This window comes from Diceros bicornis, chromosome 1 (assembly GCF_020826845.1).
Source record: "Diceros bicornis minor isolate mBicDic1 chromosome 1, mDicBic1.mat.cur, whole genome shotgun sequence".
NCBI lineage: Eukaryota > Metazoa > Chordata > Mammalia > Perissodactyla > Rhinocerotidae > Diceros > Diceros bicornis.
Genome location: NC_080740.1, coordinates 15,266,169 through 15,338,257, shown reverse-complemented (window position 1 = coordinate 15,338,257; position 72,089 = coordinate 15,266,169).

Genomic DNA, 72,089 nt, shown 5'->3' with positions numbered 1-72,089 from the left:
GGATGTTAGCATTGTTTCCAAAGCTACAAAGAGCTCTGGGTGGGTGAAGTAGGTGTGCATGCATTCTTGGAGAATGGAGAGAGGAAATGGAAAGACTTTCAAATGAAAACAGAGTTAGAGTTAGATTTCTTCTACATTAGTATTTGAATATAAAATGGTTATTCTAGATTACTAAAATGATTGTTTTCACTACTCATTGCACCAAAACTACAACAAAAGTTAAAATCACACTTCAAATTGATTTTTCCTATCCAGCAGAAATGTGTGACACCTTTTCGAGAGAGACTTATTGGCTCCTTATGGAGACCAGAATAACTTTTGTGATGCTTCAATGTGACGTAAAAATACAAGTATTACCTTAGCAGTTATTTTTATTTATTTTTAGTAAAATCATAGTAGATGTAGTGAGCAATCAATGCTCTAATCCATCTTTGATTCTTTTCTAGGATAGTGTGTTATATATTTTTTGAATTATCAATAGCTTTTATAACAGACTCACATCAATGAATTACTAAATCTGAGGACTCCATCATGGAATTGGTTATTGTGGTTTTCCTCAAATAGTTGTGCTGACCAGTGGAAAACCAAACACTGATGTGAAAATGTATTTTAAAATATTTTATTAATTCGCTTTATTTTCCTCTTTTTTTCTTTTTGGTCACAACTCAAGTAATACATTTAGGGCATTTTTTCACTCTAAGGACCCAGCATAATTTGGGGTCTTAGGTAAGGAAGGGAAAATGAACTTGGTGAAAAGGAACTATCATGGTGTAATGGGAAGAATACAGGCTAGGAGCCAGACAGACATGGTGGGAATCTCAGCTTTGCCATGTGGTTGCTTTGGTAAGTTAACTCCATTGAGCCTTGGTTCACTCATCCTGGGGGCCACTGGTTGTGTCCAACTAAAAGGGTAGTGAGGGAATTAGACATGCTAGCCTATGTGAAGTGCCTAGCGGAATGACTGGCAGACCACTGCCAGTAACTGCCACTAGATCCTCAACAAATGCTAATTATATTCTTTTATAATAATGCTTATTTTTATTAAATATTTACTCAGGAACTGAAAAAACCTTTGTTTCATCACGCCAAAAGACCCTCAAACCATAATGCATATAAAAAATAACGTATGCTAAATGTAAAATGGTTCATATACAATAGACATTTCTCACTCATGTAAGTAAAAAATAGATTTTCCTGCTGATGGGCTGGGTGATTCAGGAGCCTGGGCTCCTCTCATCTTGCGGGCTCCACCGTCTTCAAGGCATGACTTCCGAGGATGCCATGTTCATCTGTACAAATCTAGCAGAATGAAAGAACATGGAAGATGCTACTTAAGTTTTAGGGCCATATCTGGAAGGGCACATCCACCAATCGCATTCCACTGGCTAGAACTCCATCACATGGCCACATCTAACTGCGAGGCAAGATCAGGAATGGAGTCCAACCGTGTGTCCAAAAAGAAGGTGAGATGTGTTTGAGGAATAGTCAACCAGTCTCTGTCACGTCAAGAAGTTAACAATATAAAAGGTTAACATTAACAAAATATAACAAATTATATTATAAATAGATGAATATGTTTAAATGCTATATGTATAATTTTATAATGGTATGTTATATTGTACTATTGGGCTGCTGGCAAAAGAAGAGATGGATGTATTTTTAGAGTAACTAAATAGGCGTATTTGAGGAGGTTTGTAGAAGGGGAGTGCAGAAAAGTTGGGTGGATATAGATGGGAAGATGATGCTGCATTCTGGAGAAGAGTCTGGGAATATTCCTGGAGTTGAAAGGGTCTAGTAACATTTATGTAAGTGGAGTGGTCAGAGAGTAGGGAGATATGAAGAAGATTAAATAAGCAGCAATCAATTAGCTTTCATTTCAATTGGTCACTTGAAGTCAAAGCGATCATTTTGAAGCACATGAGATTGAGCTACAATGGCTCAACTATTGGTGAAATTACAAGGGTTTACTTTATATCTATGAGTAATTGCACATATGAAATATGTCCATACCAAAGTTATGCAAACAATGTGAGTCTTACTAGGGAACTTTATAGCCTTAATCCTTTACTCAGTTATAGCTCTCTAAACTATGTAAACAAAACAATTATAAAATTCTGTTTAACTGCTTCTTTTAACCTCTTGTATATGCTAAAATGGTGATTTAAAGGAGCCAGGGAAAGGAAAGCCATTGAAATTTCAGCTACACAAGGTAGACAATTCAATTTGCTGTTTCCCTGCAAGGTAATCTATATCTACCATTGTATTTGTCAAGGACCCTGGGCTTGTTATGATAAACTGAGTTACTGCAAAGTGAAATTTTCATTGTTGAGCTGGATTTTATTTTCTTTCTTTATTTCTTTGCAAATTACAATTCCCAAAATAAAATTTTTTTGCCTTTGTAATATGACCATTTAGGTCATCTGTATTTGTGTTTTATTTACCCTTGCGAATGGCTTCTGTTCAGAGAAACATTTTAGATGCATTAACATTTAAAAGCTTAATCTGTAGTCATGCAGACTTGAGTCTGAACCTTAGAGAAGTGGCTTACCAGGGTTGAATCCTTGGGCAAATTGCTTAACCTCTCTAAGCCGTAGTGTGCTCATTCGTAAAATGGGGATAATGCTACTCACCCCAAGGGTTGTTGTGAAGATTAAATCAAAAGTGATATGTAAGTAAAGCTCTTAGCAAAGTGTCTGGCATACAGCAAACCCCCAAGAAAGGATGGGAAGTATTAGAATTATGAATTTTATGAGAATTATATGGAGAATGAATCTTAATTCTATATAATATGCAAAGTTTACATGTAATAAAAGTTTCAACAACTACTGTTTTATCAAGTCTACCATGATAGAGGTTTACACATCCTAAGATCATCAGATATTATATAGCCCAATGGCTTTTCTTTCTTTCTTTCTTCCTTCCTTCCTTCCTCTCTTCCCTTCCCTCCCCTTCCTTTTTGTTAATCATTTGGAAATTTTTGTTTAACTTAATTTAATTTTATTTTTCTTAAAGAAAAGTAAACTACAACAAGCAGTGCCTCATTTGGATATGTCTGGAGTCTTGGAAGCTTGACTACCCTACGTTCTCCTACAAATGGACTTTAAGAGCTTGTCTGGAGGTTCTAGCAGGGGAGTGTGGCTACTGTTACACCCTTGGGGGAAGAACTGTCCTCCTCTATTGGGAAAAGTCACCCTCTTCAACAGGAGGGATGCACATGGAGCGGTGAGGGAGAAAGGCGACACCTGCCCAGCTAGCCAGATCAGCAGAATCAACCCTGGACATCAATGGGGTGACAGATGTCACAGTCAGATCGCCCTCACATCCAGAAATTCTTGTTTTAAACACCCTTTGGAGGAAACCCAATACATAAAACAAGTGAAAGCAGAGGTGCTGTGGTTGGTGGGGAGGCGTGGTGCCCGGAACTCCACGAGCTCAATGACCCCTCCTCAGTCCTCATCCCCTAACAGGCTGAGAAAGGGCACCAAAGAAATCCCAATGAGTCTCTGGAAGAATTTGAAAACCAGTTCCCAATTCTCTGCTTTTAAGTAGAAGAAACTGAATCCCAAAGCTTGAGTTTTCCAGTTATTAAGGTGCCTGGCAGGAGAACCCCGATGAACTCCAAGTGTAATGGTCTTTGCACTACACCAAACTGCCTAATTAATCCCTAAAAAATACCTGAGGGGGAGAGGAAGTGTCTGAAGTGCTGAGATATCCATCGAAAAATGACCTCCGAAGTTATGTACCTGGACAAGAGAAAATCCACAGCCTGCACCTCAACATCGCCACGCAGTTCCGGAAACGTCGTCCATAGGACTGCTGTTGGTATTTGCATCAAACCCCAGATGGGAAGCATAGAGGTGAGACAATGTCTAAACAAAGAAGGTTTTGAAGAGGAGTTAACAACTGAAGAGTTGGGTTCTTTTGGGGGAACCACTGCAATAGCTCTCATTGATTTGTAGGTTGAGAGAAGGAACTCAGTTCAATCTAGATTTCTTGTTACTCTCAACACTAGTTAGACCCTACTCAGAAAATGTATTCAATGTAAAAATTTAAAAACAACCAAATTTCCAATTCAGGTTACTTTTTATAATGAAAAGAATGAAGAAAGGAGGAGAAGCTAACATGTCTCTTCGGGTTGGGGAGGTGAAGGCTAAGAGGTGATATGACTGAAGCTCATGAAATCACGAAGGATATAGACAGAGTGAGCATAGATTGTACACTAAATCCAAACATGCAAGAAACAAGTGGAAACTCTCAAAGCTTGAACCACGTAAATTTAAGACTGATAAAGGTAAAACCTGTATACCTTTTTTCCTGGTTGTAGTTTGACTAAAATATTTTGAGAAGGTGCCCAAGTTTTTCTTTTTTTTTTTTTTTGAGTGAGGAAGATTAGCCCTTAGCTAACATCTGCTGCCCATCCTCCTCTTTTTGCTGAAGAAGATTGGCCCTGGGTTAACAACTGTCCCTATCTTCCTCTACTTTATACGTGCGACGCCTGCCACAGCATGGCTTGATGAGCAGTGAGTAGGTCCACTCCTGGGATCCAAACCTGTGAACCTCGGGCAGCTGAAGCAGAGCGTGTGAACTTAACCACTATGCCACTGGGCTGCCCCCCCCCCCAAGTTTCTTGGTATAGTGATATGTTCTCATTTTCTACTTTTATATGAAAGTCTCTGTTTTATACTCAGAGAACAAACAGAATTGTGATTTGGACTTCTCAATTAGCAGAGATGAGTTAATGTACTTGGACAGTTAGAATGATTTCTTTAGGAATTTGAGAATGATTTCTTTAGGAATTTGGGGGCACACAAGCCCCGTTCCTCTATACTACGCTTAGTCATTTGGAGAGGCATTGCACCCTACATAAAATGCATCCAGTAGCTGCTGACCTCCAAAGCTAATCCTTTTTTATTTCTTACTCAATCCTTCCGATTATGTCAGGAAGAATGTCTCAGTTTGGTGTTAATATGTCTTTAACATCTATCACTTGCTAATATTCCTCTTAACAGAGAATGGGAGTTCAGTAAACAACTGAAACTGGGGTGGGTTTGACAAGCCTCACCAGGAGAACAGGAGTCGTTGAACTCAAATTAGAGAACACCACAGATATTTGCAGTAGTAGATCTGGAATCCACAAATCCAAGGTGTTTCCTATGTTAGTTTATCCCAAAGGTAGTGTATACATGGAACTTTATATCATGAAAACCTAAAATATAGGCTTCAAGAAAGGTTAATCTAAATTTGCAGGTGTCAGAAAAATATCAAGAAGTCTCGGGGTGTATCCCTAACCTCTTGAGTTTCACATGATGGAAGACCACCATCATGTGACATGCCCCCTTATGCTCCTAGAAGAGACAGAATATTGGATGGACCATGGCTCAGACTCACTAGACTAATTCTTGTGCTTTTAAGTAAAATCCTCTATTTCTTTGAAAAGACCTCTTTTAAATTGCAGATGAAGCTGGTCTGGGGAAAGGTGTCCCTAAAGAGAAAGTAGCGTAAGTGCCCATGTTCGTACTATCTTACTGTGTGCACAGGATAAATCTAATGCAGATTGAACTAATCTAAAGTTCAACATCTGTTTCATTCAAATTGGAACATTTGAAATTCAATGCAAAGAAGGACTCTCAAGCCTGGCTTTTATTCTGAAAAACTAATTGCAGTAGTCAGTTTCCAGTTTTTGAGTCCATAAAGCCCCTTAGTTAGCCCCAATAAAAGTTCCATAAAGTAGCATTACAATTTGATGAATGTTTTATAGATTTCATTCTGTTTTTAAAAAGAACCATTGTGTATAATTTTATAAATTTTTGAATTTAGTAATATTGGATATCAGTAACATTAAATACTGTGGTTAAGAACCTGTATTTTGGAGCTGGACAGACTTGGGAAAGAATTTCACATCTGCTCCTGAGTGACTTTGGGCAAGTTGTTTAGCCTTTCTAAGTTGCAGATTCTTTTTTCTATAAAATAGGGATATAAATAACATCTATCACACAGGAAGCATTAATGAACTAATGCTTATTGGGCACATTAAACAAAATAATTTAAGTAAACTCTTATCACAATACCTGGCAAAGAGAAAGGGGTCAAACATATTAACTATAATTAATAATCATCACAGTCGCAGCTTTATTCAGCACCGCTCTTTTGATTTCATAGCTTTGTTTATACAACACAAACACTCAGTTAAATGCATGTTTGAAAGTAGCTCTTGATGTTTTCAAACATGCAGATGTTTGGCACGATGAAAATAAGAAGAGTAAAAGACATAAAAGTAAGAATTCTTACTTTTTTTCTGGAAAGTTTGATTTTTCGACACCCACAATAGTGGCAGTGTGAAGTATGTCCATCTTAGTCTTTATTTAGTCACATTTTCTCTGACACCCTCTTTGGCTACCTCTGCCCCGGGCTGTGTTCTCTTCCCCACTCCCCTGGGACCGCAGAATGCCTAGAACTGGATGGTGAGCGCTCAGGGCTCATCTCTGGGACAGCCCCATGGACTCCACCACCGTCTATAAGGAGGAAGCTAAAGCCCACAGGGGGTCAGTGGTTTGCACAAGTTTAGCTGAGTCCGAATTTAAACTCACGCTCATTCCATTGCATCATACTGGTTCTCCAAACTGAGAGGGCTCGGCATTTTTTGAAATCATTGTGGTCCATTTAAGAAAGGAAAATGACCTTGAAGAAAAACGCTGTAAATAATGAAGAAATAGGAGCATATTTTGGTTTTCTTGAATCAGTTAATTTTTTGTAAGCAATGTTCCTAAGGTAATATCCAGAAGATGTTATATATACATACAATTATTATCAATTAATGTTTATTTAATATTTATATTATTATAAATAAAATTAATAATTATATAATAGCATATTATTAATTTTAATATGTTACTTAATATTTATATTAATTACTGTGTATTTTAATCTTAATTAAAAAATATATATACAATTCTTCTTTCTAGCTAAAGAATTATTGTGATGTTACCCAAGGGCACACCATTTTAATGAAATTTCCAACCAATATTTTGTTGAGAAAAAAATTCTTTTTAAGATGGCATACTAAACCTTAAAAAAATAACCAGCTCAAACCCCAAATTGTGTGGGAAAAAGGTCCTGTTCTGTAATTCTGTGTATGATGCTGGGATTAGGCAAGCAGCTGATGGCTTGATCAGTGAGGGGCAACCTGAAAACTACCGACTTCCTGGATGTGAGCCAAAGGTTGCCCTTGGGGTTGAGATAAGCCAGTTAATCTCCTGACTGAAACAACCAGTCTAGACATTGAATTGCTCTGGCACAGTACTTGTCAGGGATGTTGTGGATTGACTACATTCTAATTTTGTCCACTCTGTAGCCCTGGAATTGCAAGGATGTTTTGGGCAAGAGCGTGGCATAGTTGCTATGACTTGACTAATTCAGCTGCCAAGGGAAGGTTATATAAGGTGGGGTATTGGGTTTGCATGAATTTTTTGTTTAGATCAGCTCCTAGTCACCGATGGAAAGAAAACAATTGTGTAATAGGTCTAGCTTGTTTTATTCATGCGTAAGGATGTAATAAGGAATCCATAAGCTGGTATTAGCTGTGCTTCTGATCCTCTGAGAGGTTCTTCTGGCTGTAAGGATCCTTAAAAGTTGTTGAGAGAGTCATTTGGGACTGCTGTATGCTGATGACTCTGAACTGGAAGACACACACAAAATGAAAAGAAGACTTTTTGAGGAACCAGCACAAAATAAAGGCAGTCATTGCACACCAAGCAGAAATTTGATTCAAAATTTTACCATTATCTGATATCTTAATATAGAAATGCTAGAAGAGATTAAGCAGCAAAATGGATGTTGCACAAACCTGGAAGTCTTTAGAGCAACCATCTTCAGCCTAGAGAGAATGAAGACTCCAACATACAACTGGGACTTGCTCCATTTTGATATTTGTACCATCCCATTCAATATTGAGCCCCTACCGCATTTCAAGTATTTTGAGCTAAAAAGATAAACAAAATAAGTCCCTTCCTTTAACAACTTTACATTCCAGTAAAGATGCTCACATCAAATAAGAAAAGAATATCACCAAGAAAAAAATGAGCAACCATCATTTCTTAGGGACTTGGAGATTGAGATTGCAGATGAAATAACTGAAGGATTCTAGACTTATTTAGAAATCTGTCTTCCTTCATTTTCTTACCTTACTCTATATATTCTTCTTCTCATACTCATCTGCACCTATAGCTGCTACTTATATTCAGTGGATACCAAAGTTTTTCTCTCTAGCCGTATTCTCACCCATGCTCCGCTAGCCAAATGCATAATGAATAGTTTTACAAAAATGTCTCATAGGAACTTTGACCAGAACCCATTGTCTTATCACCTTTGGATGTGACTCCCTTGAGTTGGCTGCACCATATTCCACCCAGCACCAGTGTGAACTCTTGGAGTCCTCTGAGATTCCTTTATTTCTCAACTCCACTTCTAACTGACCTCTAAGTTTAATTGCTTCTATCTCCTTTTGACTCTTCCTCTGTTGTAGGTTGCATTCTCTGGGACACAGATTATGCTTCAAATCAACATCTGTGGAAGGGAGGGGAAGGACGGGAGGGGCAAGATTGGGCAGAGAGGATAGTTGAACTGTGATGCAGGCCCTATAGCCTCAGCCAAGAGGATCTTGGGAACTAAAATGGCTTCTGAGTTGTCCCACAATATACAGAAATGTCCTGACATCTCCATGTCTGTTACACTTGTCTTTCTGTTTGCTACACAACCACCTTATTTTAGGTTTTCAAAAATTTTTGTTTGAACTTTTCCAGAAATTTTCCAACTATTCCCTATCCCCTCTTCTATATAGCCTCCCCTTCAATCTAAAACAAATTCAGAAGGAGAGAAGAGTCAAGATGGTGGTGTAGGCAGACTCGGAACTCACCTCCTCCCGTGGACACAGCCAATTTACAACTACTTGTGGAAAAATTACCCCTGAGACAGAACTGAAAACTGGATAAGAGGAACTCCTGCAACAACGGACAATCCTAACTGAGGTGGAAGAGGCAGAGACTCCCTTCTGGAGAGGAAAAACGCCGCCTTCACAAGCCGCCAGCTTCACAGCCGCCAGGAGCAGCCCACAGGTCCGCAGCCTCCCTGGAGGCGTGGGGTCCTGAGCCGGGGAGCGCCCCCGCTGTGGGCATTTTGTGGACCCAGCACAATCGAGACCAGTGGCATAATATCTGACTGTGCCTGCTACTAAAGCACTGGGGAGAACCCCCAGAAAACTCGGTTCACAAAGAAACTAAAACTGGCTCTTAAAGGGCCCATGCGCAAACTCACCCGTTTCAGAAAGCATCCTAAAATCACCAGAAAGAAAGGTGCACAGTGCTGTGGTGAAAAGAGACTCACCTAATAGGCCCTGAGTGCATCTCAGTGAGAGGTGAGACCTCTCCAGGGACTGGGACATTGGCGGCGGCCATTGTTGTGGCCTGGTGTGGGCGTGCTGACACAGACGCCATTGGAGTTCTCCCTGAGGCCTGCTAGCCCAGGGTCAGCCCCACCCGCTAGAGCACAGATTTAATCCAGCTCAGCCAGGGCAGGCAGCCCACCCTAGAGACTGGCCCCATCCAACAACAAGCCCTCGGGCAACTTGTGGGCCTTCATAGATTGGTGACTGGATTATCTGCAGCCTGGCAACTGAGCCAACTTGAGCGGGGCAGGGTGTGCACAAGGAGCGGGTGGAGAGTGTGGGGCGGTGGTGGAGTGTGTGGGGCTCCCGCCATGGAGAGACTGGGTCTGCTTGGGGAGGTTGGGGCACACACACGGGGCAGGACTGTGTTGACTGTGTGTGTGGACCTGTGGGTGGCAGGGCTTGTCAGCTGCAGAAGACTTGTGCTTCTCAAAGACCCACATAGGAGGTTTGCCCCACCTTCCAAAGCTTGAAATGATTGGGTGCTCCTGTGCCTGAGGCCAGCCCCACCAAGCTGCAATCCTCAGAGAGCTGACAAGAGACCTAATAGGCTAGAGGCTTACAGCAATTGTAAGGCCCTGAGCCTAACAACCTGCCACGCGGGGGGGCTACTCACTTAAAAGAAATACTGCAACACAAATGTGGTATTAGAACTTGTAGCCAACTGTGCTGGGGCTCCCCACAGCTGATAAAGAGACTGAAGGGACCACAACAACTACAAGCAGCTGAGCATTACAACAGCTGACCAGGAGCATAACTCAGCCTCCCTGGGCGCCTACAGGGAGAGCAAACAGGCCACAACAGAAGGACACACGTAGCCCACATAGGGGTCACCCCTGGAACATTGAGAACTGAGGGAAGCACACTGGAAGCCTCCGAAGCCATCACTTACATAAGGTCACCTATCCAAGAGCAGGAGACGTAGCTGACCTACCTAATACGTAGACACAAGCACAGGGAAAGAGGCAAAATGAGGAGGCAAAAGAATACATTCCAAGTAAGGGAACAGGACAAAACCCCAGAAAAGGAACTAAGTGAAACAGAAATGAGCAACTTACCCGACAGAGAGTTCAAACTAAGAGTGTTAAGGATGCTCACTGATCTGGGGAGAAGAATAGATGAACTCAGTGAGAATGTCAACAAAGAAATGGAAGATATAAAAAAGAACCAATCAGAAATGAAGAATACAATACTGGAAATGAAAAATTCATTAGAGGGACTCAAAAGCAGAGTAGAGGATACAGAAGAACGGATCTGTGGGCTGGACGAAAGACTAGAAGAAATTACCCAAGGTGAACAGGTAAAAGAGAAAAGAATTAAAAAGAGTGAGGACAGTCTAAGGGACCTCTGGGACAACATCAAGCGCACTAACATCTGTGTTATAGGTGTCCCGGAAGGAGAAGAGTGAGACAAGGGGGCAGAGAATCTATTTCAAGAAATAATAGATGAAAACTTCCCTAACCTAAGGAAGGAAACAGACATCCAGGTACAGGAAGCACAGAGAGCCCCAAACAAGATAAACCCAAAGAGGCCCACACCAAGGCACATCATAATCAAAATGTCCAGAATTAAAGATAAAGAGAGAATCCTAAAAGCTGCAAGAGAATGTCAAGTTACATACAAAGGAAATCCCATAAGGCTATCAGCTGACTTCTCAGCAGAAACCTTACAGGCTAGAAGAGAACGGCATGATATATTTAAAGTGCTAAAAGGAAAAAACTTACAGCCAAGAATACTCTACCCAGCAAGGTTATCATTCAAAATGGAAGGAGAGATCAAAATTTTCCCAGATAAGCAAAAATTAAAGGAGTTTGTCACCAAGAAACCAGTACTACAAGAAATATTAAAGGGACTGATTTAAGGGGAAAAGAGAAGACCACAAATAGGAAAAATTATCTATTTCCGTGATTAGAACGTAATGGATACAAATACACAAAAAAGAGGTTAGATATGATATCAAAAACATAAAAGGAGGGAGGAAGGGAGTTAAGAGTGCAGCTTTCAGACAGAGTTCAAACTAAAGTGACCATCAATTCTGTATAGAAGAAGAAAGGAACAGAGAAGGACTACTAAAACACTGAGAAAAAAAAAAGTTAAAAAATGGCAGTAAGTACATACTTATCAATAGCTACTTTAAACGTCAATGGACTAAATGCTCCAATTAAAAGGCATAGGGTGGCTGACTGGATAAAAAAACAAGACCTATATATATGCTGCATACAAGAGACACACTTCAGACCTAAAGACACTCACAAACTGAAAGTGAAGGGATGGAAAAAGATACTCCACGCAAATGGCAATGAAAAGAAAGCTGGGGTAGCAGTACTCATATCAGACAAAATAGACTTTAAAACAAAAACTGTAAAAAGAGACAAAGAAGGGCATTACATAATGATCAAGGGAACAATCCAACAAGAGGATATAACACTTGTAAATATCTACGCACCCAATGTAGGTGCACCTAAATATATAAAGCAATTATTAACAGACATAAAAACAGAAATAGACAGTAATACAATAATAGTAGGGGACTTTAACACTCCACTTACACCAACGGATAGATCATCCAAACAGAAGATCAATAAGGAAACATTGGCCTTAAATGACACACTAGAACAGATGGACCTGGTAGATATATGCAGAGCATTCCATCCAAAAACCGAAGAATACACGTTCTTTTCAAATGCACATGGAACATTCTCCAGGATTGATCACATATTAGGCCACAAAACAAGTCTCCATAAATTTAAGAAGATTGAAATAATACCAAGCATCTTTTCTGACCACAACGGTATGAAACTAGAAATCAACTATAGGAGGAAAATCAGAAAAGCCACAAATACGTGGAGATTAAACAAAATGCTACTGAACAACAACTGGGTTAACGAAGAAATCAAAGAAGAAATCAAAAAATACCTGGAGACATATGAAAATGAAAATACGACATGCCAGAATTTATGGGATACAGCAAAAGTGGTTCTAAGAGGGAAGTTTATAGCGATACAGGCCTATCTCAACAAATAAGAAAAATCTCAAATAAACAATCTAACAATGCACCTAAAGGAACTGGAAAAAGAAGAACAAACCAAGCCCAAAATCAGTAGAAGAAGGGAAATAATAAAAATCAGAGCAGAAATAAATGAAATAGAGACCAAAAAAAAATAGAAAAAATTAATAAAACCAAGAGCTGGTTCTTTGAAAAGATCACCAAATTGACAAATCTTTAGCTAGACTCACCAAGAAAAAAAGAGAGAAGGCACAAATAAGTAAAATCATAAATGAAAGAGGAGAGGTTACAACAGACACCTTGGAAATACAAAAGATTATAAGAGAATACTATGAAAAGCTATATGCCAACCAATTCGACAATCTGGAAGAAATGGATAAATTCTTAGAATCATGCAACCTTCCAAAACTGGATCAAGAAGAAGTAGAGAATTTGAATGGACCAATCACCAGTAAGGAGATTGAAACAGTAATCAAAAACCTCCCCAAAAATAAAAGTCCAGGACCAGACGGCTTCCCTGGGGAATTCTACCAAACATTCAAGGAAGACTTAATACCTATCCTTCTCAAACTCTTCCAAAAAATTGAGGAGGGGGGGAAGCTCCCTAACTCATTCTACAAAGCTGACATTACCCTGATACCAAAACCAGACAAGGACAATACAAAAAAAGAAAATTACAGGCCAATATCACTGATGAACATCGATGCAAAAATCCTCAACAAAATACTAGCAAATCGCATACAACAATACGTTAAAAAGATTATACACCATGATCAAGTGGGATTTATTCCAGGGACGCAGGGATGGTTTAACATTCGCAAATCAATCAACGTAATACACCACATTAATAAAATGAAGAATAAAAATCACATGATCATCTCAATAGATGCAGAGAAAGCATTTGACAAGATACAGCATCCATTTATGATAAAAACTCTGAATAAAATGGGTATAGAAGGAAAGTATCTCAACATAATAAAGACCATATATGAGAAACCCACAGCTAATATCATCCTCAATGTTGAAAAACTGAAAGCCATCCCTCTAAGAACAGGAACCAGACAAGGATGCCCACTGTCACCACTCCTATTTAACATAGTACTGGAAGTCCTAGCCAGAGCAATCAGGCAAGAGAAAGAAATAAAAGGGATCCAAATTGGAAAGGAAGAAGTGAAACTGTCACTATTTGCAGATGACAGGATTTTATATATAGAAAACCCTAAAGAATCCACCAGAAAACTTTTAGAAGTAATAAACGAATATGGTAAAGTTGCAGGATACAAAATCAACATACAAAAATCAGTTGCATTTCTGTACACTAACAACGAAGTAGCAGAAAGAGAAATTAAGAATACCATCCCATTTACAATTGCAACAAAAAGAATAAAATACCTAGGAATAAACTTAACCAAAGAGGTGAAAGATCTGTACACCGAAAACTATAAAACATTTCTGAAAGAAATTGAAGAAGACACAAAGAAATGGAAAGATATTCCATGCTCTTGGATTGGAAGAATTAACATAGTTAAGATGTCCATACTTCCTAAAGCCATCTATAGATTCAATGCAATCCCTATCAAAGTTCCAACAACATTTTTCACAGAAATAGAACAAAGAATCCTAAAATTTATATGGAACAACAAAAGACCGCGAATAGCTAAAGGAATCCTGAGAAAAAAGAACAAAGCTGGAGGTATCACACTCCCTGACTTCAAAATATACTACAAAGCTATAGTAACCAAAACAGCATGGTACTGGCACAAAAACAGACACACAGATCAATGGAATAGAATCGAAAGCCCAGAAATAAACCCACACATCTATGGACATCTAATCTTTGACAAAGGAGCCAAGAACATACAATGGGGAAAAGAAAGTCTCTTCAACAAATGGTGTTGGGAAAACTGGATAGCCACATGCAAAAAAATGAAAGTAGACCCTTACCTTACACCATACACAAAAATTAACTCCCAATGGATTAAAGACTTGAATGTAAGACCTGAAACTGTGAAACGTCTAGAAGAAAACATAGGCAGTACGCTCTTCGACATCGGTCTTAGCAACATCTTTTCAAACACCACGTCTGACCGGGCAAGAGAAACAATAGAAAAAATAAACAAATGGGACTACATCAAACTAGAAATCTTCTGCACAGCAAAGGAAACCATCAACAAAACGAAAAGACAACCTAACAATTGGGAGAAGGTATTTGCAAACCATACGTCTGATAAGGGCTTAATCTCCAAAATATATAAAGAACTCATGCATGTCAACAACAAAAAAACTACCAACCCAATTAAAAACTGGGCAAAAGACCTGAACAGACATTTCTCCAAAGAAGATATACAGATGGCCAACAGACACATGAAAAGATGTTCAAAGTCACTAACTATCAGGGAAATGCAAATCAAAACTACAATGAGATATCACCTCACGCCCGTCAGAATGGCTAGAATTAACAAGACAGGAAACAACATGTGTTGGAGAGGATGTGGAGAGAAGGGAACTCTCATACACTGCTGGTGGGAGTGCAAACTGGTGCAGCCACTATGGCAAACAGTATGGAGATTCCTCAAAAAATCAAGGATAGAACTACCATATGATCCAGCTATTCCACTGTTGGGTATTTATCCAAAGAACTTGAAAACACCAATGCGTAAAGATACGTGCACCCCTGTGTTCATTGCAGCGTTATTCACAATAGCCAAGACTTGGAAGCAACCTAAGTGCCCATCAAGGGATGAATGGATAAGGAAGATGTGGTATGTATACACAATGGAATACTACTCAGCCATGAGAAACGATGAAATCCAGCCATTTGTGACAACATGGATGGACATTGAGGGTATAATGCAAAGTGAAATAAGTCAGAGGGAGAAGGTCAAATACCGTATGATTTCCTTCATTAAGTAGTAGATAATAACAACAATAAACAAACACATAGGGACAGAGATTGGATTGGTGGTTACCAGAGGGGAAGGGGGGAGGGAGGAGGGTGAAAGGGATAATTTGGTACATGTGTGTGGTGATGGGTTGTAATTAGTATTTTGGTGGTGAACATGATGTAATCTATGCAGAAATAGAAGTACAATGATGCACACCTGAAATTTTTACAATGTCATAAACCAATGTTACTGCAATAAACAAAAAATTAAAAAAAAAAATAACCAGGCATAAGAAATAAAAGTTAACATATATCAATATTGGAGAAATACAGGAAGGAAGATGCAGCCAGTAGCACAAAAAGGAATGGACCGAAAAACGAATAGTGAACTAGAGCAAAGACTGGGTGCAGTTTTAGAAGATTATACCAGTGAGATAATGGAAACATGATGGTAAACAAAACACACACACATCATGAAGCCAATGTACCAGGTGAGACACTGGTGAGGATTCTGGCTATGTCAGAACAGGACATGCCGGGTAATTCTGGGACTGATGAATAGGGCCAGGTTTAGAAAGTCAAATCAGTTAATCTACACAGAGCTTCAGAGCCACAGAAAGCAGGACATGTCTTGAACAGTGGACATGCAAATGTCATCTAATGAAATAGGAATTCTGAGAATATCAAATCAACCACATTTTCTTGGTCATGATCTGGTCCCAGGCAAAATTGGATCAACGAGTGAAGACAGAGGAGGCAGTCCACCACGTAGAAAGATTTGAGGGACCTCCTTCTGAGCCTCAAGTTGGTCTCATCAAAAAGATCTTCCCTGTAAACTTGTTTCAGACTGAAAGCTTGACTCCAAAAGGTCATATGTGAATAAAAGAATTTTAACTGAGTTTCAGAATTTATATAACCCTGCAGCGATTACATTAGAAAGGGTTAGTTGAGCACGGCCCTTGAAGTCAGACACACCTCAATTACAATGCTGGTGCTATTCCTTACTTGCTGTGTTCTCTTAGGCACTTTGGTCTTTAGGAACCTCAGTGTTCTCATCTGTGAAATGGAGATAATGCACATGCATAACTGTGACTCCAATTCAATAACAAATGTGTACCTACTTACACAATGGCTGATCATTATAGAGACCCAGTAAATATTATCCCCTTCTATTATCAAGGTGGCAGAGATTAGGGCTTTTAAGGGCTAGAACAATGGATAGCTAGATTGTGAAGGTGAGGCAGAAGAGAAGGAATACCAAGTAATGGAGAACAGGCAGGAGAAGGGAGATTAGGGGTCAGGGAAAGGGCCACCAAAAAAAAATAAATAAATAAAACAAATTCATGTCACTCCACTGCTTAGAATCCTCCAGTAACTTCTCATCACCTGCAGGATGAAGTCCTGGATTCACAGCATGACTTACAAGTCATGAGTTCAGACCTGTCTACTTTTTCAGACTCTGCTTACAATTGCTCCTGGACTAACCCTAGATGCCAGCAGTATGGAACTCCCTGCAGTTCCCTAAATGTACCACATTCCTCTTTATGTCTCTGCCTTTCTATTCCATTTACCTAGAAAGTCCTTTACTCACCTTACCTGTCTGCTGAATTCATCCTAATTGTTCTTCAAGAGTCAACTCGTGTTCATTTCCTTAAAATGCCTCCTCCAACATTTCTAGACAAAATCAAGCACTTTCATTTCTGTAGGCTCTCATCATGCGCTGTAATTATTTGTTTTCATTTGTCTCAATCTCGAGGATGTGAAACTCAAAGGGTCAGTAACATGTGTTTGTGCATGTATATTATAGATATATAAATTCATCCTTTATTCCCTAGGCTTAGCACAATTCCTGGCTCAAAACTGTATGTTTCAGAATGTGAAAGGAAGAAAGAAAGAAAGAGGGAGAGGGAGAGGGAGAAGGAGAGGGAGAGGGAGAGAGAGGGAGAGAGAGAGGGAGAGAGAGGGAGAGATGAAAGAAAGAAAGAAAGAAAGGAAGGAAGGAAGAAAGATGAAAGAAAGAAAGAAAGATGAAAGAGAAAGAAAGAGAAAGAGAGAGAAAGAAATCCCATTCTATACTAAATATAAACTATGCTAATCAACAGCTATAATTGCTTCATTGAGATTTTTATGAATTTTGTATCTAATTATTTTGTCAGCATAGAAACATTAAGATTTTGTGAAATTTATTCTTGATATACTTTGGCTTCTGCATGATTTTTGCATCTCTGTGAAAAAAAATCACATGTTCATAATTATCCACCACAACTGTTTGATCAGTAGTAAAATGGGCCTACCTGGTAGGGCCCAGAACTGAGAACCCAAACAGACCCTTTTTTCTCCTGGGTAAGCTCCCAGGAGAAGTGCTGGCAGTAGGTATTCAGAACATTTGGGACAGTTGGGTAGTGAGTGTGAGACTGACACACAAGTAGGCAAGAAATGTACAGGCCAGCAAGTGACTGGAATAGGCCATTGGGGGAGGGAGAGGACAGGGTTGTTTTAGGACTGCTAGTGGCAAAGAAGGAATGATCCAGGCAGATGGAATTGAAGGCTTCTTCCAGGAGATCCAGCCATAAGTAGTGGATACCCCGTCACAGCAACTGGCATTCAGAGGCAGTTGACTACCCTCAGAAGGCCTGTCGTAGGGGGCGCATCAAAGTACAAGCTTTGTAGGTGCCAGGATTGAAGCAGAGAATCAAGCAGAAAATTGATACAGCAGAATGGAGACCCAGGATATTAGGACAGGACTGTGTGGCAGAGGCTTGGCCACTGTGGACCAAAAAAAATCTCATTATGACAGGTAGAAGCAACATCATGTCAGGGCTGCCAGGAGGGTTGGCTTGCTGCAGAGGCACTGAATGCGGCCTCTGTTGTCTCCTCAGATATGGGTTGGGGGGCTGTTTGGCGCAGGCTTCAAGCTACAGCTTGTGAGAATGACCCTCAATACTAGAGAGATAATGGGCAACAAATCAAACTTCATTTTAGTCAGGATCCTGGGAACCTATAGTGTCAAAATTTTCTTCCACTAGTAATGTGAGTTATCAAGAAATACCTGAAGGTCTAGTTAAAGAATTTATTTTGTGACTGCATTGAAAAGAAATTCCTCAAATAGTCCCATCCGTACTGCGCTTTGACGTGTATACGCCCTACAATTCAGGAGAGTGAAGAAAGAAGCAGTGGAGGAGAGACTGTGTTTAAAAATACATGTCCAACCTGTTCCTCAAAGCCAAGACTAAGGAGAGAAAGGCACTGCAAGGACATAGGAGGAGGGCCTCCGTCGACTTCTAAAGGAGGAGGAAAAATGTCCTTTGTCCACAACGAAAGCAAAATGTGGTGCTGTGGTGACGGCGTCTTATGTTCACAAGTAGGTCATCACTAGATGACTGCATTTCTAACTATGTGGCGCTCAGGACGGCTGGGAGCAGGGAGAGGAAGAGCAGGTTCCCCTCCATGTGCACTCATCCCACTCAGGACCAATTAACCACAGAGATGTGCTGCTTGTCAGGAAGAATGGGGGCATGAGACTGAGTCTAGGGGCGGGCGAGGGAAGAGGGAAGAACAACGACAGAGAGTGACCCCCTGGGCCATCTTTGGCATTTGTATAGTAGGCTGCTTATATTTTTCTTCTAGGGTAGAAACTATTCTTATTGATCATGGGATGGCTTTGTGATGTGTCATCTTGGTTGAACTACCTTTCCCAGAATTCCCTTTTTAGTATGCTTTTGGTTGGTGTGGGCGTCAAGGGAGATTTTCTCACAAGAGTTGAAGAGCAGATGGGAAGCAGCAGCCATTTTGTAGCATATGCACACCTTCTCCCAGGTATTCAGTCAAATACTAGTTTAGGTGCTGCCATGAAGGAGTTTTCCAGATGTAATTAAAGTCCAAAATTAGTTGATTTTGAGTTAATCAAAAGGGAGAACACCCTGGGTGGTCCTGACTTAACCAGGTGTAAGTCCGCTAAAGAGGGCCTGGGCCATCCCTGAGGTGCAGAGACTCCAGGTAGCAGAGAGGAAGGAAAACTAAAATAGTTCTACATTCACCTTGTTGACATGAAGAGCAGTAGCTGGGCCTACAATTGCCCTCCCTCTCCCTCAGCCTTCATTCAGTTTCTCTGACTCCCTAGCCAGGTATTTATGTTCAGCTCCAGGACGAGGGCCCCCAGATTCTGCAGAATACTCTTGTCACCAAGGTCAGAGGCAACAAGAATAGACATGCTTGAGACAGTTCCCGCCTGTTTGTGATCTTCACTCCTGCTTGCCTGTGCCATTTGGGCTCCAGAACTTGATGTGGAGACAGCCTGCAGAGACTGCATAGCCCAGAATTCCCTGTAATAAATCCATGTACACACACATATGAATAAATATTTATGCATACATATATATATATTTTGTATAAATATATACAAAAATAAAAAATACATATGAAAATATGTATACTGGTTCTGCTTCCCTGGTTGAATCTTGACTGATACCTTATTTTTACCTTATTTTTGTATATCACTTTACTGTTTACTAAGCATCTCCACATATTTTATTATATTAGGGCATAGGTGAAAAAACTGGGGCCCAGAAACTAACCAATGCCCACAGCCAGTAGGTGACCTAATCAGGACTTGAATTAAAGCTCACACTCCCTTCCCTGACAACACTGCTTGTAACAGCAATGTGTTTGCAGTGCTATGCAGAAAGAAAAGCTTATAAAAGTACAATAAAACTTTTTTGGGGGATAGAGGAAAAAACACATTTTAATTTGGGTTGAAATAGTAACTTCTCTTTGTATATTCCAAAAATTATGTATAATTCTGTATTTTGGGATTGAAGTTTGTGATTAATTCAAATATTTATAAAGAAATCAGAGGAAAAAAATACCCCCCAAAATTTAGCAAAGGCTTTGCTGTTTAAAATTATTGCACTCCTTGAGGTGGGAGTGGAGTGGGTAGAGAGGTCTGGGTGAAGAGAGATCTTAAAGAATTAATAGATGTATTAAGTCGAAGAATAAAATAATACACCTATGCAATAGGCATTCTATATTTTCTCATGTATTGCTTAGATAACAGTTCTAATTTAAATTAATCAACAGTAGGCATCATGTCCCAGCCCGGCCACTCTCTAGAAATATTTAATCTCTTGATCAATGAAAATCAATATTGAAAAGTTTACATATATACAAATAATTTTCCCCTGTGACAACAATAGATATAAAATCCTTGCATAAAGAGGCAATTTTGGAAATAACAGTAATTTTTAACTTGAAGGGGAAAAGGTTGAAAAAGATGTGCTTGGCATCAAGTATCAATATCTAACTCTTCATTGTTTTTCTTCTTTTCGTGCCTTCATGCAAACTCAGAAAGCCATAGCCCACGTAGAGTGGAAATGTGTTGCAATCCCACTCTGATCAGTCTTAGTGAGGACCACTAGTTGCAGAACAACTTCCCTGGCCATGGTGTGTGGTGTGGGAAGAGGGTCTGGGGGGTGGGGGGAGCATCTGACTTAGGCAGGAACAAGGAAGGACCTCCCCCAGGATACCTTGTGCCTGCATCGAAGGCAGAGGGCCATGCCTTCCCACGTGGTGAAGCCATGGGAAGAGAGTTGGTGGTGGTCCGCACCATGTCTTCCAAGGTGTGGGAAAAAGTCTGCAGCAGGAGTGAATAAAGCTAGACTGTAGAGGGATGAAGGAAAAGGGCCAGTGAAGAGGGAAGCCTGGCAGTTCTCAGTGGTTGCAGCCGTCCCCGAGGGAGTCCCAGGGATGTCCCTCCTGGGAGTAGCTAACTTTTGGATTATTATAAAATTGCATTTCAAAGAGCAACCAAAGAGCCCTGAGGAACAGGCCTCTCTCTCTCTCCTCTTGCATTCCGGTATGTGAAGCTGAGTCAGAGTTATGTCTGCTCTGGGGCCAGACCAGAACTTGCATCTCTGTGGCCTGCAGAGACTTAGGTGGAATGGGACAATCCTGGCGGTTAAACCTTCTGAAAATGAGTGGAACGACAAGAACTGGAAGTGAGAACTAATGTGCACTTGCCGTAAAGTTCAACATGTCTTTTCTTTAAGAGGAAGGGAAAAATTCAGAAACAGTTACAAAAGGAGGAAGTATTTTGAGAAAATTTTAAATGCCCGGTGTTATTTTGTAGTTGTGGGACTTGGGTTTAATTTGAATCGGTAAACTCTCAGAGGGCATCTGTAGAATTTAGAAAAGGATGGTTAATTTGCAGCAGATACTAGCTTTTGTGCATGGGCAGAAAAATGTGCTGCAACATATGATGCAGATCACTTTAGAGGAATTGAACTATGGCTTTCGCACGCTCTCGATCCTAAGCTTACCGCTGTCTGAAGTCTGTAGAAAGTCTTTCCATTTACATAACAGGGCAAGAGATTATTACAACTAAAATTAGATCCACGAATTGCTATGCAGAGTGCTTTGTAGCATAATCAAATTATGATAAAATAGCCTTTATTTCTTTATAGCTGTATAACATAGTTAGGTTCTTTAGTAATTTGTTTAGAAGTAAAGGGGTGGCAGTACTATCTTATTATATTAAAGCATCGCTGATTTTTGGCGAAACTGACAAGCTTGCTTGATTGTTTTTTAGAGATGCTTCTTCGAAGAATAGGAAGGATCCTGATAAGGTCTAATTTGTTTTCTTTTCTTTGCCCCCGCCTCTGCCTTTGTAAAGAATATGGGCACTGCTGGTGAGTCCTTCCTGCTTGCCCTTATCACGTAGCCTGATAATGCCGGCCTGAGAAAGTCGTGCCTGTTCATTTGATATGACCAGATAGAGTCAAAAGCCGTACGCTTTCCTGGCACTGGAGACTCTTTAGCTGTTTTCTCTCAGATTCTGAACGGGGCAAACCACAAAAACCACGACGTTAGTTAAACCATTCTTGTAAAGCAGTAAATATGGGAGAGAGGAAAAACAAACAGTTGAGGAAACAAAAGAGGAAGTGAGGGAGAGGGGAAATAGAAATTAAGACTGAATAACAGGAAACTAACAGAGGGAAGAGAAGAGGAAATTTACTACAAGGACATGGCTATGGGGGAAAAGGAGGATAGAGAGAGGGCAAAATATCACCCCGTGGAAGTTTTTGACGTAGTGTAAGGGCAGATTTCCACACTGTTTCGAGGCTCTGAAAGTTTCTTGATGGCTCTATTGAGCAGAACCCTGCCGCCCCCACCCCATTCTCTATTACCATCAATGCTAAAGGTAGCGGGAGCTGCAGAGGTGGCATTTTCTTCTAATTTAATTTTCAGTTACTGAACTCAGTTACTGACTCTTTAGAGCCTGAGGGAGGACGAGCCTTTGTTAAAGCCTCGGCCGTTAACTTGCACTTTTCTTTTCAACCTCATTAGATTTCCCAAGGTTTAGTTCTAGACCTAAAGCACGACATAGTGGCTAAACTATGTAAAATAACGTTTTTGGTGAAAAGCAACACCTGCAAAAATGTCACGCAAATTTCAACTTCAGTGGTACCCACTGATGTCACCAAATGAAATCCTAGCGCAGAAAACGCAAGTAATAGGGTATTCAATTCGTCACGGGCTTAATGGAAGCCACAGCGTGTGACTTCCTTCATGACATCCTGCAGTGCAGTGATGAACTAGAAAGGCTTCTTGTCTGGTGGCACCTTTATATGCGTGTTCAGTGGGCGGCACAGCCACGCAGACATTAGCCTCATTGAGGAGGATTTGAAAGGGGGTTGCTTACCTGGTTTAGTCCACACTGGGTGTCAGAACTCTGGTTTAATTGGTGCGGATAACCCATTTCCCCCGTCTGGGGAGATTCATTACCAAAATGGCGTTTGTGATTTCTTGAGAAGGACTAAACCCTCGAATGGGGACTATGTATGATTGATTCTGAACAATAATATAAATGATCTATAAAGGTTATATAAGGATCCTGTGACCTGGCTCTGTTTTCATGTCTTTCAGGGGGATGTTTCTCTGCTAGCCCACTCTGCGGACCTTGAGTTGGCCACCTCGTCCTAAATGGGCAGGCACAACCGGAAAGGTTTTACTGCCTCAAGAATCACTTTGCTACTCATAGAGTCTCTGTGCCTCTGGTCTCTGTGACAAGCTGTTTTCTCTCCTCTGGTGCTGTATTCTGTCCTTGATATGACATAGAAAGACATTTTAAAGCCACCCAAGTGGGACAGGTCCCTCCTTCGAGGAGTGTAAATCTAATTGGATCCACCATTTGACTGGTGCCATGGCACTGCCTGTATAGCACCCCGGAACTTCCTCTCAGCAGCAGTAACTTGGGGTGCACTGCAGATCACTTCTTGTTCTACATCCCATATACTTGCTTTACTTGAGATACCAGCTGTGTAAGAATCATTCTAAAGGACCTGTAATGCTTTAAGTGTTACTAAAGAAAAACTTGGCTGGATAGATGGCTAAAAAATTTTATATTTTATTATTCTTGATTAAAGAGATGATAAGATAAAATCAGATTTGTTTGATAGCAGGAAAATGTACCAGATTTCATTTCGGCTTGTTCTAGAGGAGTATTTTACAAATTTTTTTAAATATTCACTAAGAAATACATTTTACATCATGACTAACGCAATGTACACAGTTCTTGCTAAGAAACCATGTGATATGTTCTAATTATTTCTATTCTATTCCATTCCATTTATTTCATTTAAAAATGCTAGTTACAATTCACTACATTTATTTTGTTACCCACCAATGGGTAGTGGACACATAGTTTGTAAACACCTTTTCTAGAATTTTGAGGAAAATAAGCACAAAGGATAAGAAAAAAATTCAACTTAAGGGAAATTAAGTAGTAGACACATGGGTCTTAATTCTAAACACACAGTAAGTGTTTTGTTCTTGTTGTTTTAAGTATTGAATTCAATTGCTGATTGATTATTATTTTTAGGGATCTGGATGGTAACTTGTTACACTGACTTCAATATGAGATTTCAAACCAGTTTGTAAGTAAACACAGCATTAAGGTTCTTTATGCTTATTATCTTATTTAACCTTCAAAACAATGCTAGGAGATAAAGGTTTATCAGATGAAGAAGCTGAGGCTAAGAGTTAGGCAATTTGCTCCAGGTCATGGTAGAGTTAGTAGGCAGTTCAGTCAGTTCTCCCCAAGTGCCATGACTTACCTCTGGCACACAGGCCCTTAGCTGGGGATGGGGGGCTATCAGAACAACCCAGGGAGCTCTTTCCAACCACACCCTCTCCCTCCCCATCCCCCTAAAGTCCATTCCCCACTTGCTGTTGCTGAGACTAAAGGCAAAGCCAAAGGTGGTTGATCTATCTTTAATACTCTAAGTAGACCTCACCTCTACACCTCTCCAACCCGACATTTTTATACCATAATAGTTTGTTTATATAACTTTTCGCTAATGACTCAAAACATATTATAGGCAGACTGAAAAGTATACCAATTAGTTATGAAAATTTAAAAAGTTAAATAAAAGCATAATTTATTATCTTTTCTAAAGACAAAATAAAAATTTGGAGGTATTACTGCTTCTAATAAAGAAGCTGTCCATCAGGTAAGCACGGGATTATACTGAGAATACAGGCCAACAAAGGATGCTCCCTTCTCATTCCCTGGCTCCCCAGAGACCCAGTTGTTGGACTGGAGCTGTTGTTTATAGCAAGCAGCCTTGAGTCAAGGAAGTTGGGCCCAGGATGGGGTATATGTGTTAGACAGATGAACGAGTGCACACAAAAATTCTACTTATTTGTATAATGTTTGTGAACACAAGCTGAGATATAAGACATACATGCAACCAATATTTCATTTGCCAAAGAACTAGTTTATAAGCAAATGATATCTAGAAAAGAGTAGCGTAAAAGTTGCAATACAACTTAAAAATATAATTAATTAAATTAAATAGACAACTCTTTTGAAGTTCAAAATTAAGTTTAAAAAGTTTAAGTTAACAGTTGACATTGAAAACTATGGAATTACCTTTAAAAAGAAGAAGAAGAGGGGCCGGCCAGGTGGCATAGTGATTAAGTTCGCACGCTCTGCTTCGGTGGCCCAGGGTTCGCAGGTTTGGATCCCAGGCACAGACCTACGCACCGCTTATCAAGCCATGCTGTGGCGGGCGTCCCACATATGGAGTGGAGGAAGATGGGCATGGATGTTAGCCCAGGGCCAATCTTCCTCAGCAAAAAGAGGAGCATTGGCAAGAGATGTCAGCTCAGGGCTGATCTTTCTCAGCAAAAAAAAAAAAAAAAAAAGAAGATGAAGAAAAGAAAAACATTAAGGAATATTATTAGATGATTTTTGAATCAATTTTCAAATCCAAAATATTTTTAAACTGAACTTTCTGTATCTTAGGTCATTTAAAGACTCTGCCATATTGGCAGTCAGCTGGTAATATATGGATTTTTTTGGTATGAGGTTTTTAATGTATTAGTATTCTTTACTTTTTAAATATAAAAGCAGAATGTATGATTAGGAGAAATATTTTACATTTTGATGACAGAATAAATTATGTGGGCTGAAATAAACTTTGAGGGGTTCATGATTTAGTATTATTTAAAAGTCTTCTCTAGAATTGCTTTAATTGGTTACGAGCTCCCAGAAATAAAGAATAGCCTTGAAAATATAATCTCTAAGCTATCATTTTAAATACTTATTTTAATTATTTAAAGAAAAACTGGTATGTTTCTCCACCTGAAACTCCTTCATTTAATTGAGCAGAAGTTTTCCTATTCCATATGCTGGGTACACTGGTAGGTTGGTGTGCTGAACGTCACTGCTGTTCACCACTATTTCCAACTCTTCTCCCCTTCTGGCACACGGGAGCATTGCACTTCTCCACCTCCTTGAATTTAGGTGCAGTTGTGTGGGTTGCTTTGGTTAATGTGCAGAAGCGAAGTGCATCACTGTCAGGTGGCATTATGCAGAACTCTTCCTGTCTTCTCTTCCTTTTCCCTGTCGACCTCGGAGGGCACATGCTTCATATGGTAAGTGCTTCAGATGGTCATCCATGGAGGACAGGTTTCCAGGACCTGCAGACTTAGGGTGAGCAAGAAATTATGTTTATTGTGTTATTCACTAAGACTTGAGGGTGATTTGTTATCACAGCATAACCAAGACCACCCTATTACAGCTGGCAAATCAAAAAAGCTGGTTAAAGCAAAGGATCTTAAAACATAGTGCATATATAACTCTAAAAATTCTTTTTAGTTTATAATAAGTAGATATAATAAGTAGATAAAAATAACCAATATTTTTCTTGTTGTTAGCCAAGGGCTTTCTTTGATTATGAATTTGCTGACTGGAGTTCCACATTGTCTTTCATGGATTACCACACAGATCATGCTTTATGTATGATTTTCCTTGGAGCAAGAATGTAGAGACATGGGTGAAGCAACTGAGTGAAGATTATTTTACGTTGCTCCCTTGCAAATATTTTACAGTTGGCTCTCTCTTTTTTTTTAATCTTGCTTTTATTTATTTATTTTTATTGAGATACAATTGACATATCACATTATATTAGTTTCAGGTGTACAACATAATGATTTGACGTTTGTACACACTATGAAACGATCACCACAATAACACTAGTTACCATCTGTGACCATACATAGTTACAAAAATTCTTTTTCTTGTGATGAGACCTTTTAAGACTTACTCTCTTAGGATATGGTTGTCTCTCTTAATAAGCCTATTTTGACAGCACTTTTTTATAGACACTTACCTTTATTAAGTCTTTCCAAAACATTCTCCTTAGTTTTCATACAAACACTTCTCATTCTTTTCACACTCATATTTTATCAGTTTATGTGGTATTTCATTAAACTGTATAATTCTAATAACAAGTGTAAATGGCAGAAACATTTAGGAATCAACATAACTGATTTTTTGTGTGTGTGTGTGAGGAGATCAGCCCTGTGCTAACATCTGCCAATCCTCCTCTTTTTTTTTTTTTCCTGAGGAAGACTGGCCCTGGGCTAACATCCGTGCCCATCTTCCTCCACTTTATATGGGACGCTGCCATAGCATGGCTTGCCAAGCAGTGAGTCGGTGTGCACCCGGGATCCGAACCGGGCAAACCCCGGGCCGCCGCAGCGGAGCGTGCGCACTTAACTGCTTGCGTCACCGGGCCAGTCCCACAACATAACTGATTTTTAATAAGCATATAATTCATATAGTTAGAGTAGAAGACTAGAGAATACTAGAGACTAGCCTGCTAGTCATGGGTTTTGATGCAGCGAACATCAGTCCAACCTTTTACAGAGGAGCCTAGAGAATCTTAGGCACAAATCTCGTGCATCTTCTCAGTTTCCCTAGATAACCTTCTTTCTTCTCTCTCTTCAGTGGCATCCACTCACACCAAGTCACCTTTCCACTTTGGATTCGAATGAAGTGCCATATTGTAGGCATGGGATCTGGCTTCCTGAGTGGTTACCAAGGGGCCTGATGATGCAGCTCGAAAGTGCCAGGGAGATGTCTCCTTGTATGGTGAATCATGACCAATAAGAAATGAGAGCTGGACTCCCAGCTGATCCCTCATCAGCAGGTGAATCTTCCCTCCTTTCTTCCCCCAACAGACCCAACAAAGTGAGCTTCCTCTTGCAACCTCTTAGGAGAAAGTCCTTTGTGCAGAGTAAACACGTCTGCCAAGGGAACTGTTGTACCTCTTTCGAACTCAGTGTGAAGTGGTAACCATCGTGATAACGATTTGCATTATTCCACATCTTTCATCACCTCACTTCTCCCCTTCTCCTCATCTTCATCACCCTGGGCTTGTATGTCCCTAGTGTCAGCACTTTAATCTCAGCCTCAGGCTCTGCCTTCTAGAGGAAACATACAAAGACAGTCAGTTAATCTGGTGAGAAGGTTAAACAGGTTTATTTTAAAAGCTTCTATAGAACAGTGTTCATGTCAGGCAAGGAGGGACTAGGAGCCCAGAGGAGAAGTGGAATACATAAAGTGATTTACCATCTGTAGGGCTTATCTAGGGAATACGACATATATTAAGACATCTAAAATTAATATAAGTCCTGAAGGACAAAGGTAAAAAAAATAGATAATTGGAGAAAACAAGGTTTCCAGTCTAAGAAAGTATAGCATAAAGAAGGAATAATAATACTATTCCCCCAAATCATAACTAAAATTCAGTGATTCTTACTATGTTCCAGCAACTATGTCAAGCACTTTACAAAACTTATTTAATTGTTATAACAACCCTCTGAGCTAGGCAGTGAATTCTACAGATTTTCAGGTAAAAAAACTGAGGCTTAGGAAACTTAAGAGGTTTTCACATAGTCACCTAGCTAGGAAATGGTGGAGTGAAGGTTCCAGCCCAAACAGTTGACTCCAACCACAGGATAAGAGAGGACAGGAAAATATTTAAGGGCACGAGGCACATGGTAGAAATAGAGTGCGGTCCAGAGAATCGGGAACAATTCTCAGACCCCAAATAAGAGGACCACTTCATAAAACAGGACAGCCTGGGTGTAACTGCTGATGCAAGGTCAGAGGTCTCTGGACACTCGCTTAGAATTTAAGCAGCCTCCAAGTAAAGTAAACCAGAGCTAGCTGGTTTAAGCCTGCTCCTTTTGAAAGATCTTGTTTCTACTTTTTATATTTTTTATAATAATTTCTGCAGATGGCTAGATCTTTCACATTTTATTATTTCATTTATCCAATCATTCAACAAATATTTAATAATCATCTGCTCTGGGCCATAAAAATTGTAGGCACTGTGGGTATACAGAGATAGTTAAGGTACAGTCCAAACACTGAGGAATTCACAAGCTGGTAGAGAAGATTGCCAAGTACTCAAAAAATTAGGCTAGAATACCAGTAAACATGGCATTAGAAGGAACACAGAGGAGCGTATCAAACCCCTTGCCTGTAGCTAGAGGATGGGGAGACGTCCCAGAGACAATGAAGAAGAGCCAAGTCCCAAGAACTGGGCATAATTTCTCCAGGAGACAAGGGAAAGAAAGGACATTCTAGGCAGAAGGAACAGCACACGAAAAGAAATGGAATCATGAGTGAATATAGAGCATTCCAGAAACAGCTGGTAGCATGGTGGATTTAGAGCATAGGCAGAGGGGCCGTGTAATTCATCAACAAAACCAGGAGGATACTTTTGAGAGTGAAGAGGAGTGCTTTTCATAATTACCCTGGGACAACAGGAATAAACAGGCACTGTCCCAGGCACACCAGGATGTTTGGTCATTCCAGTGAGGAGGCCACAGGGTGGGAGGGTTTAGGAATCACTTAGACTTGGGTTTGAATCCAGGCTCGGATGGTCAGAGGCAGGGCGACTGTGTTCAGGCAGTTATTTAGCTGACTGTGCCTCGATTTCCTCATCTGTAAAGTGGAAATGAATAATTCCTTCTTTGTAGGTTTGTGCGGTGACGGAATGAGGTAATACATATAACGCAACTAGTACAATGCCAGCCTATAGGAGGTGCCCAATAAATATTGTTTCCCAGTGTCTGCTCTGCTCCCACTACAGGACAAAAAAGGGGGATGAGGCTGGAGGATGAGGCAAGTGTGAGATTACCACAGATCTTTTATATCATACTAAGGAGTTTGAATTTCAACCTGAAAAAATAACGAAGCCAAGAAATTATCCAATCATATCTGTGCTTTAGAAATATGAGTCTGACAGCAGTGTTTAAGATGTGTATCAACGCAGCGAATCGTATCCAGGAGCTTCTAGTGACCTCAGGCACCACAAAGCCTTGAGATCTTTATCTTTGTGGATGAGACTCCCCTTGTTCTGATGTGGAAAATGGGGGTGGGGAAGCTATCACTGACTGGAGGAGGGGTGTCAAGCCACAGATAGTGGTTTAGAATGGGAAATTCTGACAGCTCCCTAAAATCAGATTCTCCAAGTGTGGTCTATGACCAGCAGCATCTGGGAACTTGAATTTGCTAGAAATACAAATTCTCAGCCCTAAGTAGACCTACCAAATCAGAAACTCTCGGGGTGAGGATCCCACCATCTGTGTTTTAACCAAGCTACCAGGAGATTCTGATGTACACTAAAGTTTGATAACCACTGTGCTAATTCAAAGTATACTGCAGAGCTAAAAATTGAGTAAGAGATCAAGGTCAATGAAACAGAGAATAGTAACGAATATGTAACCAAACTAAGGGAGAAACAGAAGAAGACATTAAAGTCAAAGTATAAAGTGAGGGATTTGGAACACCAGGGAGGTTAGAAGAAGGAACCTCTAAATGAGAAAATAAGCAGTTGAGATGGTCTTTGGAAAACCCTTGGAGTAGGTAGTGTCGTCTATTTTAGTTTCCCACAGCTGCTGTAACAAAGCACTTTTGGAGGCTGGAAGTCAGAAACCAAGGTGTCAGCAAGGCCATGCTCCCTCTGAGGCTCTGGGCAGAATCCATCCTTGCCTCCTCCTAGCTTCTGGTGGTAGACGTCCATCCTTGGTATTCCTTGACTTGCAGCTTCAACACTCAGTCTTTGCCTCTGTCATCACAAGTCAACATACATCTTCTCCATGTGTGTCTCTCCGTCTGTGTCTCCTCCTTCTTATAAGAATACCAGTCACATTGTTTTAGGGCCCAGCCTGATAACCTCATCTTAACTAATTACATCTGTAACATCCCTATTTCCAAATAGGGTCACATTCTGAGGTATTGGGAGTTAGGACTACAACATATTTTGGGGGCAGAGCGGGAGACATAAATCATCCCATAACATAGCCCGTCGTCTGCTCTTATATAGCTGACACTGCATAGTTTGGGTCCCCTAGAAACAGACCCTAAAACAGAGATTCATGTTTATATAGTTTAATTGGTAGGTGATCCCAGAAAACACCCTAGGGAAGTGGGAAAGTTGAGCAGGCCAGGGAAGGCAGACAATAAAGGGTGTGGGCAACTGGGGCTAAATGCCACCAGAAAGCTCTGGGAAATGTGTGGAACCCACGCCTCAGGGGAGGCTCAGGTGTTTGTACAGCCTTGGATGACGGCTACTCAGGAGGGCCATTAATTCTCAGGCATTTCCAATCTGCTACAAGCTGAGGAGGAACAGACCTCACTGGCCAGGAAAGCCCTCCGGTGAAGAGATGCGGGCCCTTGTAAGTCAGGCAGATATACACAGAAATGGTTGAGACTGAAGGGCACAGGGTACCAGAGGCATCTGCTGCTAGTGGGAGGGCTGCTTTAGGAAGGTAGGGGAGTAGAAGGAAATAAATAAATGCAAACCAAGTCAGTAAATTAATCGTGTCAGGAGGTCTACACAATACAAAAGGGCCACTTTGATTTTTAAAATTTCTGACTCGAGTTGATTTTGTCTACTTAGGTCAAAGCCTAAGTAACACTGAAATGTCAAAAAAAAATTATTATTATGTTACCTGATTTTAATTGCTGTAAAATTACTGGTGAGACTATTTGGAGCTTTTCAAGGGACTTCATTTTTTCCAGGCTTGTGAGAATTAAAAATAAAGAAAGAAATTCTGACAGCTCTCTGATACCACAGAAGGACAAACCTGGACAGAGAGAATCTAAATAACCTGCCTATGGTTTCTTAGTGCAGTGTAGAAAGAGCTGGAAAGAGTATTTCCTGTCTTGGCCTCTTTTCTGCTTCTTTAGCTACACAGCTGCGTCTAACTTGTCTGGAAGAGTAACATGAACCAAATTGTTGTATGGTGCTCTTCCTAAAAAGGCATGGTGGATTTCTTAGTATTAAAGTTTATTTTTAAGGTAGACATCCTGCATTTTCACATAGGTAGAACTTAACACCACCTTTTTCTTATTAAAAAAAGGAAACTGAGGCTCAGAGAGTTTTCTCGCTTAAGGTCACACAGCAAGTTTCATATAGAGTCAGAATTACAATCCAAGATTTTTTTCTCTTATCTGTGTTATTTATTTTCATAAAAATACAACTATTTTCTGGTTATTTAGGAAATGTGTATATAATGTGATCTAGCCATAGAGATTGCTACCATAAAATATGCTTTACAGAAGGTAGAGGCACTCCAACATAATTCGAACTTCTCCTTTTCAAACTGTGCGCCAAGAAAGTTGTCAAAGCTCAGAAAGAAGTGTTTTTTCCCCTTTACGTATTGTGCTTTGTAATTCAAACACTTTGCATACAGAATGATGTTCTTCTCTAAATCTGATATAGTAATGTAAAATCCAGTGTGGTTAAACCACTGTAACTTTGGATGATAACCTAATTGGAGTTATATGTAAAAAAGTTTAGCCAACAAAGAATAATTTTCAACAGCAGAGTAGCTAGCTGGTCCTGGAATAGTCAAGGGAGGAAAGAGAATCCAATTATTACTTTCCCAACATAGTATTTAATGGGGAATCGAAGCTTTATAAAACTCCTGATTTATAATTGTCTTGTGCAAAAAAAAAAATCATGAAAATTATACTTGTGAGAAAATTTTAGCAGTTTTGGAACAGATGTGAATTTTACATTTTCTTTTGGTGATAATTAAAGTTAAAAAGAAGATTTTGTATGAATTATTTCTTTGAATTCTTGTAGATATGTTTTCTAATCCTGTTTCCCACTTATTAAAAGTATGATCGGACAATCATTTACTTGTCCTCTGCTCTGTTATCTGTAAAGTATTCTCAAACTTTTATTCCCATCTGCTAATTAATGCCTGCCATATATTAAGTGTAATTAAAGAGCTTTATTCTAAATAAAATGACTTTAAAGGATTACCATTAAGATAAAGGACAAAGTCTGATATATTAAGCAGACACTCAATAAAAATATTTTTATTCCCAGTCATGGTATACATGCTCTTTGTGCTATATCATGATACATGTTGGAAGAAGTACAGAAAGACAGAGACTTTGGTGTTGTACAGACTGGGATTTATAAATCCCAAATGTGCTACTTACCAACTCAGTGACTATGGACACGTTATTTAACCTCTCACAGCTTCAATTGTTTCTTCTCTAAAATAAAAAACAGGAACAATTATCCTTCAGTGTTGAGAGTCAAATGAGTTTATGAATATATGTGGTTCTTCGATTTTATTTTTTTCTTCTCTAAAATGGGAGTTCTATTCATTATTTATCTGAAAATATTGTTACAAAGGCCAACTTAGATAATGCATTTGAAAGTAAATCTTTAAAAAATCTGCTATTATACAAATGTTAATTTTTGTTGTTATCATTAAGATTTCTAGAAACATTATAATTTATTTCTGATTAATAATAATTTATGCTACAAAGTATTTGCTTAACTCCCAAACTTAATCAAATCATGAAGTTGTTGAATATTGTAAATTATGACCCAATATTTTAAAAAACTTATTTGTGAATATTTAAATTTCTATCAAACCAAACATATCTGCTAATGATTATTAATATTGCAGTTTTACTTTCATTTAAAAAATGATTTGTTACAAGCTTCCTTTAATTAGCCAGCTCTGCTCTATGTTAAAAATGTGATTTAATTAGTAAAATTCCACTTTACATTAGTTTTTAGGGTCTCACCGCTTTTTGAAATCATAATAGTGTAAAATCTTTTCCCATAATTAAAACAAACAAATTATAAATATTGATTAATTCCTGTGGGTGAAGTCCCACAGGTAATCTCTGAATTGCAAGGTCCCTGCCCTGCTGGAGCTTACGTATGTATGAAGTAAGATAGCAGACAGGTGAGGCTGACACTTTCAGTGAAATGTCCTTGGAGGAACTGGTATTCGAGTGAGATATTGAAGGTACAGAGGATGGGAAAGGAGAGGGCAGTGGTCTGTGTAAAGAAGGAGAGCTGGGAATGGCCGGGCATTTTCAGAGATAAGCCTTGAGAGTTATAGTCAGGCATCGGGGATGAGAAGAAATAGGACCTAAGTCACTTGTGGGAGTCATTGTTCCCCAGGCTTAGGAGGGAGTGAACAGACATTGAGGGTTTTTAGGAATAGAGTTACCAACTAAAAGTGAAGTTCTGGGAGATTAGCTTGTCAGTGGAGTCTAGAGCCAAATAGAATGGAGAGAGAGACAGAAAAACTTCCTAGAAGAATATCAATAGTTTGGGTGTGACTTGAGTATAATGACAGTCATGGATAAAAGGATAGGAAGTAAGTTATTATGAAAAATTAAAAACTTATTGTACTAGTCAGCTGATCCAATTGGAATACGGGAAAGTCAGAAAGGGAAGGAGGTTTGGATTTTCTTCTGAAGTGATGTAGGCGGGTAGGGCATGGTGGATGGTGTGGACCACTCAGGTATAGAAATGTTGTGTTTAATCTGATGGGGCATCCAATTAGACTAGTCTTGTAGCAGGCTAGGGCTGGAGTCTTGAAAGTGGACTGATTCTGTGAAGCAGAAAGTATGGGCTTGTATACCTAACCCTGATCTCAGATACAAAGCTCAGAGTAGACTCGGTACGCCATAAATCTTCCATTGTTGTTGTTGTAGTGCCTCTGTATCCAAGGCTTTTCCCTAAGACGTCTTTTTGTTCAAATCATCAGGTAAACTTTCTAGTTATGAAAGTTGTTTCAATCTTCACACAATCAACCAACACATTTATATTCTGTTAAGTTGAACACCAAGAAAAGTTGTAGGTTTTCACAGTTATTGTAATGGAATGTTCTCTGCAAAGCTTTAGCTATGGCCACTTAAATGTCAACATTGTTAACAATACTGTCTCTAAATTAGATACCTACAAGAAAGCTCTTTTAGCTGGAAGACGTTGCATGTTATAATGCTTCCTATATTTGAATGTATTATTAATAAGAGGTAGCTTCTAAAGTATATGTGCTTCCAGCCTCGGAAAGACATTTCTAATCAGCTGATTTTAGATTCAGTTTTGTACTAAAAAACTTTATGATTAGTTAAGAGAATCACCCCAAAGATGAACACATCCAAAAAAATTGCTAGAATTTTAGGCATTTAAAATATCTTTCACCAATCTTATAATTGATTTTAATAAGAAGACAACTTGAGACAATTCTCCATATTAAAAACATTCAATTATTTCCAGTCATTTTCCAGTTTAGTAAGGAATCAGGATTTCTCCTTCCCACTCGCCCCCAAAATGGAGCTCTGGGTTTGTCAGCGCCCCCACCCACCCCCGTGATCCTGTTTGTGTGTCTCTCTCGTGGTATCCACTTTAGAAAGTTACATGTGAAGATCTTGCAGCCACGTGTTTGTGTGATGGAAGGTAATTGAGAATATGGGCTCCTTTCTCCCTTCTGCTTTGCACAAGTCACTCATATACCAAGCTTCTGTGGTCATCGCCATTAGCCATCCTCATTTCCTCTTAGTGCCTCCTCCGGGCAGATCCTTGGATCGCTGAGAAAGATACCTTCTATCAGCTGGAGTGTTCCCCTTTCATGCATCCAAAACCTGCCTTGGCAGTTCTTTTGAGTCTAACTATAGAATTTCTTAAAAAAAAAAAGACCTCTACCTTTCTTTGTCATCAAGCTAGGAGAAAGATCCAAGGGAAATTTATCTGTGTTCCCCAAGTCACATGATTCTTAAAAATTATAAGCCTTTAAAGTATGAGCCTCCTTCAATAGCAGAAAGTTCACATTCATAGTTCCTAGTATTATTGTTATTCCAATACCAGTATTATAATAAACATTTGTGCATCTAAAACCTAGTATATTTCAATTGTTCAGGTATTAGTCAGAATAGGATTTCTCACCAACGCTTACAAACATGCAGACCAATAGCAACAATCCAAGTTTTAGGAACCCAGTAGGAATTTATTTCCTAAATAAAAATAACCAGTGGTTGCTGATTTTCTTCCTTTTTACATACTTAGACAGACTTTAAAATACATAATTGAAATAGAATCTCTAGTTATTTAAAGGTCACATATAACAAAAAAAAATACAAGCTAGAATTATGCTAAGCATAGGGTATGATGCAAAGCACTTGTTATCCTATACATGAAAGATATATATACATGTATGTATCTATACATATCTGTAGATATTTGTAACTATCTACATATCTATATTTATATCTACGTATCTATTTCTATATATCTACATATACATATATGTACATGCATAAAGGTCATATCTGTAACTGTATATATATGTCTGTGTGTGTGTGTCCACACATTACATTTAATTTATCAGTATTGAATTTATTCTTCTGGTCTTCCCAATGTTCAGGCAGAACACATTTTAAAGATTTGTTAATTGTGATTTTCTTAATGTGAAAACTGAAAATTCAACTGAAGTTTAAAATCGGAAAGAGTTACATCTAGAGTCTTCACTAATGTCTCTTTTTTTAATTATGGTAAAATGTAAATTGCAAAATAATGACTGAATATTTCATTCTGTCAAGTTTCACATTGCTTTGCGAGTGTGTATGCCAAGTTGGTATAAGAATGTTGATAAATAAGTGCCAAGGATTAGCCAATGGCTTGTCTACTTGCTAACGTAAAGCATCTGCTCGGCTGCACACGGCTCCTTCCTGGAGGTCAAGATGCGCTAGTGCCTGGCCAGGCAGAATTCCTGCAGCAGCCCAGGCGGCAGAAGGGCTCTCCTTGTAGAGAGGGACTCACCCCTCTGTTAGACCTGCTTTGGAGCTCATCCGAAAATGAGTACAATTGAGCAATATTGACCTAAAGAATTATTTTTAACAATACTATTTGTAAGAAGTTTTCAATCTAAAAACGTCATATAAAGTACGGATCTGCACGCTGTACCCTCATCAAACATTCTCACTCACTATTGGCTTCAACAACAAAGAAATCGGAATTGATCAGTCCATCACTACATACATTGAGGCAGCCAGCCCTCCAGAGCAGTTGCTAACCTCAGTGCCAAATTAAACGTATAGGACGATTTTCCTCAAGTACAGGCTTTATCACTTGCAGTTTCACCCATGCGAGATCATCCGCACGATTTGTCCTTTACTTTCACTTTAACTTGAGAGCCTTTGCAGGAATTTTTGCTCGCACCAAAAGGTTTGCAACTTTTCAGCACAATGCTACAGAACATCTCCTTCTCCACCACCCCAAACAATTACGGTTATTATAAGCTATTGTAAATTAAGCACAGCATCATTTATTCAGGAAAGCTCTCCTGGTTTGTGTCACTTTAACCACGTTGTTCTCTCTGGCAGGTAAGACTAATCCTACAGCTTTTAAACTTCAAACCTAAAAGAAGAAAGCACACAGCCAAGACACAAAGAAATTTAGTTCCTCTAACTCAAAGGGCCGTGTTGCCTTTAGTACAATCCAGTCACGAATGCTACCTCCTGTTCCTGGGCTTCCCTTCTATTTAGAGTAACTTCTATTTTCACACGCTAACACTTCGTGCCAACAGCCAGCCTGTAACTGGCCCCTCTGACAGAATTGTGGGCAAAGTTGTAATTATTGCTTAGTTAGGTGCCTGCTCCATTAGACGTACATGAGTCACTTTTGTTCTTTTCTTTTTTTGTCCCAAGGCTCCCCTCCCTTTAGATTCCTCTTCTCTGTGTAAAGGGGGAAGTCTCCCTGGACTGTTCCCACAGTGTCCTCAGTCCAATAGGTTACAAAGGTACTAACACACTAAATAGAAGTGGTACCCTTGGGAAAATCCATTTCTTCTGAAGTTGTCCCTGTTCCAATGAATGAAGACTTCATTGAGGTTACAAATATGTTTAGCAACATCTCCATACAAATGATTACAGGTCGTTTCATTCAGACTCCAAGGAGAAAGCCTCCTATCCTGGATATGCATGAGGTGATGAATACACTCTTTTGGAACAAGGAAGCTTTATTTAAAAGACTCTTTGTATTCTGTTGAGTACCCTAATGAGCTATCCAGGGTGGTGCATCAATGTGGGAGGAATCAGAGAAGGCCGGACTGTCTTTTCATTAGTCCTGCTCTCCTTTGTAGCTGTGCTTGTTGTCGACTCACAGTACTCATCATTCCCCTGACTGAACAGAACAAAAAACATGACTTTCATTTTATGGCCCAAATCACCAAAACCATCAGCTTTTATATATGCCAACACCGGACATCGGAAACTGATCTCTTGCCTCTACGTCTATGAAAGAGTCTCTCCTGGCGGGGATTTTGCCACTTCAGAGATGGATGCAGAAAATATCAATTGGAAAGCTTGAGGGACATGCTTGTTTGTTAAGTTTGCCATGTTTAATGATCCTCAAACCATTGGTGAATCAATTTGGATATCGTCAGCCAGGTTGGAGCTACATAAATAAAGTAAATAATTAAGACACTTGTCCAGATAACTTGGGCCCCAATGCATATTTTAAGATCAACTCTTTGGAGCTTGCATTATTCAGATAATGCCTCAATTCTTCATTTCATGTAACATATGTAGATTTGGCCTTAATGCAGATGTATCCTTGTCCTAACAGTCATGGACTTAAATTCACACTGCAGTTCATTTATTTGAGCCATAATTTATAGTATACAAATTCATAATATTTTAGTGATATAAAGCCTGTGGAGAAATAAAAATAAAAAATTAAATCAATTTTTAGATAATGGCAATATAAGTTTCTTGCTTAAAATATGCAGATATTTAAGGCCAGATGTAAGATATTTTCCACGTGGTTTATGTTGATCATTGTCTTGAGTCTCCCTTTTCTTTTGTATGTGTAATAATAGCCTAACCTATACACTGGCACCATATTCAGAAACACTACCACATCTACAGAGATCCAAGAAATATATATCTTAGACCTCATGAGTACAGATAATTTATTTTTGTCGAGTGTCATTTGTGCCAAAATATCATGAAACACCTCATGGTTGACTTGATTACAAGAAAGAGAACTAAGTGTGTCACACTATTTCATTCAGCTGGTAGCTGCAGACAGAGGCAGGCAATTCAAGGCAGAGAGCATCCTCAGTCCTTGAACATGATTTTACTCCTGCAACTGAGAAGCTCAGTGACTTTGTATGGCACTTAACCCTCCTGCATTTTTTGCTCGCCTTGTCTATGTAATACTTTTCCTTTTAAACGACAGGCTGAAAACTTTGGGCAGAGAGTATAAATGAATTAGAAACATTGTGTACAGGTAAACTCAAAACACAATTCTCTTACTTCTTAAAAAAGAAAACTACAATTCTGACCTCAAAATTAGTCAGTCAGTATGAATGGCAGGATGTTGTATAATATCCACCTAAAACCTTTACCTTTTGAGGCAAGAAGGCCTTGCTTCCTCCCGCCTATTAGCAGACTCTCAGCATTGTAGAACTCCATTCTGTTTGTTTCAGTTGAAACTTCAGTTGTAATTAAACGGTTGTGAGGGGGTGTAGAATGCTGCTACCCTGATCAGTTTCCTGGAGTTCGGGTGCAGGATTGTATTAGGAAAGATCAAATACACATCCTGTACTAGTCCTCTGTAACCATGTGTTGACTGTATAAAATTTGAATTAGTGATTTAAACCTCTGCACTCAAAAAGGCAGCTCCCAAAGCAGATGAAAATTGTGTTTGAGGGTGAAGTGAAAGAAGCAATACCAAAATAGACCCGGAAAATAAACTCCCGTGTGTACTCCTGTGTTTGTGACCAAGGTGCTAATTACACTAAAGACAAGAGTTAACAGGGAGAAAATCGAAGATCCAGCGCTCTGAGTGAGGCCTAATTGTATTTACACAGATAAAGAGACACTAGATGGGAGAAGAAAAGAAACAATGGGGAAAAAGTTCCCCATTTAGTCTTTATAATTAGTTAAGAAACATTTAAATTAATAACACAATCTGAGTAATGCAGCATGTGTGGCATATATCACATTTTAAATTAATTCCTGAAATAGTTACTGGTGTCCTACTTTATTTCAATTTTGATAAATTAGCTTACAGTCACTTTTTGATGGGTGTCCCACAAAGTAAAAATTAGTATCTCATCTGCCATCAGCTTCTTGTAGCAAAATAGTGTTAACATATATAAAAGGGAAGATTTAGAAAAGATATTGAAAGTTGATCCTATTAATTTATAGGTTTAACTATGGCATTAGAGGAGAAGAAAGGGGGAACATGTTTTATTAGCTTTCTTGTATAGCCCTGTAGTCGAAAAACCCCTTGATTATCCATGTTTGATATAAAATTAGTCACTTGTGTTCATTATTTTTTGTTGATATGATATAATAGTCATCTCTTGTATTTTGGAGTGCACAGAAAAGGCCTGAGATTATAGGACTGCTTTTAAATGGCTAGCTTTTGTACTATAACTATGTAAAAATTTACCATCTACTGATTACACTATTAGGGAGCTGCAGCCTCACTGACCTGATGTCACAGTTACTTTTGGAATCCTTAATATCTCAAGGCAGACTTTCCCATGATCCAGGGTTGTGCTTCTAAAAATTCTCTACTTTGATTTTGTCTGGATCCGTGTGTGCACACGTGTACATTTAATTTTGAGCACTTAGGGAAAAAAACAAACTTTGTATAACCTACTTTTAAAAGTCATGATCTTTCAGCCTAGCAGTGAATCCAGCTACTTTTCTTTGTGTTTATTTTTATATTTTATATGCTTTCCCATCAAAAGACACAATCAAACCAAGCATACATAACAACTGTAGAGGACTCGATATAAACTAAATAGTGGTCATGTGTAAAGCTCAGAGAGATGATCGAGGTGCAATAAAGTAAATTTAAGAAGCAGCTGGAAGAATTATCAGCTTTATCTCTAAGTTTTCTAACTTCTGTCCCTAAAGGAAAGTATTAAAACTCAAGAGTATACAAGCACATTTTTGTTAAATTGGTGAAAAATAAATCAGAAATGTTTCTTTTGATTTACAATGCTGTCATTAATGAATGCGTGTTCCTGAGTACATTCTTTTAAAAATATCTCTTTAAGGACCAGTTAATTATATCTCATACTCTACTGGCCCCCCCCCTCTACCCCCACATCTCTGCGTTAATTTGTCTCTCCTAACAATAAGTGGAGGTTTTAATCATATATATTTAACCTACTCAGCCTTTTTTAAAGGACATATTTATGTCTCAGAAAACCAAAATAATTCCACTCTGTTCTGACAGAATGACTTACATTTCATTCAAGTATCTCTTTTTAGGTGGTATTCTTAGCAAGGGATTTTATTTACTAAATGACATTTCTCCTAACCTGGAAAGGAAGATATCCATTCTTCAAATACTGTCATTACCAAGCTTTAAAAAGACTTGATTGTACCACGTTAGAGTAACAGTGTCAGATTTTCCATCAAACTTTCTCCCACTGTAATAACTGAGCATAAAAATGAACTTTGAGTGATGAAATGACTACAAAGCAAATTAATGCAATCAAGTCTTTAGTAACAACTCTGTCCATATCTGTTAAATATTTTCAAACTATTCTAAAAAAACACACCCAGAAGGCAAACTAACAGTGAATAGAAACAAAATGGTCAGCAGCGTGTGTCGCATGTTATTTGAATGGAAAGTAATTTATCGCGTCTGAAATAAAAGCTGTTTATCCTTGCGTTTCACTGTCTGTAACAATCTTTACCATTTATCTGTGAAAAAGTGAGAAACTGTACCGTTATTAGCATATGAATACTTGACACATCAAATTGGCTGTACAATAACAGAAGGACATTTGCTATTGGTGTATGCACACAGACAAAGCAGCCATTTTGAAAAAAAATGAAATGGTGTGGGTGGGTTAACCCTTTACTTATCTTTTAGGTTTCCCACTCCTGATTTTGACCAGAACTGTTTGACTGTTAGAATCAGAATATTTCTATAACAAAAAAAGTAATCAGGGGCCATTATGCTTACAATAATTATATTGATACATTCACTCTACTAGAAAAATAGAAGCGGAATGACAATAAAGGAGTTTGTGTGAGTGTGTGTGTGTGTGTGTGTGTGTATGTGTGTGTACATGCATGCGCAGGGTGGGGGAAGGGAGTGGAGTCTGGCAGTGTGTCGAGGGTACAGAAATGAAAAAATGCCTACGTACAGTTTTATTTCATGGCAACAACATAGTGGTCTTGGGTCAGATGTGTGAAACTATTTCTCAAAGAAGCCGCATACATAATTGAGGCCCTCCGAAGGGTTCCCAGTTGAAGTTGCCAGGCTACATTCGTTTCAAAAGCAGAGCCATTTGTTATCAAATTTAAATTAACTCTCTGCACACTGAACTTGAATTTTAGAGCCCTGCTTACTTACAATTCTTAAAAATAGTTGAGAAAGGGGAAAATATGTTTCTGGAAAAAGGGAATAAGACAGTCCCACAAGCAACAGCAGTGGTTCTCATGTAGGCCTGCAGTGCAACAGCCTTTTACAGATTAAATTTAGAAAGATCTATCTGGAATGACTAGAATCAGGTCGTATTTTCCCGTGCAATTTTTGTAAATCCAGATTTACTGCAAAATCTTTTCCTTTGTGCCTGTATTTCAACTAGGTTTTTACCTTCATCAGGGTGTACAACTCTTTTCCCTCCCCTAGACCCCCAGATTAATTACTCTTTGCTGTGAGACTTAGAATAAGATAATATATAAAGTTGCGTAATAGTCATACTATTTTAATCTAATACATCAATTTCAATTCTTCGCTGTAACGGAATACAGTTATTTTTTTCCTAATCTGCCTGGCTTTATGCATTATTTTAAACAAAGTTTATGCAACCCACTAGGTAAATTTTTTAGTAATTTTGCCAGTTGTTGATACATTCATTCAAACAAACAGCAAACAAACACAGTGGAATGTGTAAAATGACCTGCTCTGGGACCTTCCTACAATAACATAGAGGAGAAATTTTCTGAAAAAAGAATGGTCTGCATGTCTTTTCATAAGATACACACAGACATAATTGCACATTATTCTCTGTGTTTGGTAAAAGTGTTTAAAGTTTACACTATCTTGATTATTGGAATTTTTTCCATCACATGTGAGTTGGAAAAATTTATTAAGGGACAGAATTTTATTCCTGCCAAGTTTAATACACAGAACTATATAGCCCATTCTGAATAATCCACGTGGTTTTCCTCTCTTTTGAAATCCAATTTAAAGGTCTTAATTGCCATTCCTTCATTCTTACAAGACACTGATTTGCTATAATCAAGCAAACCTGTTTTCATTGTTGTAATGAAATTTTAACTTTTTAGTCTGAAATGCATAGTAAACTTTGCTTTGAAAGAAATAAAAAACAAACAAAAATAAAACAAAACAAAGCAAAACACCCACAAAAATGAAATATCATTAAAGGCTGTGATGTTAAATGTAATCTTCCAAATACCTGCTGAAAGACCCCTACATAACATAAAGAACATTCTCTGGTTCTATTTATAAGTAATTAGTACTTGTGAAGTACTATTAGAGCCATAGAAAACAAGAACTGATCATTCTAATGGCAATTTCTGTTAATAATATAAGAACAATTGGTAAGTAATATGAAAGGAGAGAAGAAATGAAGTTATGGAATTTTAAATTCCTCTAAAATTGTTGAATGAACACATACAAAAAGTGGCCATTAGTCTAGCTTTCTTTTCTTCTACTAATATGTATTATTTTAAAACCACAAACCATTTGCTTATTTAAAGCTCTCTGCAGCCAACAATACTGCAAGGTTAGTATGTCCTACCAAGTGCTCTTCGAGCATCTTGTTTACTTACTGGTGGAAGTGATGTCCCATCCTTGTGTATCCATGACAACACTGCAACACAGCGGAGCGGGTACTCGATCTTTTTTTTGCAACTGCAATATGAGATTAAAAGTAAGATGCTAAGTCTTATTAAACAGCAGAAGCTTTTCAAAAGATATAACATAAACTTTATGTGAATACATAAGAGTTGCTTGTGGTAACACATTTCTGCTATTTCAAAGCTTTACCCAGGTCTACCCATTGACTATAGAGAGTTCTGAATGGCAGAAAAATTAGAATAGATAAAACTTTGCAAATTTTCTTAGTTTTTTTTTCATAATCAAGTAATGTGATTTGTGCTGTGTTAAGACTGAATAATTAACAATATCAGTTTTATATCCAATACTCATATTAGACTTTTGTCCTTCTTGAATGCATCAAATTATTTTTGTTATGGAAAATTCTTTTAAATAAAACTGTTATGTACTACAGAGGATTATCAGTATATTTGTTTATTAATAATTAGAAGCTGTTTACCAGCAACAGTTTGCCCCTATTGATATATTTTTATTAGAATATTTTAATTAATGTGCAGAACAGAAACTTTTAAAAAATAAAATATAAATTTTCCTTTTTCAGCCTTGATTTTGTTTACTAGAAGGAGACGTTTTTTATTATTCTGCAGAATTATTTTAAAATTTATAGTTATTTCGGTGAATCTACGTATTATGTAAATAACCATTCTTTTTTTTCCATTTGATGGCTCATTGGGTCTTAGCAAGATTATATTACACTTGAGGTTCTATTCTGGAATTTTTCAAAATATGTTTTTTCTAAGTCCAAAATAAAATTTGAACTCAAATGATTATTAATATCTGTTTCATTTGATCATTTTATCACGCATCATAGAAATAAACTTGGAGATGACTGTCTATCAAAATATCTCAAGTCTTATGGCTTACCTATTTGGTACCCTCATTATTTTGACACTCAATATCTTTGGAAATTGCCTGGAAGTAGAAACACTACTGCAATATGACTGGAAAATTTCTCATCAACATTTGCGGCAAAAGGAAGAAATTAAGTTTTAAAAAGACGATGAAAAATAATTCTTTCCCTTTCTCTTTCTCTTATTCCTCTCTCTCGCTCTCTCCTCATCTTTTACTTCTTTCTCAATATGTTTCCTGTGTGTTTCTCTTTTCTGAGTCTCTTAAGCTAAGCCAATCAACTCATGTCATCCTGCTCTGGAGAAACCGTGGCGCACATATGGCAGTGAACTGGTTTGGTAAACACATGTCTTCGAGGGCATTGGATGTCTTGCCAGGAATGAGACATTCCATTTTGGGGAATGAGGGTGGGAAATGCTTAACCACCTACAGATGTTTTGCAGCAAAAGCTAAAGAATTGCAGTCAAAGAGCTGCAAAATGTGTAATTTGGAATTTTTCCAGGTTTCTGTTTTTAATAAGAAAAAAGTTAACAGCTTTCCTATTCATCTCTTTTGAGAAAATTTACAGTCGTTTCCCAGTTCTGCCCCGTTCTGAAGGAAGGACAATAGACTGAAGCCAAAGCTGTCCATCTGCTCCATAACAGTAATGTTATAACGGGGGCTGTCCATTTTTATGCTATTGCTCATGTGTGCCCAGGCGACTGGAACTATTTAATTCACTGATTTCACAGCTCTGTTGTGTGTCACAAAAGGTTAAAAAAGAATCCAACACACTTTTTAGCACCCTGTTTACAAGGACTCCCTGTAGATCTAACTAAAGTAACAGATTCCCACCCTGCCCCCCATGCTAGCCCCCTGTTTTTCCTTCTAATTTCGTGTATTCAGATAACAGGTAATACATGGAACTCACACCATTAACTTGTCCTTTACAACAAGTGAATATTTCATATCTGCTGTGAATGTTACTTTCAAAAGCTCACCCATTCCAGAAGTAGATTTGAAAAGAAAGATGTTTGCCTTTAAGATTTTAGGATTAAACAACTCTGTTTTCCCAGAAGTCCAAGAATTAATGCTCTAGATTAGCAGAGAGTTAATGAAAACCTGCAGAGGAAGACTGACGACTTCTATTCCTCTCCACCGGGCAGGGGGCTGAACAGTCCCACGCGCAGCTGGTGTGTGCTGGTGTTTTGCCAAGGCCGTAATGAATCGTGCGCACTCCGGAGCATTTTCCTGAAGAGACAGAAGTGGCCAGGCAATCCCCACTTGGATCCATTCTGTGGTCTTCTCAGAGCAGTGGTGTGGGGTGTTGGAGCTGGCACTCATGTTTGCCACCAAAGAAAGAACGTGGACGTGAAGTCAAGGATGTTTCTATCTATTCCCACCAAAAAGAGCCTCAAAGAGAATGCTTCAGAATATCCTATCCTTCCTGCAGCCCATTTGTGATAATATGTTTCTCTAATATTTTGGATAGTTAAGATATTAGCCATAGATAATGCACTACCTAGGTGCAATCATCACTTTTTTATATCATTACCCAACTCACTTCCAACTATGGTAACTATGAAGATACCTACATATTCCCTTGAAAACCCGTTTGTGAGTGAACAAGTGTAAAAGGCAGTGGGGGGTTTCATATGCCGTTTAAAAAATATTATTGTTGGGCTGCCTGGTGGCATTGTGGTTAAGTTCGCATGCTCTGCTTGGGCAGCCAGGGTTGGCAGGTTCGGATCCTGGGCGTGGACCTACGCACCGCTTATCAAGCCATGCTGTGGTGGTGTCCCACATATAAAGTAGAATAATATGGTTCTGGATGTTAGCCCAGGGTCAATCTTCCTCAGCAAAAAGAGGAGGCTTGGCAACGGATGTTAGCTCAGGGCTAATCTTCCTCACAAAAATATATATATATTATTGTTAAAAAGCTAAATTGATTCATTTCCTTTTTCAGTAACAATAGCAAATATTTATTTTGTGTTCATAGGTCACATGAAATTATTGGATGCTGCAGGCATCTGAAAAATATAAATTAGAAATGCTCTCTGATATTAGAGAAATTCCATAAAATAGTATGTTTGTCTGTTAACACTTTTCAAACTCAATTTGTTCATTTGTTCATTTATTCATTCATTTATATATTCATCCAAACATTTCTTGGGAATCTACTGTGTGCTAAGCACCAATTCTGAGAGATGTTAATAAGGGTATCTCGAATGATGGGTTCTGTTGTCAAATAAGTTTGGAGAACACTGCCTACTATATTTTCCATCTTTGAGCTATAATAAGCATCTTCATGTACCAGGCAGGCCTATTCCACTCTATTAGATCTGAGAAATCTTTTATTCCATTCATATTTTCCCATAATTATTGGAACATTTGTTTCCTCCAAAGACCCTTTCCAAAACAAAACAAAACAAAGTAATCCTAGAGCACTAAAAGATGAAGTTGGGCAATCATCAGTGCAATATGGAGAAGAGAGTGTCAGTTAGGACTACCCTTGTTGCATTCCTTTCTAAAGGGGACTCTAGTAGACTTGCTAGCCAGAGTAACGTTAATAGGAAAGCAAGTGCATTATACTTCTTGAACATGGATACTTTAAAGAATCAAAAGTTCTGGATTGCCAAGTTAGAAGCTTAGAATCCTAGAACTACTGACACTCTGAGAGAGAGAGTGCAGTGTAGATGACTAAACTGATGTCTACAATAAATAAATTTACCAACTGATTCTACCAGGTAGATGAAGGTAGAAGTTATTTCTTGAAAAAATTGTTGTGATGTTTTCTGCTAAGGCGTATCCTTTCAACAACATATTAAAGCCCTCTTTAAAATGCAAGGACGTGTTAAATTTTTAGAACCTGAGGTTTGGGTAACAAATTTAAAAAATCCCTAAACCAGTCTAGCCAATATGTCTAGATACAGGCTAAGATAATAGCATATTCCCAACCTTTTTTTTTAAATTTGAAAGTTTTGTTTTCACTCTATGAGAGCTAATGTTACAATGAAATATGTCTTCTTTGTGGATAGTTACTGTTTCTGGACCACACAAATTGGTGTTCAGAATAAGCGACAGTTTGGGCTGTCAATTCAACTTATGATGCTATGCTGAAAGGAAATTAAAATATGTACTTAATAGAACGTGACAGTAACAATGATATTCTACAGATCTATGTCATTTATGAAGAAAGAGGGATCCAGCTGGAGAGTTTTATGAATCTCCAAAAAAAAAAGATCTCATGATAAAACTATTACTATTATCTTTCTGATATTCCACTGAAAGTGAAACACATTCATCGATTCTCCAAAGGCAATTTCTCTTCACCTCAAATAAATCTTCCTTATAGGCCATATAAATAGAATTAAACTAGTTTATAATGTTTCCATTTGTTTTCCTGCAGAATAAACTCATTATAGTTAGTTCATTAGAAAATGATATTAAAGGATTTAATTGCCTGTGCATATTAAATATGCTTAAAAATTATGAAAATAAACGTTTTGTAATTGAATAAATATTCTGCAATAATACAAATGTGAGTATGGACTTAATACAAATCTATAAGGTGGTATGGACACTCAGCACTACAATATATAATATATACCTCTATGAGGCATGTGGAAATTCTAGAATATAGAATCTAGACCAAACAAGGGCAAAAATCTATTCTGGGTAATGCATGTGGAAACACTAATAGATTATAAATGGCAATTTAGTTTATTTAGACAATATCTTTGGATAAAATATCACATTTATGATAATGAGGGGAAATTTACAGCAATTGGCATGGTGTTCTGTTGGCCTGGGCATTCATCCCCAAGAGAGAATGTGTATTTGACATGTGTCCTCACACTTTTGGAATAACATGTTTCAAACTTGCCTTACTAACAGCTGCCAATTATCAAAAGTTTCTGTGAAATGAAGAAGCTAGTTAACAATTTAACACTAATTAGGTGCATAAACAAAACTAATGATCAAGTAAACTTAATCATGTCTCAAAGTCCTAGAGGTGCTAAAGAACCTATCCTTGCCATAGTTCCGGTTTCTCAAAGGCTTCTGGGAGGATTCTTTTAGATTTTAAATTTGATGGCCAGGCAATAGTAAGAAGGAAAACTTGAAACCATTTTCGAAGTTAGGTAAGCACTTTTACACAAACCTTGTGTTTATTCTCACACAACATCTATGCAAGACTGTCTAATACGTTTGTGAGAATGGAACAAAATTGCCACAATGAAATGGCTTCAATTCAGAAAAATGAATCCAGACTTTACTTTGTAAGGTAATTTTTTTGCAAAATGGGTTTCTTCAGTTTGAGAAGGAAAATGAGTGATTAGTTGAATTCTAATTTGCAGTGTGTTCTGTACTGGAGAAAAAAAGTTGAAGGAGGAAACCTTGAAAAATATACACTTAGGGAAATTTTGGATTACAAACACAAATAGGTAATTTTTTTCTAGAAAAACAGTAACCACAGAGACATAAAACTTTGAAGATATAGCTTTTAAAAAATCCATTATGTTGTCTCTCTTCGATTATCATAAAAAACAAAACCAAACACACTTCAGGAAGTAAGATGAGCCAGATCCTGTCACCCCGTCTTCTTCTAGTATCTAGGCTAACTAAGAAGGCAGCAATTTCTGTTACATAAGAGGTGCTGGGTCTAGTGTTCCTTTGAATTACATATTGCTGGATTGGCTTTTGGGCTTCTTTATCCCCATTTTTCCTGTATGTCATTTCCCTGAGTAGAAGACCTATCTTCTGCTTGAGGCCACTTAAATAGGACTGCAGCAAAGATTCCGTCATGAGATCTGCCACTCGTTTTACCTCACATCAGCAGAGGATCAGCCACAGGACTTCTTGGGTGGCACGCTCTTGGAAGACAGAAGTTGTCCCTTGTTTGTTTCTGAGCTCCTGGTAACTCACATGGCACATGGAATGTAGCAGATGCTCAATAAATGTTTTCTGAATAAATCAAACAGATTTAATAAAGCTTACCGAGTATGTCACTTGAATCTGGGCAAGAGAGTCAAGAGCCCATGCTTTAGAACAATGCTGTCCATTAGAAATTTCGGCTATGATGGAAAGGCTCTACATCTGCATAGCAATTAATGTGGCAACCACTAGCCACATGTGGCTATTCTGCACTTGAAATATGACTAGTGCAACAGAGGAATGGAATTATTAATTTCACTAAATTTTTATTGTCAAGCTTTAATTGAAATAGCCATAAGTGACTAGCGGCTAGATAGCTTTAAGGATCCTGCCTTACCGACCTTCAGCCATGACCCTCCCCATGCCTAGAGGACATGTCCACTACAGCTCATGCTCCCCTCTAGAGACCATGATTCAGACACCCACAACTCCAGAATTTCCTGCTCAAACAGTCTGTGCTCACTTCCAGACCTCTGTGGCCTTCCTCCCCAGGGCTCCTCCCCAGGCAGACCTTGTACTGTGTACACACCTTATCCCAAAGAGTATCCAGCGGGTAGCAGTTTGCTGCAAGGGATGGCTGGGTGGAGGCAGTGTGACCAGGGCTTGGACTTGCAGCTGGGCTGTCCCATCCACGTGCATGAGGCCCCTTGCAGTGTGGGACGACGGGGCAGGAGGCTGGGATGAGACAGGACAGGGTGCAGCTCTCCTAAGCTGCCATGTTCCAGCATGTATATTTAGCAGGTTAGTGATTTTACTACAAAAAATAAGCGAGAAATAAATTAATTCTTAGTACGTCATAGGCAGTATAATCCAACCACCATTCATTCAGTCACCAAATATTTATTGAGCACCTACTGTGTTCCAGACACTCTTGTTCTTGGCACAAGATATACAGCAGTGAACAAAACACAACCCCTTGGCCTGCATGGGGTTTATATTCTTGTGAGGAAGACAAACAACAAATAAGCAAAATAAACGTGTGTGTAAAAAAATTAAGGTATCTTGAGAGGATAGAGCATGAAGAGGTATTCTTTTAAATAGGTGATTCAGAGAACACCTTTCTGAAAAAATTACTTTAGAAAAAAGATCTTAAATGGAAGGAAAAGCAATGAAATATCTGGAGAAAGAGTTTTCCAAGCAAGGGAACAGCAAGTGCACAGGCCCTGAGATGGGGAAGTCCCTGCCGTGTTCCGGAAACAGCAATGCGGTCAGTCTGCTGGGAGAGCAGTGAGGCTGATTGAAATGAAATAGAGGGGGCAGCTCACGTTCAGATCACATGGGGCTGTGCAGGCCCTACTAAGGACTTAGGATTTATTCTAAGTTTGATGGCAAGGCATTGAAGGTCACGATCAGGGTTATGATATTTTCATTACCAAATGGGTCTGGCTGCTTTTTGGAGAATAGGTAGTAAGGGTGAGAGAGTTGAGGCAGGGACACGGTGTCAGTGGCTCCCGCAGTAATTCAGGTGGGAAATGCAGGACTTTGATCTGGGCTGTCAGCAGTGATGTCTCAGCATCAAGGTGCGAGCTTAAAATGACACAATGAACCTCCTTCAATCCTGACAGTATGGCTCTGCAGCTGCGTGTGTGACCTCATTTAGAAATAATGTCAAAAGTCTAAATTTGAGATCTCTGTGACTTCGAGTCTAGGGTCAAAAGTATCTTCTACTTGCTCCCCTGAAGATCCTGGAACTGGCCACATTAGCATCATGGAAGCAGTGTACCTCTATCTGCATACCACGACAGCTTCACAGACGGCGGTGGAGCGTGGACTACTGCATGGAAACAGTTGGTGACTCGACTTGCGGCACTGCTGTTTCCAGTGCAAAGGCCCTCTGGATCTTTCTGAGTGGTGACATGAATCTCTTTTCATTTAGACGTGGGTACAAATTGCTCTCAAGACCTCTTCGTGTCTTCTTGCTCCATCACTTCTCCCTCTGTCTGTGCTTTTGGGTCAAGTAGGAAGCCATAGTCACACTTTGAGGAGGAAAGAGAGGATTAAACTGCTCCGGGCCCATATTTCCCCGCTACGAAGTCAGGTTCTGCCAAACAGCCAGCTTGAAGTAGCTTAGAGAGAAGCAGAAAGAAAGAAAGACTTCTCCCTCAGTCTTTTCAAAATCTTCTATAAAAGACAAGTAAAACCCTTTACAAAAAAAGGAAAAGAGCAGTTTTGTACATACATTTCTATGTCTTTTCTAAAGGTTTTGTTATATTAATTTTTTGTATTTTTTGAGTCACTGTGATGTGGAATATTTTTCCCTTCCCACTTTCCTCCAAGGACATAATATTATTGTAGGTTTTCTACCAAAAGATAAAATTACTGCCACAGTAGTGCGAAGTCACAGAGAGATCATATTCCAGATTGAATAGTTTCTGAACAAAGAAGATGCTTTTTAAAGATTCTACTAAATGTGACTTTTCAGGGGCCAGTGTAGGCAGTCTAGACATTAAAATTACCTAGCCCATCAACGGATGCAAGGGGCTGTGGCTCTCTGGGAGGACCTCAACCACACAGAGGGCTGTCTGCTGACAGTTAGGAAGAGCTTACTGGGGGTCAAACTTCAGAAACGTGAGTTTTCTTTCCTGTTCTATCGCCTTGATTCTCAGTGACTTTCATATATGAAATATTACAGGAAAAATAAACAAGTGTTCTATTTATCTTGTCGTTTCAGTGTTTCAAAGTACCCCCCTATTTATTGCAACAAAACATATATGAAAGCATCTTGTAAATTGTAAAGCACTACGAAAAAGGAAGTTGTTAGAATTGTTACTGCCTCATTTTTTTCTCATAGCATCCTGGGAAAGGCAGGTGTTAATACAACTCTCATCATATAAAGAAGACATCAGGACAAGATCAGAAGATGTTAGCTCCACGTCCTTTTAGTGACTGATTTGGGTATTTCAGAGAGCCAGTTAAACATTCTTTGTATCAATTCTCTTCTAACTATAAAACGGGTTAGATGATAGATCTATTGATGACTAGAAGAAGGATGATGTGAAGCCATGAGGGAAGTGACATGATCCAATTTGCATTTGCATGAACAGAGAATACATTATAAGAAAAAAAAACTGGAGACAGGAGAACCGGTTAGTAGGTGGTTGTAGTAGCTCAAGAGAGAGAAAATGGTGGGCCCAGCTGAGGTTGGTAGACCTTGGGATGCGGAGAAACGGAGGTATTGAAAAGACATTTTGAAGATAGAATTCACAGTTCTTGTGATGGATAGGGTGAGGGGAATGAAAGGAGAGATTTCTGGCCATAATTGGATTGATAACGGGTCCAGGTCCTAAGATATAAAACAAAGGAGGAGGCACGGGTTTAGGGAAAGAAGATAAGAAGTTACGTTTCGGAAATGTTGGGTTTGAGGTGTCTGAGGGACACACGAGAGAGGGCCAGTAAGCAGTTGGATATACAAGTCTGGCACACAGGACAAACAGATCTTAGCTGGAAAGATAAATTTTGGAATTAGCATGTCAATGGTAAGTGAAGAATATTATATTATTAAATTGTGTGGAGCACGAGAGTGTGTCTTATCATGTGAACCAGCTTAAATACTGCACAAAACTTTTTTGTGTGTATCTATGTGCATTTTTCTGGAGAGAGTGCGTAGCTTTTTTCAGATTTTCAAAAGCATCAGTGACTCAAAAAAAAAAAAAAAGCTGAGAACTCCTGGTATAAATAGTGAGAAGAGAAGAGAGCCTGAGACCAAACACTAAAGCACACACATTTTAAAGAAATAGTCTTAAAAGGATATTTTGAAGGAGTGGCCAAACAGGTGAAAGGAAATGTAGAATCATGTAAGTAAGGGATGACAATGTTTCAAGAATAGGAATGCTGATGTCCAATATTGCCAAAAGCTCAAATAGAAGGACGATGGAAAGGTCCATTGTGTTTATCTTCAAGATAGTTATTGTGACCTTGTCAAGAGCAATTTAAAATGAACCGGTGGGAGCAGAAATCTTTATGTTGAGAGGTAAATGAGAGGTGAGAAAGGGGACCCTCAAACTTAAAACAAGAAAAGACTATAGCTTAGCTGATTCCAAGATTAATAACCAGGATTCATTTTATATTTTTCAAAATGGGTAAATCATCTTCAATCTTTCTTGGACTCATTCTCTTTTCATTTTTCTTGGAAATCCTGCTTATTTTCCCCTTATTATATAGTGACATTCTGTTTCTTCTCGAAAATAAAAGTCAGAGGAAAATTCTGCAAGTAAAATCTTGTCTTTAGGTCTACACAGAAATCAAAGGCAGTAGAATTTACATGGGGTCCTAAACACAAACTTACAGATGTATGTTTTCACAGCTATAAGTTAGCACTCAAATGATGGTTGACCTGGATTCAAATATATTGAGGGAATCACCTGGCTGGACAATGGCAGGAAACTCTGTAACTTAAGAAAGTCTGGGGCCTCTAGGCAGGAGTCTAGACTTTCTCTAAATCATGCCTAAACTAGTTATTGCAATTATCAACCACATGGTTTGAGGAGAGCATCCTGGTAAAGCAAGGAATGAGTTGTTTAAATTTTTATTTTTCAGAAGATTGCTTTGGCATCACAGAGGCAAAACATTGTTAAAGATAGCTTTTTAAAAATAGAACTATTCAATAGAAGGGATGAGGATTACGCTGAAAATGTGGTTTGTTTTTCTTGATAACACAGAGCTTTAACAAGACACTTTTTCTATGAAGTCTATTGTGGAAAAATTGAAAATTTGTTCCTCCCTCCTTCCACATATTACCATCATAGTCAGGAAATGCTTTAGTGTGCCTGCTCTTTTGTACGTCCATTTCCCTCTACTATGTCTTAAATCTCTTGGGAGCAGGACCGTATCATACTCATCTTTATATCCCCAATCACTAGCACAATAATTGGGACTTAATAAATGCATTGAATGAATGAATTATTTTTTATTATGTATTCAAATATATCTCTTAGTCTCCTTTTGAATTTTCATTTGTGCAATAAGAATTGGAATTTTCCTTTGTCTTATACTTAGAGATGACTATTTTTTACCACAATGCATTTGGAACTTTATTAATAAGACAATGGAAAAGAAAATGTCACAATTCATTTGAAATGCAAGGAGCAAATAAACAGCAGTTAAATAACAGACATTAAATGTTGCACATATGTCAAGTAATAACAAGAATGCTTTTCCTAAAATTTGAAACATTGATGAGTGAGATTGTTATGGCATTGGAATTTTTTTAGGCTAAAAAAGTCTGATACAGATTAATAGTTATGTGCATTAAAGGGAAGGAGAGAACAGTGAATTGGTAGAATCAGTTCTACTGACAGAAGACTCCATAGCTTCAACTGGTTGTTTGACATTTTACAAGAGTGATTGGAATATGTGTGGCTGGGGGAGGGAACAAGGACTGTTTTCTTTGGTCACAGTAGTTACACTTTTTATACCTCCTACCTCCTCGGGGATCACAAGTGGATCCCCTCAGGAAGAACTTACTACTACGCTAAAGCTAAACATAATTCAACAAAGAACAACACACATATACACTGTTGAGCAAATTTATTGAATTGGACGTTTGTTTATTTGTCCAGCTCTATCTTCAGTCATAATGAAAGGGGCAATGAGAATCTTCAAAGTGACTCTGATCTAATTATAATTAACAATGATGTCTAGAAGTGTGAAACCTCATTTCTGCATTCTAAAAACCTTGAATATGGCAAGAAGTGCTCGGTTAACAGTAAAAAACAAAATTTGGATAACATATACCCAGAAATTCTTGTGGAATTTTAAAATATGCAATGACAGTCTTTAGCATGATTAAGTAGGATCACCAAGTTATACATCTCTAAAATGATTAGGAGACTTCACTAAAAAGTGTCGAGGGATGACAGTGGTCATGCATTTATTTATTATGTCATCATACATCTATTGGGTGCCAGGCCTTGATGTCACTCCTTTAGTGATAATATGCAAAGAAGCAATTTTAAAGATGTAAAATGTGTTTTTTTCCATAGAAAACCATGCAAATATTTATCTGCTTATTGGCATTCTGAGTGAACTTTTCTATCTATAACATCTGCCAAGAAATCTTCCAAGAATAAGTTTGCTTGTGGAGTTTCTGACCCTTGGTCTTGGATGATATACTGTGATGTCAATAATATTTGTAGCTACCGTGTGAACAGCTTTTCCTACAGAGATGCTTAAGTCAGAATCTCAGAGTGAAGAGAAAGTTCTTTTTCCCCTGATCATCGAAGTACATCAAAATGAAGTTGCTGTGATGAATTTTCCATCCTTAAAATGAACGTGCTAGGAAAAGAGCTACCTCAAGGGGACGGCTTTCTGCATCCACCTCTACTTTCACAGCAAAATGATTAGACTCCCCTCCCAGTTCTCCCTACCCACAAAAGAGAAAAAAAGGAGATCATATTGAGTGCTATTTTAAAAATTGAAGATTTGAATGTATTGTTTTATTTGATCTCATTTATCCCTCCATATTTATATGTCTAGCCCTGACTTCTCCCGATCTCCAGACTCCAAGTCCAATTGCCTGCTTGATGTCTCCACTGGAAGTTTAATAGGCATCTCAAACTTAACAAGTCCAAAACTTGATGCTTTGTCCCTGCCCCTTCCTGCAACTTCCTTTTCCATAGTCATCTCCCTGTAGCAAACTGCACCACCATCCACCCAGCAGCCCAGGAAAAAAATCTGGAAATCATCCTTCACTTCATAATTCCTTTACATGCCATCAACTTTCAGAAGTCTTATTAGTGTTACTTTCAAAACATATCCTGAATATGTCCACTCGTCAGCACCTCCACAGCTACCCCCTCAGTCCAATCCACCGTCATCTCCCACCTGAGTGATGGCAGAGACCTCCTACAACTCATCTGCCTGCTTCCACATTTGCTGCTCTGTAGTCTATTCTCTACTCAGCAAATAATCTTTTAAAAATGTATATCAGAGTGTACTTTCTCAAAATAATACCTTCCAATGGTTTCCCACTGCTTGTTCCTTCCACAGTCTGCAATGCGCTATGTGATTTGGACCTCGCTTGCCTCCCAGACCTACATCCGTTCCACTCTTCCCCTCACTCACTGCCTTCCAACCAGAGGGCCCGTGGTGAACACGCCAAGCTGACACCCCCTTAAGGAGATTGGATCCGCTCTAATCCACCTCAGATCTTCATATCTGTTTGGGGTTTTTGGGGGGAGGGTAGTTGTCATTTGGGGGTTAATCAGATGTCACCTCCTCAGATATCTTCCATGACCATCTAATCTAAATCTGAACCTGAAAACTCTCTACCCATTACCTTACTGTTTTTTTCCTTCATAGCTCTTATCACAATCTAATATTTTCTTTTTTAGTTTCTTGTCCAACTCTCCCACCTAGAAAATATCCTCCACAAAAATGGGCATTTGGTCTGCCACATCAACCACAGTATCCACAGCAGCTGAAACTGCGTTGGCCCAGCAAACACTTGTTAAAGTTTGTTAAATGAATAAATAAATGAATACAGCCCCAGAAGTTTTAAATAAGTATATTTAGAAATTTAGCAATTAATAACACTATACTAAAAGTAACATCAGGCTGAGCATTTGTGGAATAATTCATTATTAATGTTTCAACTGCAAAGGGCCTAATAAATCCAGATGATAGTATTTCAGTGGTCAAAATACATCGTACTAGCTCTGGGAAATGGGCCCTTGAAGTATTGTAAGACACAAAGTCAAACCTTTGTTGGTTGAGATGAACTCTTCAAAATTATAAAATCTGGGGATGGGATAAAAGAGGCTGACAAGGAGGCAAATATATAGAGTGAATGGAAGGAGAGCTGTCCAAAGTTCTGATGGTGAATGATAACCAGGAAAGTGGAAATTCACCAGGGGAGAAGAGCAGCCTTCAGGAGAATCTGAATTGAGTTGAGTCGAGATTAGATGAAGGCTTAGGGGAGATGTTAAGAAGTATTCTTATACAATAACGTTTTGCAAATATAATAAGCCTTATAAAGATTTTAAAGGATCTCTCACTTTTTATCATGACGGGTAACTCTCACAGAAGCAGAGAAGATAATACTCACAGGGAGCATGGAAAACAAAGCCCCTCGAAGCAATACACACAGTGTACAAAATTACAAAAGGAAAGATGAGATCTTGACATAGTCCAAAAAAGGATATAAACCAGTAGACAGTAACCTCGACTCATAAGAAGTGATACCAAATTTAGAGTTAAAGACACACACGATCGATCCTAATTATCCATGGCAATATGGCAAAAGTTAACCCCGGGATGCTTCTCCTCATCACCCGGCAGTCAGAATTCAATGTGTGAATTTGGAATAGAAACTCATTTCGCTCTCACACAACATAATTATGAGGTAAATTTTCTGGAAAAACAATGCATGTAATAGATTCCAAAGTCAAGTGGAAGTGATTTTTAAATTATTTGCTATTTTGGGTTATTCAAAATAACCAAACGTTGATTTTATAGCTATATCATCATATATTTGAAATGAATGAAAGAATAAATGAAGTTATATACAGTGAAACATTAGATCGGGGTGGTAATTGGCTGCAAATAGAAAGGTGGGTAGTGTGATATATAAGCTCTCATCTCTAGTGTGACTCTATGTTTTAAAATTTATAAATGTTATATATATAACATACATACACATACATAAAATCAAATGAATTTCAAGCTAGAATGCAACTGATAGATTATCTAGGTCCAATTCTTCATCATTATGGGCTTTAATATTCAGTTTTACCATCAAACATGGACTCAAACATGTGATCAAAATTACTGTGTAAAGTGTGGCTAAGGAAGCTTAACCCAGACAGCTTCTGGGTTTTGCTCAGATCACACCATTGGTTTAGGGTGGACCTGCCATCACTCTTGACTCTCAAGCTGCTAGTCTCCTAAGAAAAGTACATCACCTTGTCCAACATTAGATAATTCAAACCAATTTAGTTACAACTATTTGAATAGATTATTTCTCTATCAAGTGATTATTTTTATTGTCATTTGAATTCCCTTTTCATTGTCTTCTAAAAGCACCAGTTAGGAAAAAAAGCAAGAAGTTTGGGTCATTTGCCCAACACTGTACTTAAAATAATTTAATAAAAACCCTATTATTTGAAGGGAGTATTTGTAAGTTTCAGACCTATCTTTATTCTCTGGCCCACATAACTATGGAAGAACTTGTATACTTAACAAAATTATACTGTAAGTTCAGCATCCTTAAATTAAAGAAATATATTTGAAATATGCTATAAAAATGTGTCACTTTTTCATGGATTTTTTTTGAACCAGAAGAATATGTCTTTATTTCCTTTAGGAACTCTGGAACACAGAAGCGACTGTTGACACCTGATTTCCCTTTGGCAGATGACCAGATAGAATCAGCATTAACAACGTGCAGAAAATGCCAAACGCAGGGAAAATGACAAATGTGCCAGATGATTTAATATTGAGTAAAGATAAAGGTTAACAGAAACGATCTTTTCCTCTTAGTTTGCAAAATAAGTTAAAAGTGGTTTTTGCCTTTCCAAAATACTTTATAAAGCATGACTTTAAAATGAAGAGAAAGATTTTTATAAATGTTCTGTAAAAGCACTATTATACACCTGATAGTCACACAGCAGTGTTGGTCTGTATATGTTTAATAGTAAAGGGGATATTTAAGCTCAACGTTTGGGGAAAAACTAAGTAATGATAATCAGATAATGAATGTCATCCACTAGGTTGAGCAATCACAATCAAAGCTGTGAATGTTTTAGGTATAGGCTCATAACCAGTTCTCTTTGCCTTTACTTGTCACCAAAGGAGCTTGGTGGCAGAAGAGGGCGGATGAACATGAACTCAGCATCATGCCGACTGGCAAAGCGTACTGGCTATTGCCTCTGCACTCATATTCCTCTCTTCTCTTTAATGAGGATATCTTAATAACTTTATCCTAATTTCAAAAATAATAAACAGCCAAAGCAGATAACTTCAAAAAGGCAGAAAATCACAGGGAAAAAATAAAAATTTAGAAAACAAAATTCATCGCTAAACTGACTACCCAAATATAATCTCTGTTAAGATTTGGTATATCATTGCCATTAAGTCATACCCTATATCCTGCTTTTACTTTTCTTATCAGTTATGTTATAACCAATTTCTCATTTCAATAAGTATTTTTCTACAACATCCCTTAAATTGCTGCACGCTACTCCATTACGTGGATATACTACAACTCACTCAACCAGTCTCCAATAATTAGTGATCTAGACCTTTATTTTTTGCTATTATTAATAACGTCAGCACATTAATTTTTATTCTTTGGTATTCAAACTTTTTTTCAAATAAGGATGCCAAGTAAAGGAAGAATAATTAAGGAAGGAGTATCCATTCTATTTTTATGGATAAATACACTTGTTAGAATAAAGGATTATAGAAGTTATGAAGTGTGTCTTTTGTCAGTTCATTGCAGCTTGATATAATATTAAATTAATAAAAAATATTGAATTAATCATTAAATTAGCCCATGTAATCATAATATTAGAAAAATCAGCACATTTATTTTTGCAAGAGTTTTTATTGTCAGTGTTCGCTGTAGTTTGTATAAGAATCTTCTTTAGGAGCCTACTAAATACAGAGGCACTGAGGTTGGACTTGGAATTAAAGCGAAATTGGCAAAAAGTGGTAGATCCATATGATCTAATAACAAAGGGAACTAAAAGGAACCATATTTTTATGCTATTCTTTTATCAAACCATATATTTTTAAATATGATACTGCAATGTTTAGTAAAAAGGAAGCATTTAGAAAATTTTAACAGGAAAAGGAATATAGACTGCTCAACTACAACAGCTGTGAACGGTGGCTAAACACAATGATGTGATAGAGCTCTATTCCAATGCGGATTTAGGGAATAAAGATAAAACGCAAGTAAATACATATTCTGAAATATAGTGACAACTCCAGTGAACTTATTTTAACCATGGAATAACTGAATTTGTTAGCAAACAAGATTCTTTCTAACGAGTTTATTATATGTAAAACTATGTCTTGTGCTTTTTCTGTCCTAAAAAAACAAGACTTCTCCCTTTACTACCCAATTTTCATGAATACTAAACTGTATGAACTGAACACACACACACACACACAAAGAATTTTTGCAAATCTATAAAACCTTTCTTTACTACCTCAATGAGGTCTACTGTAGTCAATTATCTTCATAAACTAGAACCTTATGAGTGGGGATGTTCCCATATTAGAATTACAAAGTAGGTTAATAATTTCATATTAGATGCTGTTGCTTTTCCAGGCAGGTATATTTCATAGCCAGTAACACAAAATCAAGAAATGCGTATAAACCAAGAACACATTTTCTTGCTATCTTTTAAGAAAGGAAGTATTATTTTTTTCCCCTAGATTTAATTTCTGGAATCCCAGCTGTAGTAACTTCCATTTTTCTTTCTCCAAACCTAACACTAATTCCACACATATTATGGATCAGAACATAAGCCTTTTGAAAAAGCTATATAAACCAGCTGTTTAAAAGTTTCCTTTTTTGTTTTATTGGTTAGCTGCAAGTGGCTTTTTACATAGACCCAGAAATGCAGAGAATTTTCTCTATAACCACATCCCGCACACTGTGTGGGACAATATTGTGAGAAAAGTATATATTGTTTTCAAGATCAGATTCTTTAGGGCCGGCCCCGTGGCTTGGTGGTTAAGTGCGTGCGCTCCGATGCTGGTGGCCGGGGTTCGGATCCCAGGCGTGCACCGAGGCACCACTTCTCCGTCCATCCTGAGGCCGAGTCCCACATACAGCAACTAGAAGGATGTGCAGCTGTGACATACAACTGTCTACTGGGGCTTTGTGGGGAGAAAATAAATAAAATCTTTTTAAAAAAAAAGATCAGATTCTTTAAAGCAGATGCACATTACAACAATCTGATAATAAATATCCAAACAAAGCTGTACATTATCACATCTTTGAGCACTTTTTGCATTATACAGATCTTACAAATACACTGTGCATTTTGAGATTAACATGACCAGTGGGTAATGATGTCAGTGGCACTACAATATTAAAAATATGAAAAAATATTCCCGTTGCATTTACTCTCAATTTGGAGACACGATACTAGCATCAATTTAAAAATGTTTTATTCTTTGTTACCAGAATACATCTCCATAAGCAACCACTGTTTAAGACACTAAAACACCAGATCAGCACACATATATAGATATCATGATATAAGTTAAACTCATACTTTCTGATTTTGCAAAATATTTTTAAATTATAATGACAATTTTTAGATTATATGCATAGTGATTTTTCCCCAGCCTGTTCCCAATCTTTATGTTCTCTAATCATATAAGTAGAATTGCACGTGACGCACAATAAAATATTAGCTATAAAATCTGAAACAATTCTTACATCTTGATAATACCGTAGTTTAACACAAAAGTAATGCCTTCTTCCTTTTTCCTTCCCTGAAAACCACAAAACTCTATTAGCCCTCTCAGTACCTCTGCAGGAAGCAAGACTGGAAATTTTTAAGAAGTATTCCAAAATTATAATGACATAATTGGAGGGGTTCTATATGAAAAACAGTAAGAAATTTAGTTTCTACAAAGTAACTCTCTTGGATTCTCATTAAACCAAAGCTTACATAGATTTAAAAATGAATAAATGAGTAAACGACTGTAGTAGCCATGTAGTTTATAACCATCAACCTGGAGTCAGATAACCTGAACATGAGTTCTAGGTGGAGAAAAGGGAAAAGGGAATCTATGGTTGTTGATTGTCTGTGCTCTGCTCTGTTCTAGGTGTTTGTCCATCTCATCTTGGTTCACCCTCACATCTCTTTAAGGCAGATATTGTGTGTTCCACTTAATAGGTGTGCAAACAGAGGCTCAGTGGTTTGATGCAACCTGCTCCTAAGCAACAGTGCTAGGAGGGGCACCTGGATTTGCAAGCAAGACCCATACTTGGTCCATTACAACATACATTCTCTGGCTCCATCACTTAAAATTGAACTTTTTGCATATTGGTTTCCTCATCTGTGGAAGAGGGATAAGAATGCTGCATTACCCATCTCCCAAGGTGTTTTAAGAATCAAATGCAATGTGAAACAACTTGGAAAACTATGTGGAGCTCTACAAACATGAGACTTAACAGAATAAACAGCTAGATTTTATTAGCAATAAAAGCCACAGCCCGTATTCCAACACAAGTCCTTCTCCTTTTCCTCTCTTTCCATTTGTTTTTCTGATCCCTCTCCTCTGATTCATTCTTCCCTTCACAGTGAAAATCCTTCCTTCTGAAACTGTAAAGTTGCCCAATAGGAGGATAGAGCTTAGACTCTAGAATGTACCCTCTTTCTCTCCTCCTGTTCGGTCTGCAGCCCATGGTAACAGGGCTTTGCGCCCTCCACTCCACTGAAACCACCAGTTTCTTCACAAGCACATTTGGTGCCTTTGTCCCAATCAGGAAAAATGCATCCCCTCCTCTGGGGGATGACTTCATGAGCAGAATGCAGGCTGGAGTCCTTGTTCAGTCAACAACTTGTCCAACTATATTTGGTCAATGAACACTACTTTGGCAAGGTCATCCATGATCTCCTACTGGCAAAATCCAATGGACAAGTTTCAAACTACATCCTACTTAAGTTCTTTGTAACATTTGACACTGCTGAAAATTCCTTCCTAGAACCAATCTCTCTTCCAAGTGAAGCTGATACCAATGTCTCCTAACTCTCCTCCTAAAGCTCTGCCAGTTTCTCTTAGTCTCCTTCACAAGCTCTTCTTCCTGTAGCTGCTTCTGGGTTCTGTCTGTCTTGAGCCTCTTTTTTCTCACTCCACACCAATAATAAGCAACTCATAGGGTGGCACCATATGGAGTTTGGACTAAATTCTGTAGAAGGCTGTAATATCTGGATGTGAGGAACCACCCAAACCCAGCCCTTGGTAGACAAGCTAGAGTGCCCTGGGAGCAAGGCATTGGTGTCGCTCCCATTTACGTGGTCCACCCCACCTCCTGTGCGCTACTCTACCCACTATTGTCCTAAAGAACGTCCTTCAGCCATAGTATGGGGAGAGCGGGTGGTGACAAGGGTCATCTTATTCCTCTCTAGAACTAACATTTGTCATAAGGCCTGGTACACAATAGGTATTGGAGGAATGTTTCATTGACCTGAATGAACGATTCTAGCCATACCACTTTGAGGGACCGAGTAACCTAGGAAAAGTCCCTTCATACTCTCCGGACCTCAGATTCCCCACGTGTAAGATGAAGAAAATTAAAATAATGCTTTCCAGGTGATATGATATTGAGAATGAACAAATATTTTTGAACTTTGAAGTGTTACACAAAAGTACAAGTTAAAAGATTAGGAACTTCTCTATGTGTTGTTCCTTAACAAATGTGCCTAGAGTATAGTAATTTAATGACTGAAACAAAAGGTTCAATTTTCTCATTGACAATTTTTTATTCAATAAAATAGATAACTAAATGGTAGGAATTCATGTTATTTTCTATGGAATTCAATTAAGTTGCTTTTATCTTGAATCAAAAAATTATTACCTTTTAACAACTTTACATTTCCTGAATTCATCCTGAGGTTGAAAAATGTGCTCACTTCTGCTCCGTTGTTTCCCTGAGTGGTACATGGAGCTCATGGCTTCTGCTCCCACCTCTGTGCTGCTGACAGAAACTATTGCCATCTAGCTCTTGTTCCCACAAATCCTCTGAATTGTTCTCCTCAAGGTGACAAAAACTTTCTCCCTGCCAAATCCAGCGGACACTTTTAGCCCTTATATTACTTGATCAACTTAGCAGCATTCAACACAGTGACCATCCCTCTTTATTGAAATATTTGCTTAGCTTGGCGTCTGTGACAAAACACTCTCCTGATTTTCCTTCACATTTAAAAAAATTTCCCTCTGGTTTCCTTTTCTGCGTTAATTGTTCCTTGGGGTTATGTCCTGGGCTTTTTTTTCACTCTACGTTCACTACCCAGGCAATCTCGTGTATTCTCAGGCTTCTACTCATAGTCTATATGTTGGTTATTGTCAAATCTCTTCTCCAGTCCAGACCAGTCTTCAGCATTTCACACCCAAATAGTTAACTGTCTTCTTGACAAAGCCAGTTGGATGTCCACAGACAGACTCGACACGTTCAAAACTGAACCCATCATCTTTCTCTGACCCCACTGCTCCTCCTCTTGTATTCTTGGTTTAACGAACGGGCCCGTGTAAAAGTCACAGTTCTATGCAAGGAGAAGATACAAGTCTAAGTGTCTTAAGAGGGAGGAACATAATTAAGGGCCTCTGCACATGCTGTTCCTCCCACCTGGAATCCTTCCTCCATGCCCCAACCCCTGGTACCCTGCCGTCTTTGTTGAGTTAATTCCTACTAATCCGAAAGTTTCTAATTTAGATGTAACCTAATCCTGGACAACTTCCCTGATCCTCAAGGTCTGAGTAAAATGCCTTTCCTACATGTTTTGTCAGAAGTCAGTCATAGATACTTTCCTATCATAGATGCTTGTTACATTTTATTGTAATTATAAGCTTATCTGTCTCCCTCGCTAGGCTTTAAGCTCCACGAAGGCTGAGACCACATCTGTTGTGCTTGTCTTTGCATCCGCAATTCCTAACACAATGGCTGGCACAGGCCATTTCATGCATCTACCCTTGTTCATGCTGCTTCAACTACATCCCTCACCTTCCCAGTGACACACACTTTCTCAGCTCTCCTGACTCAGCTCAGGTGTTACGTGCACTATGCATTTTTCTTGACCTCCCAGGTAGAATAGATTCCTTTCTTCTTTAAGATCCCTGCCTTTCTTGGGCATTAGTTGTTTGTAAGTAACAGAAACTCATTTCAACTATTTTCAGTGAAAGGTTTATTATAAGGACATAAGAAGCTATGCTCAGATACAGCCATAGCATTGGCTAAAATCTTGAAATATTTCCATAATAGTTGATAAACAGCCACTGCTCGAGTCCCTATGAGGGCCAACCCAGCCCCCACAGCCACTCCTCCTGGACCCCTCCATATAAACAGGAGCTAAAGAATTCATGCCTGGTGTACCAGGGAGTCTCTGGTACCCAGCTCCAGCACCATGGCTAGTGGTTACCAGGAACTAGAGCATAAAAAAGACTCCTCTGGGGGCTGATGGCCTCTGACCTCTTCTTCTCTCTGTGCATCTGCTTATAATTTTGTTCTTTGCACCCTGACTTTTCGGCATCTCTAAGCATGTGAAGGCAAACCAGATGCCTAAGTCAGTTCAGGGTGCTATAACAAAATATCACAGACTGGGTAGCTTATAAGCAACAGAAATTTGTTTTTCATGATTCTAGAGGCTGGAAATTGCAAGATCAAGGTGCCACCATGGTCACATTCTAGTGAGGGCTCTCTTATAGCTGGTGCCTTCTCACTGCATCCTCACATAATGGAAGGAGTGAGGGAGCTGTGTGAGGTCTCTTTTATAAGAACACTAAACCCATTCATAAAGGATCCACCCTCATGATCAAATCACCCTCCAAAGGCCCCACCACCTAATATCATCATCCTTGAGAGTTAGGATTTCAACATATGAATTTGGAGGGACACAAACGTTCAGACCATAGCGTGTGTCTATCCCGACTTTCTGTTCCTTCCCAGCAGCAACAGAGATTGATTAGCATCTGTGATTGCTAATTTAATTCCTGATAAAAAAGTCTGGCTTGGAATGGGTCTCAATCCTGGCCCAATAATCAGTGGCCACAGAGCAGGGTTACACATTGCAGAAATTATTGCATGTGTCCAACTCTGTGCCTGGAGTGGACAGTTCTCAGGAAAGGGACATGGGCTGAGCGCTCACACCAAAAGGCATCTTTTACATGCCCTGATCCCTACTCAGGCTGCTATCATATAGCCTGAAGAGCTTTATATATCTTTCGAATGGACTGTAAGCAGTTTGAGGGCACAGGCTATGACTGATTCATATTTGTATATCCCAGTGCCTAGGACAGCACCTAACACAAATGGGTGCTCAGTAAGTGTTCATTTAATGCATGAATAAAATGATGAAGGGGAAAGGAACTAGAGCAATCACCTAGCCTATTATTTCCTCAGGTGTGTTCCAAGAAGCGCTCATCCTATAAAACATTTTACATTAGGGTTGGCAAACTTTTTCTGTAAAGATCCAGAGAGTAAATATTTTAGGCATTACAGGCCCCATATGGTCTTTGTCACATATTCTCCTTTGTATTATTTTTTATACAACCCTTTTAAAACATCAAAAACATCCTCAGCTCATAGACTGTGTAATACAGGTAACAAGTTGAATTTGGCCTATGAGGCATAGTGTTCCGACTTCTACTCTACATGATCAAATAAGTTTGGTGTGGTAGACAGAATAATGGCCCCCAAAGACGTCCATGTCCTAATCCCAGGAAGCTGTGAATATGTTACCTTACATGGCAAAAGGGACTTTGCAGATGTGATTAAGGGTACAGACCTTGAGATGGAGAGACTATCCAGATGGGCCCAATGTAATCACAAGGGTCCTTTTTAAGAAGGAGGCAGAAGGATTAGAGTCAGAGATAGACAGAAAGACAGATTTGAAGATGCTACACTGCTGGCTTTGAAGACGGAGCAAGAGTCCACTAGCTAAGGAAAGCAGGCAGATTCTAGAAGCTGGAAAAAGCAAGGAAACAGATTCTCCTCCAGAGCCTCCAGCAGGCTTGCAGCCATGCCAACGTATTTTGGACCTCTGACCTCCAGAACTGTAAAAAATAAATTTGTATTGTTTTTAGCTACTAAATATGTGGTATTTTGTTACAGCAGCAATAGGAAACTAATACATTTGGGAAATATGGAAGAGTATATTCCACTTCTTATATATTCATTTTGTATATTACAGGCTCTAAGAAATCTTGGTGGAGAAAATTGTTTACATTTGTTTAGCAGAGAGCTTTCCAAACTAATCTTTAGTGGACACTTGTTTGGGCTGTCCAGCATTAGTTCTGCTATCTGTACTCCATTTTTTATGGAAATCACACCTCCCCTATGTCACTGCATATAATTTGAAAAAGGCTGACCCAGTTCCAGGAATAGCCTTTTGACTTACATCAGTTAGCGAATGCACTCCCAGCCACAGTGACTGCTCAAAGATGGGCACATGATCCACTTCCAGCGAATGGGAATCAGGCCAAGAACCTTTCCGGTATTTATTGAGAAGAGACCCTTTCTTCTTAGATATATTGTTAAGGCAATGGGAAGGATGTTGAAACTGCTGGAACCACCTGGCTCTCGAAAAGAGCCATAAGGAAGCAGGAGCCAGATGTGGAAAGTACCAAGTTGTATTAATTTTCTATTGCTGTTATAATAAATTACCAGAAACTTAGTGGCTTAAAACAACACAAATTTGTCTTCTAGTTCTGATAATCAGAAGTATGGTACAGGTCACTGGACTAAAATCAAGGAGTCTGTAGGATTGTGTTTCTTTCTGGAAGGTCTAGGGGAGAATCCATTTTCTGCTCAGTTGGGTTGTTGGCAGAATTCAGTTCCTTGTGATTGTAGGACCAGGGTCCTCATTTTCTTTCTGGCTGTAAATTGAGGGCTGTTCTCAACTTCTAGAGGCCACCACAATCCTTGGCTTGTGGTCCCTTTCTCCATCTTCAAAGGTAGCAACAGCAGGTTCTCATGTCTCCTTTCTCCTCTTCTACTTGTAAGGACTTGTGTGATTAGATTACCCCCAGGATAATCTCCCCATCTCAAACCTTAATCACATCTGCAAAGTCTCTTTTGCCATGTAAGGTAACATATTCACAGTTTCTAGGGCATGGACATCTTTGGATTCTGCCTGTGACACGGGATGATACCATTCAAGCCGGAGAATCAGCCATGCCAAGGGCCAGCTCTTCCCCTGGATTTTTCAGCTATGGAGAGGATAAATCCCATTTTTCAATTAGGCCAGTTTAAGTCAGGTATTCTGTCATTTGCACCTTAAAAAGCCCTAACTAACATATAACTTGACTTGAAACTCCTGCTTTTTTAATTGTGTGTATTTATATCCCAAAGAGCTGCTGTTCCAAAGCATACTCTTTGGAGAATGTTGATTTTTTCCAACTCCCTACTTTTATAGAGGAAACCAAGACCCAAAGAAGAAAAATAATTTTCCCAAGGTGACAAAACTGTTCATTTCAGAATCAGCAGTGAATCTCCGAATTCCAGACTCTCACTACTCTGTTCATCTATATGGAAACTTCCGCCTTCGTAATACATGTCTGGCTTCCCCTGCAACCTCAACACCTCCTTCTGTGAAGACAGGTCCAGTCCCTACCTGTGCCCCAGGAGGCTGCCATTTGGATTTTATTTCCATTTACAGCTACTGTTTTTCTGTCCAGCTAGAAGAAGTCAGTTGACTGTTGGACTGATTATTTACTTACTCATTCATTTTTCTAACAAAATTACTTGGCTGGCAGTAATAAACCAAATTGCTATCTCATATTTGTTAAATATTCATTAAATATCCACATGTTAATATGTCTTTTCTTTTTACAGAAATGTTAGAAATCTTTAATAGCAATATTGTCATCTTTCTGTAGACAAGTGTCTGTTACTGCTTTAGTTCCTGACAACCTGGGCCAAGGTGACCTTGTTTGGTTCCTATGGGGAAATGTATCCATTTTCCCAGCAAGGAAGTAAGAATGTACAATGGAGAAGGATTTCTAATTTCTGGGACTAATAACTCAGTCTCAGCCACTCACAACATGCTCAAGAGGTGTCTGTGATACTTGATTCTGTTCCCAGCTATCAGCAATGGATTAAAAAAATGAAGTATTACATTAGCGTTAAACAACGGTAGGAGGGCCAGCCTGTGGCTTAGCGGTTAAGTGCGCGCACTCCGCTACTGGTGGCCCGGGTTCGGATCCCAGGTGCGCACTGATGCATCGCTTCTCTGGCCATGCTGAGGCTGCGTCCCACATACAGCAACTAGGAGGATGTACAACTATGACATACAACTATCTACTGGGGCTTTGGGGGGAAAAAAAAAGGGAGGAGGATTGGCAATAGATGTTAGCTCAAAGCCAGTCTTCCTCAGCAAAAAGAGGAGGACTAGCACGGATGTTAGCTCAGGGCTGATCTTCCTCACCAAAAAAAAAAAAAAGGATGGTAGGAATTTTCACAGAGTTAAATTCTATGTAAAACCTTACACCTACAAATTTCACTTTATACATTTTGTCACTTATTTTCTGAGAGGACAGAAGCAAGTATGTGCCGCTTGATGTTTTTCTCTCTTCCTAACCTCTTCTTTGCTCCTCACACCGCCAGCCTAAGTGTCTCCTGACTCTGGGCTCCTTCCCCACCCGGCCAACTCAGAACCCCAAAGCCTTCCTTTCATCCTCCCCAGCGATGGCTGATGGCTGCTTCAGGGTAAGCTCTGTGGAGACCAGACGGTCCCATGGCAAAGGGAGAAGGAAAGGCCACTCAGGCCGGAACCTACTGTCAGAGTACAGTTATTTCTTTCCTTGTCTAATCAGAGTTACTGCCTCAGTTTCAGAAAGTCAGGTTTTTTCCTTGAAATGGAGATGAGAGGTACAAGTTATCACTGATCTCTGATGCTTTTCCTACTACCGCTAAATTAAAAAAAAATAAGGTAAGTGTAGTTTTATTTCCATCTGTTTTCAATTTTAGTACAGGTAAAACTGTGAGTGTATATTACCTATCTATCTGCCTATCACCTATCTATCTCTCTGTCTATCATCTGACTGTCTGTCTATCTATCTATCTATCATCTATCTATCGACCATCTTTCTCATGGTTAACAAGACATGAGATCCACAGTCAAACTGTTTAAATTTAAAGTCTTATCTTGCCACCTACTAACTGCATGATTCTAAGCTGGTTATTCAACTGCTGTATTCCTCAGTTATCTCATCTGTAAAATGACATAACAATGATGCCTTACATCTAGTGTTGTTGTGAGGATCAAATGAGATAATATACACAGAATGCTTGGATCAGCCTCTACTTTGTAGTAGTATTCAGCAAGTGTTAACAATATAAATTATTGTTCTTTTTTTGTTTTTTGTGAACCAAGGACGAAGATAAACTCTAGGTAGAAGCAAAGGGAACAGTAGTAGGAAGAAAAGTAGATACATCTAAGTCGCCAGAGAGAAAACAAAAGGAAGAAGCTGAAGACCACAATGTTTTTCTCCAATCAAACCACAAGAAGCTGTAACACATCATTCCACTAAGCCCCATCTTTGAGTTTTCCCACAGAAGGGGATTAAATTCTGTAGCTGGAGAATACTAAATTGAGGACTTCTCTGGTTAAGAAGGCTTCTGAGTACTAATTTGGTTACCTCACTACTATGTTTAACATTATTTCTATGGGGAAATACATTCCAGATTACAAATGAGCCAAACTAGGAAAGAATTTTCAAAATGAGAATCATCAATAAACTAGGACAGCCAATAGAGTATATTTCTGGTTGAGGAGAAGAAGGGAATATCAGTGTCATTTAGATGGTTATGGTCTTGCCGCCATCACGCTAGAGGTTTTCTGCAGCTTTTTATAAAAAAAGAAATCAACATGAATTGTAAAATGTTAATTTCAAACAAGGGTAGAAGTAATGTCTTCACTAAAAATTTGTAAATGAAATACTTCATTATATTTGTCTTTCTCACGGAATAATAAAAACTTTCAACTGTTCCTCAAATGAGAATTCTTAAAGTATATAATGAATTTGGCATTATAAGGAAATCAAGAAATGTTTCCAATTTTGAAAAGGAGGGAAATAAAGTTGATGATTATCAATCATTGCAGAATAATCTGAGGAAATAATCATTCCAAAAGTGTACAGTAACAGCCGACAGTAAGTACTGTACAATGTAAATTGCTGTTCTTTTAATTTTTATCATATTTTATTTTTGGAAAAATTATAATTTAACTTTTCTTGATATCGTGACATTTACATGATAGAAAAATAGTATACTTAACAGAGAAAGACTTAATTGACATGCCAAAAGTTCAATTTACTCAATTATTTTCAATTTTGCACAAATAATAATGAAACCAAATGGAATACTAGGGTAGAATATCTTTTTAAGCCAGTAATAGCTCATAAGAAGTCTCAAATAATCAATCATTTTTTGTATTAGTGAAATACGTTTATTCATTATATCCCATTGGGTAGGTGCAGATGGGGTGGCATAGATTATTTCTAGAGTGGAAACACTGAATCAGCAAACAGCAAAGCCATTACATACAGCAGAATCCCTTTGGAGGTGCAATGCCTGTGTTACATCTCCACAAGGGCTCTTCCACTGTGGCAGCAAGCCTCCAAGATGGCCTCCAATGATCCTGTTTCCTGATGTTTACGCCCTTATGTTGATTCCTCCCATACTGAACAGGGTTGACATGTAGCAAATAGGATATTGTGGAAATGACAGTGTAACTTCCAAGTCTAGGTCATAAACAGCTTTGAAGCTTCTATCCTGTTTCTCTTGTA